Source organism: Micromesistius poutassou (genome assembly GCF_964030765.1).
Source record: "Micromesistius poutassou genome assembly, chromosome: 11".
Taxonomy (NCBI): Eukaryota; Metazoa; Chordata; class Actinopteri; order Gadiformes; family Gadidae; genus Micromesistius; species Micromesistius poutassou.
Genome location: NC_140281.1, coordinates 15149328 through 15220887, shown reverse-complemented (window position 1 = coordinate 15220887; position 71560 = coordinate 15149328). Strand labels below are relative to the sequence as shown.

At 44.7% G+C, this 71560-nt stretch overlaps 5 protein-coding genes across 7 annotated transcripts in view; 2 read left to right on the top strand and 3 right to left on the bottom strand.

The window, feature by feature from the left end:
- Nucleotides 1–11187: 11187 nt before the first annotated feature.
- Nucleotides 11188–14267, top strand: LOC311355336 (uncharacterized protein). 2 transcript variants are annotated; one of them, XM_084475099.1, is made up of 2 exons: nucleotides 11188–11316; nucleotides 13315–14267. In XM_084475099.1, exon 2 carries the CDS (start codon nucleotides 13329–13331, stop codon nucleotides 13782–13784), a length of 456 nt encoding a protein of 151 aa, XP_084331225.1. In that variant the 5' UTR covers nucleotides 11188–11316; nucleotides 13315–13328; the 3' UTR covers nucleotides 13785–14267. The 2 variants fall into 2 exon arrangements, with proteins under 2 accessions (XP_084331225.1, XP_084331224.1); XM_084475098.1 differs by having other exon boundaries at nucleotides 11191–11321.
- Nucleotides 14268–20805: 6538 nt separating this feature from the next.
- Nucleotides 20806–40118, bottom strand: tmx3b (thioredoxin related transmembrane protein 3b; the record flags this gene model as incomplete). Of its 2 annotated transcripts, XM_084475079.1 has the most annotated exons (16): nucleotides 20806–21277; nucleotides 22376–22444; nucleotides 22538–22667; nucleotides 23070–23126; nucleotides 25070–25123; nucleotides 25286–25343; nucleotides 26259–26357; nucleotides 33446–33512; nucleotides 34140–34217; nucleotides 34628–34727; nucleotides 35671–35751; nucleotides 37993–38038; nucleotides 38457–38580; nucleotides 38757–38796; nucleotides 39719–39776; nucleotides 40062–40118. In XM_084475079.1, 16 exons carry the CDS (start codon nucleotides 40093–40095, stop codon nucleotides 20987–20989), a joined length of 1386 nt encoding a protein of 461 aa, XP_084331205.1. In that variant the 3' UTR covers nucleotides 20806–20986. The 2 variants fall into 2 exon arrangements, with proteins under 2 accessions (XP_084331205.1, XP_084331204.1); XM_084475078.1 differs by lacking the exon at nucleotides 40062–40118 and having other exon boundaries at nucleotides 39719–39831.
- Nucleotides 40119–40968: 850 nt separating this feature from the next.
- On the bottom strand, nucleotides 40969–51261 carry pxdc1b (PX domain containing 1b). Its single transcript, XM_084475485.1, has 5 exons — nucleotides 50526–51261; nucleotides 46592–46683; nucleotides 44506–44623; nucleotides 43401–43515; nucleotides 40969–42465 (listed from the first exon to the last, which is right to left on the bottom strand). Exons 1-5 carry the CDS (start codon nucleotides 50779–50781, stop codon nucleotides 42345–42347), a joined length of 702 nt encoding a protein of 233 aa, XP_084331611.1. The 5' UTR covers nucleotides 50782–51261; the 3' UTR covers nucleotides 40969–42344.
- Nucleotides 51262–56494: 5233 nt separating this feature from the next.
- prpf4bb (pre-mRNA processing factor 4Bb) lies at nucleotides 56495–67609 on the top strand. The gene is made up of 16 exons (XM_084475314.1): nucleotides 56495–56570; nucleotides 57426–57504; nucleotides 57977–59196; nucleotides 59450–59599; nucleotides 60236–60391; nucleotides 60836–60917; nucleotides 61102–61303; nucleotides 62138–62211; nucleotides 62320–62410; nucleotides 62614–62761; nucleotides 63215–63352; nucleotides 63646–63799; nucleotides 64651–64765; nucleotides 64927–65078; nucleotides 65462–65548; nucleotides 66249–67609. Exons 1-16 carry the CDS (start codon nucleotides 56512–56514, stop codon nucleotides 66450–66452), a joined length of 3111 nt encoding a protein of 1036 aa, XP_084331440.1. The 5' UTR covers nucleotides 56495–56511; the 3' UTR covers nucleotides 66453–67609.
- A 3928-nt stretch (nucleotides 67610–71537) lies between these two features.
- Nucleotides 71538–71560, bottom strand: part of gli3 (GLI family zinc finger 3) — a gene marked incomplete at both ends in the record, with an annotated part of 54382 nt that continues 54359 nt past the window's right edge. Inside the window, one exon of the mRNA XM_084475200.1 lies at nucleotides 71538–71560. This exon is cut by the window's right edge and continues 2385 nt beyond it. Within this exon, the coding sequence (XP_084331326.1) occupies nucleotides 71538–71560 (23 nt within the window).

The following is a 71560-nucleotide window of genomic DNA, read 5'->3' as shown; positions in this document are numbered from 1 at the left end:
GTTGTTAAGGACAGACCACTCACTAGGAGAGGAATCCTCTCTACAGTTAGCTCCATCTATGATCCTCTTGGTATCGTAAGTCCTGTCGTCTTGTTCGCAAAGAAGATCTTAAGGGATCTGTGCAGGAGAGCACTTGGCTGGGATGATGTCATACCCCAGACCGTGGCTCAGGAGTGGACAAGTTGGCTGGATGAACTTTTCCATTTGGAGAAATGTAACATCATGAGGTGTCTGAAACCATTGGACTTTGGTGAAGTGACTACGGCACAATTACATCATTTCTGTGATGCAAGCGAGGATGGCTATGGAGCAGTGACTTACCTGCTGTCACGAAATGCACACTCACAGGTGCACAGTGCTTTTGTCATGGGAAAGGCAAGGGTGGCACCATTGAAACCTGCTACCATCCCCCGAATGGAGCTCATCGCTGCCACCATGGCCAGTCGCATTGATATCTTGTGGAAGAAAGAGCTGCACATGCATCTTCAAGACTCTGTGTTTTGGACCGACAGTACTTCGGTGCTGAAATATATCAGGAATGAGACATCCAGGTTCAGAGTCTTTGTTGCCAACAGAGTCACAGAAATTCGCAAGGCTTCACAACCCTCTCAGTGGAGGTATGTTGGAACGGCAAGTAATCCAGCCGATGTCGCCTCCAGGGGTGTTAAAGGCGATGCATTTCTCAAGGATGCAACATGGGTGTCAGGGCCTCGTTTTCTCCTTCAACCTGAGAATGAGTGGCCTGTCAACCCTGAGAATGTTCATCGACTCCCAGCAGATGACCCTGAGGTCAAGAAGGAAGCCACAGTGAATACTGTACAGGCCAGTGAGGAGGCTGATGCAGTAACTCGCATGATCCACCACTTCAGCTCTTGGATCCATCTGAGAAAGTCTGTAGCTTGGATCTTGAGATTTAAAACTTGGCTCTTATCTCCCTGCCAGAAGAGGAGACAATTGAATATGGCTCTTGCACAATCTGCGTTGGATATGGAACAACAACGACGTTCATTGGAGAGGGATATGGAAACATTCAAGAGAAAGATGCTTTCAAGTTGTTTATCAGTGGAGGAGTTGGAGAAATCAGAGCTAGAGATCATCAAGTTCAGTCAAAGGAGGCGGTTTCCAGAGGAGTTCTCCATGCTGGAAAAAGGCAAAAGTGTCAAGGGTCATAGTCACATCCACACACTCTGCCCACTAATGAAGGATGGAGTTCTAGTTGGTGGTCGGCTCAGCAGGTCATCTATGCCAGCAGAAGCTAAGCATCCCATAATACTGGCAAAAGATTTACATATCTCAACCCTTCTGCTGAGACATGTCCATCAAGAGGTGGGACATAGTGGGCGAAACCACATGTTGTCCAAGCTGCGTGAGAAATACTGGATCTCAGGAGCTAGTACAGCCATAAGGAGTGTTCTGTCAAAGTGTGTGAGCTGTCGACGATTGAATGCTCAGCCAGTGTCTCAGCTAATGGCAGACTTACCATCTGAAAGGGTGATTCCAGATGAACCTCCATTTACACGGGTAGGAGTAGACTATTTTGGACCTTTCGAGGTGAGGAGCAGAAGAAGTGTTGTTAAGAGGTATGGGGTAATTTTTACCTGCATGGCCTTAAGAGCAATCCACATTGAAGTGGCACCTTCCCTCGACACGGACGCCTTCATAAATGCTCTCAGGCGCTTTATAGCAAGACGTGGTCAAGTACGGGAATTGCGCTCAGATAATGGGACGAATTTTAGGGGAGCAGAACACGAATTGAAAACATCCATTGAGCAGTGGAATCAGGCACAGATTAATGATGTCCTCCTTCAGAAAGGGATAAAATGGACTTTTAATCCCCCAGCTGGCTCCCATCATGGAGGTTCTTGGGAGAGCTTAATTCGATCAGTCCGTAAAGTCCTCAACTCCACTTTGAATGTGCAAAGTTTGGATGAAGAAGGCCTTCACACAGTTCTCTGTGAGGTGGAAGCCATTATCAATGGCCGACCGATTACAAAAGCTTCCATGGATCCTCATGACCTAGAAGCATTGACGCCTAATCACCTGCTGCTTTTGAAGGCATTACCATCTTTGCCACCAGGAGTCTTCCAGGAGGCCGACATGTACGCACGCAGGCGATGGAAGCAGGTCCAGTACATGTCAGACCTGTTCTGGAAAAGATGGGTTAAGGAGTACCTGCCTCAATTGCAGGAGCGGCAGAGATGGTCAGGAGCAAAGCGCAACCTTGTTCCTGGAGATCTGGTGCTTATAGTGGACAGCACAGCACCTCGTAACTCCTGGGTCATAGGAAGAGTCCTACAAACCTTTCCGGATAGAAGGGGCTTTGTGCGTCAGGTGCGCATCAAAACTAAGAGTAGCTGCCTGAACCGGCCTATAACCAAGGTCTGTCTGCTGCAGGAGGCCGATGCTGGATGTGGGGAGGCTGTTAGGGATGACAATACCTAGACCTCTAGCTTAACTTTGACACTTGACTGATAGTGACTGTGGCGAACACAGATCACAGGGCTATGTGCTGGTAACCTCTGGCCCTACTGACTGACCTTTTCACACTGTTTAGTTTAAATTATTTCATGACTCGTATTGTGTATAATTATTGGGTGATAGCTTAATAATTAGGGGCTGGTGTGTAGGAGCCATGAAGGTATTTATTAATGGAAATAGATAATTTTGTGGTTTATATTTGGGTTATTTTGGTTGTTATATTTCGTAACTTTTATTGTTTATTTTGATATCACAGTAATTGGGTAACAATCATAGGGGCGGTAACATCTAGTTAATATAATCACAGGTGCGCTGGTGCGGGCGGAAGTAATTAAGAAAGAGGGTGAGTTACTGGGAGGCCGTATTTTTTGTTGACCGCTTTCTCGCTTAGATCGCTTTTTTTGCTTAGATCGCTGTTTTTTCTTAGATCGCTGTGATCGATATTCTTCATACTTTGAACACGTTATGATAAGTTGTCATACTTCTACAATAAAAACCGGCAAACGGAATCTCTGATCTCAGTGGATATTTTGTTTAGTACAGTGCGTCGGACAATCAGCTTACACCCTACACTCAGCCTCTCAGCGACTGCTTCGTTTTGGATACTAGTCGCTACAATTATATAGGCAAAAAGTTTAGGATGTTATAAATCTTTACTTACTTATAGTCATTTAGCAGAGGCCTTCATCCAAAGCAGCTTGCGATTTAAAGTAAGGTTAGTATATTTGAAAACACATTTATATTTTCTCCCAGGGTGAAACCCTTAGATTTGGATTCCAAACCACTCTTTCTGTCTAACAACCTTCATGGTTGGGATCAATGTGTTAAGGTGGTTCGTAACCATGGCCTGGCATTAACCTCATCCAGTAAAAGCAGAGAGACAAAACCAAAAAAAACATCACCATGGCAACGGCCACAAAGAGACTCTTTCTGTCTTATCTTTCAAGTTCAGAAATCTAAATACAACTTTTGCAGTTGTAGATCTCAACCTAAGTATTCAGAAATGATGGAACTGAACTATTAATTACTGGTTGTTAGATATTGACTGTAATTGTTTGAGAGTTGAGAAACAAATTTCATGTTTTTAAATGTGTCCAAAACAGACACATTTAATGTTTAACATCCACCAATAATATAACTTAGTATTGAGAAACCGAATGGAATAGTTTGGCATCCACTTCTAGATGAAGTGTTAACCGATAGGATACAACCAAGCAGACTATGTTCACTCCCTTCCCCTCCTCCCTCTCCTCTCCACTCCCTCAATTCAATTAACGCCAGACTCGAATGACCTTCCAAACGACAGATAGCGGCTGACAGGCTCAGAGAGCAGCACTCGGTGCGTATTAGTCTGTGGTCTGAGGACTGGTGAGCTGAGGAGCATCTTCTGCTGCAAACAAGCATACCGCCATGCTCACGTGCACCTTCCTGTTTGGAGCTGAGGAGTATCGCTGAACCTTCTGAACAGACTGCTCAACACACATACATAACGTTAGCCTCATGGCATAATTGCCTAAATCATATTAAGTAAGCAGGCCAAATATAGCATGGCTCCACCCGCCTCCGTACTTCCGCTCAATTTTCTGTCTGGGTTTGCGGTATTTTCGCAGGTTTTCTGCAGCCAATTTTTTGGCCGTCCAATCAGCAAACAGAGGGAGTGGCTAGAACATTGACGTTGAGGTTGTGCGCTAGTTTGAGTTGTAGTCAAACGTCAGCGATTGGTTATGGCAGAGCCAGAGTGGCACTGTGCAGATCTAATAGTTTCAAACTCCAACAGACACCTGTCTTCAAGTGAGTTAACGTTTGTCAATGGAGAAAGGCCAGACTCTCTGTGCAAATTAAATGAAGTACGAGATTTTGGTAGGATCAGGCTAGGCCAAATAGATGACTTAGGCAGATAGTGATTAGGGAATGTAAAAAGCACTCTGATTGGCTTAGGATATAGCCAGTGAGGCAGAGTGAATCAGCAGCGTTAGGAGAGTAGAGTTGGGTTAGATATCACAATTTGGCCAAAATATGATTAAGGCAATTATGCTATGAGGCTAACAAAATACGTATTTGCATGCACATGCGCACACACACACACACACACACACACACACACACACACACACACACACACACACACACACACACACACACACACACACACACACACACACACGCGCACGCACGCACGCACGCACGCACACACAGACAGGAGATGCTTTTTCTCTAGCCTCTACAGTTTGGGGCCAGGGCAGGGTCTGCCAGAGATTGTGTTTAGAGATGTAAAGAATAGGAATAATATCAACTCCCCCTCGGTCCCTTATGTGCTGGCGTCTCCACTTCCTGTCGAAAAAAAACTGTGTCCTTCTGGCAAAATATGCAAAGGAGCGCAGAAGCTTCAAAGATCTTGGGTTTCATCAGTTTTACCTTCACAGCGTGTCCAGAGGACCAGAATTGTTTTGCTATTCTTTCCATATTTTCGTATTTTCTTAGTGGAGCCTACATTTGCTTTTTATTTTCCTGCCTGCATTTATTTTATGGTATGTATATCTTCAGTTTTCTCCATCTAATGCAGAGAAATGTTATATAGTAATCTGAGCACAGGAGAAAAAAGTATTGCTACAAAAAGTTGTTATTCTGAACCTTGCGGTCCCCAGATGTCCCCATTACGCCTCACACTCATTATCACTCTGTCTCCACCTCCATGTCCTCATTACACACACTCACTCACACAGGCACACACACATACATTAGAACACACACACACACACACACACACACACACACACACACACACACACACACACACACACACACACACAGGCACACACACACACTCTCTCTACAACAACTACACATACACACACTCACACTCTCCAACAGACACACCCACACACACACACACACACTCTACAACAACCAAACACACACACACACACACACACACACACACACACACTCCTGACCTCTCCTCCTCATCCCCCAGCTGGTAGAACACCCCCACCCCCTGGAAACCAAGGCCGGTTTTCTATTGGCTGCTGGCGTGAGTCAGCCTGTCGTCCTGCAGTCCAATCAGACCCGGGTTCCTGGGCTCAGCTGGACACAAGGTTCTGCTGCGTACAAGCTTGTTGGGGGGGGAGGGGGGATGTGTGGGCATCTCTCTAATCACCTGTTATGAATCACATAGCTGAGCCTCTGCTCCAGGGACTCAAACATACTTATGGTGTGTTCGAGATGCAACGTAAACCAACCACACGAGCTGCAGGAAATCTCCCAGCTTTCTTGCGACATTTCACTGAGGCACGCCCCTTTTTGGTCGGTCCCACTCAGGATTCTGAGGGTCCACCGAGATTAGTGAGGGTAACCGTACAACTCGACAAACAAATATGGCTGCTCCCACGTTGGTCGTTTCAATGTCGATTTTAAACGCTCTTACACATTTGATTACATTGCTACTTTAATCCGGTCACCCATTTATGCTTTAGTTTTGTTTTGTTTTTGTTTGAGCTGGTTTGCTAAGGAGGCTAATGTAGCTAACAATGACCGACTCGTCGTGTAGCGATGCCCACAAAGACAAACAGGAACGCTATAAGTGCCACAAGCCAGGATTTACGTCACAAGAGCAACTCTTGCGGGTGGTGTACGATTAATCTTGAGCGCACCATAACACTCCGACCGTCGTTGATCAGCCGGTGGTGACATCAGGAGCAGCCTCAGCCAGCAGTGTGTTTTTACACACTGCTGTTGTTACCTTTTCATCTCCTGAGGCGCTACAATAGCAGGTGTTGTTTGCACCACAGGGCCCTGCGTTACACAGGTCAGCTCGCCAGCACACTCGCCAGCACCGCCGCCGTATTCTCTAGTTAGTCATGAAACAGACCCAGGATCAGTTAGCAGCTGTTGAACCGTTCATCCCCTGGCTGAACACATCACAGTCCCATCATCACATGAGTTAATTACAACATGGAGCCAGAGGGCTGCATGTTGTAGGGCCCGGACAGGCAGGGCCGCAGGTTTGATGCTGCGGCGGATTAGATGTCCTTGAGCAAGACTAGATGTTGTTGAGTCCTACATGGTTGACCCTGCCGTGGATGCGTGAGGGGGCGAGTGTAAGTGGGTGAGGCATGAAAAAAACACCCCACCAGCAGTGGGGTGTAATTGTTTTTCGGCTATTTATTCAAGGTTGCATCTCTGTTGTGAATTAGTATTCTACTGGAAAAACTTGAAATCCAATGGGATCAATAGTATTATCAAATAGTTTTTGTCCATGGTCTCTCGGTCTCTCTCTCTCTCTCTCTGTCTCGCTCTCTGTGAGTCCTTTTCAGAGCCCTCTAGTTGGACTTAAAACTTGACTGAGTGGGCGGGTGATGAATATGGGTGGGGGAGTGAGATAGCTGAACCGGGACACGCAGACTTCCTCTGTTTTAAATAAGTATAATGTTTAGCATTATAGAACAGTTTGTGTATGCATTCAAAAGTCAACAGACATACGATTAAATACTTGCGCAGTTAACACATTTTAGCCATGTTAGCCGTCATTTTCCACGATTCAGTGGAATCCGCCCATTGATTGTGAAAATACCCAGCATGCAGCTGGAGATAAATGGCAGGGACATGCTGATCGATGGATGGTGACCTGGAATTCCCCAGCAGCCAATCGATACGCCTCGCTTTCATCATGTGACCCGAGCGTGGTTACTTGCTCGGACGCCCCTGAGGAGAGAGTGAGGGATGGGGGAAACAGTGTGAGGGAGGGTGAGCGACAACAACAACATTGAGTCAATGCAAAGTGTAAGCTGACAAATGAACAAATAAATTTGACCTTTTCTGAGCCTCTCTCTCGCTCTCTCTCTCTCTAATCAAATGTCTCTATAAACTCTATCTTATGCCTTTATGACATAACATGACCTCTAGTTGTAGATCAGAAAGACATTTTGGGCTTGAGATTTGATTTGTGTCCACAAAACTTTTCCTGTTTTACAAAGTAATTTAATTTCCTCTACTTTTCTGCATAGAAAATACCAACCGCAACATGATGGTCAATATTCCCTTTTCTATATTGAATAGGACAAGGCTCAGTTATCACAACAAATATGGGACTCCACACATGATGAAAGGATAAGGCAAAATATTTATAAGAGATAATGTAGGAATATAACGAATGATGAAGTTTAAAGGAAGTATAAGTAATAACTAGATGTTTGAAATCAATGAGGAAAAGAGCCAACTAAAGGCGCATTTCCACCGGAGGGTGCGGGTCGGTTCAGCATGCAAATGCACCATATTCCAAGGGAATTCAATGAGTCTTTATTACACCTCCTGATAGCCCTCTAAAAAGAGCTCTTTATCTCATGTTTAAATCAAAGCAGGTCCTAGGGTTAGTGGTCACAACTGAAGCTGTTGTATCTCTATACAATTTTCTCCAATATCATTAAAACCAATACTAATAATGCCAAAACTGCCGTGTTCTTTGGAAAATCAGGATCAGAGTCAGGATCGCTTTTAACTCACTTTATTTGATTAAAGGTCCGGTATAATGTATATGAAGCAAAAGGAGGGGAATTGTACAAGCACGCGTGGAGATACACTTAGTAGGGCATTCTATAAATGCGTTACCTGGAGCGTTCTGACCCCTTGATCTATGTGTTGTGACTTTATGAATGGGTGGGCGTGGCCTCCGTAATGCACTCTGATTAGCTAAGCATGGTGCTGAGCTCCCGCCTTTTGGATACCCGTATGTGTGCTCGGTGCTGGTCCCTTGTGGCTATGTGTCGGTATTACAACTTGGTTTCGTGGCCTTGGTCTCTGGACTTCTCAGACACCTGAGATGATGTCACAAGAATCGATAGGTGTATGAATGGCTCTACACATGAACGGATGCCTCCCTAGTCGCCAAGGACATATCTGGCCTGATCGAGCTAGAATCCGGGTTTCATCCTAACCTCTCGTGGCTATGTGTTGGTATTACGCTTGTTTTCGTGACCTGGGTCGCTGGGCTTCTCAGACACCTGGCCTGCTAATGTCATAAGAATTGATACGTGTATAAATGGCTCTACACATGAACAAGTTCTTCCCTAGTCGCCAAGGACATGTCTGACCTGATGCATGCTAGAATATGCTACAATGCCAAAATACGCTACAAACCCCTATTTGCAACTGTTGACAGACTGACCAAGCCCCCAACACAAATTCCACCTGACCTTCATTCCACTCAGAAATGCAGTGAGTTTGCAGCATTTTATACTGATAAAATTGAAGGCGTCAGACCCGCCATCAATGTCTCCACTTTAAACAAAAATGTTGGACTACCACCCTATTCAGGCAAAAGTAACGTGGCAATGACATGCTTTAATGTCATAGACTCTAAAACTCTTGTGGAAACTGTGACACAACTGAAGCCATCCACCTGTTGCCTTGATACTTTACCTACCAACCTCTTTAAGAATGTTTTTGACTGCCTAGCAATAGACATATTACAAATAGTTAACAACTCTCTCCAATCCTTAAGCCTTAAAGCCTTAAAAACTGGTTATCAAACCCCTTTAAAAAATAGGAGCCTAGATGCCTCTATTATTAACAACTACAGACCAATATCAAATCTACCCTTCACAAGTAAAATCATTGAGAAAGTTGTCCTCCAGCAACTTAGTGACTTCCTGGCATCAACTGGTTGCTATGATACCTTCCAATCCAGATTTCGACCCCTTCACAGCACCAAGACCGCCCTTATTAAAGTTGTAAATGACATCCGTCTTAACACAGACTGGCAAAATCTCAATACTAATGCTACAAGACCTCAGTGCTGCATTTGACACTGTAGACCATACAATACTTTTGGACAGATTAAAAAACTGGGTGGGGCTTTTAGGCACAGTCTTACATTGGTTTAGGTCCTACCTACAAAATAGGAACTACTTTGTTTCCATTGGCAACTTTGTTTCAGAATCAACAAACATGACATGTAGAGTCCCACAAGGTTCGATCTTAGGACCATCTCTATTCAACATCTACATGCTCCCACTAGGGCAAATCATGCAAAATAACAATATTGACCATCACTGCTATGCTGATGACACGCAAATCTATGTATCGCTATCACCAAATTGTTAAGGGACAGGACAAGGGAATCCAAACACTAGACACAGGAAGGCGGAGACGGGGTGAAAGGAAGTGGGATTTATTGGGACAAAGGGGTAACAACAAGCCGGGCTAGGCAAGTGGTAGTCAGGCAGGCGAGGATTCGTAACGGGCAGGCAGTCAGGCAGGCAAGGGTCTGGCGACAGGCGGCAGGTCAGGCAGGCGAGGGTCTGGTAACGGGCAGGCAGTCAGGCAGGCAAGGGTCCGGCTACAGGCGGGTGGTCAGGCAGGCGAGGTTCCGGTAATGGGCGGGCAGTCAGGTAGGCAAGGGTTCGGCGACAGGCGGGTGGTCAGGCAGGCGAGGGTCCGGTAACAGGCAGGCAGTCAGGCAGGCAAGGACTCAGCGACAGGCGGGTAGTCAGGCAGGCAGGGGTTCGGCGACAGGTAGGCAGAGTGAAGGACGGAGAACTAGAGGATAGGGAAAAGGGTTACGAGGAGGGCAGGGAAACTGAGCTAGTTTCAGAGAATGCTGGTAGGACCGATACGAACTTGAGAGTTGTAGACGACGAACTTGCGCCTGCTGATTGGAGATCCCCGGCTGAAGTAGGGAATGGAGATTGCAGATTGCAGACAGGTGTGTCGGGAGAATGAAGAACAGTGGCAACAGGCGACCACTAGATGGGGGTGTTGGACCGGGTAGCAGGACGTGGCGTAACACAAATGACTATCAGCCCATAGATCTGTTATGCCAGTGCATTGAGCAAGTCAAAGACTGGATGTGCCGAAATTTCCTTCAACTAAATGAGGACAAAACCGAGATAATTGAATTTGGTGCTAAAACCAAAAGGCTTAAAGTTACCCAACACCTTCACTCTCTGTCCCTGAAAACCTCAGTCAAAGCCAGAAATCTAGGGGTTATCATGGATTCAGATTCACATTTCGACAGTCTCGATTGTTTGAATGCATACTTATTTCTCAGTAGATTGTCATTATGCTTGTGTTTGTCGTATCTTTATATAAACCCATATGTGTGCTATAGGAATTTGTTTTCTTTCATTATACATGGCTCACCTCATAAGTGGTAATATAAGGTGACAAGTTGATTTTAATTAGTCCTACATATGTTACTGTAAAGTTTACGATGTAACTTCTTTACACTGTAATATACTGAGCACTCAGGGAAGGAGGATGAGTGCATGTTTAGATTAGTTAGTTCAATGGGGAACTGGGGTGGGAGACACGGAGGTGTCAAAATTCTAGGCCTAAATTCTAGGAGTGTTGTGATTGGTCAGTGCATGTAGGGGGCTACAACGTTTGGGAATACAACCTTTCGTTTTTTGTAAAAGTGTTAAAGTGTGGGTTTTTATCAACAATATAATATGTATAATCAGTGGTGAGAGTAAGTATGCGTGAGTGATAAGTGTGCTGTGTGTTCTAAATTCCATGGCTAAATTAAGCATTCCTGCGCTAATCCTTCAATTGACAAATCGCTCATCATTTCAAATTCAATGCCCTGCTTTTTCATGGTTCTACGATTTGCATTCAATACATTTGCATATATATAAAATAAATCACTCGTATCTCCCAGGATACTTTACTTGAAAAGTGAAAGCACGAGGTTGCCATGATTTGAACGTCCCTTGACGCAGTGAGAAGAGGCAGCGTGTGGCTCCGGAGAGACCTTAAGTTTCTGTTTTCATTTCTCCAAAAAGAGCCCAGCAAAAGATCCTCCATCTCTGCACACACCGCGACAACAAGCAAGAGTGAAGTGAAGTAAGGTAGGATAATATATATATATGATGCGTTAGTCTATACATTTTTTGCTAACATATTTCCCTGAACTAATGAGAGAGAAGTGCAGAAATCCTACATGTAATTCGCGGTGGAGTAACGTTAGGCCTACATTTTTTAATACGGCATGTTCTTTTCAAATGAAACGTCTCCGGCTACCGCAGATCGCCAGAACGGGACTAACGTTACCTTTATGCCGGTCGAGCCAGCTAGTTAGTTATGGTTAACCGAATTCATCCACTTAAATAGTGATTGAACAGAACCTGGTCGGCATCTACTGTTCAGTAAAATGGCAGATAAATTGAATGCCTTTGTGTGCGTGCGTGCGTGCCTGCTTTAAGTAACTTATAATGGATGTTTACAGCCTATAATTAATTTAGTTAATTGGTGGTCAAGCAGCGAAGCTGCGCGACAACCTATTGTTTTCCTACGTTTTCCTATTATTATGCTGCCATGGGAGTCTATGGCAGCCCATAGAACGCCATGGTAAAAAAAATTGTGAAATTTGGCACACTGATTCAGGACAGTCCCATAAGCAAATTTGAGGTCGCCAAATTTGAGGTCACAGCAAATTTGAGGTCTCACAGCAAATTTGAGGTCGCCCATGAGCTCTAGCGCCACCAACAGGTCAAGTTTGGACATGCATTCATGTTTATAACTTTTGACCCATTCATCCAATATTCACAAACAAGGTATTATTGGAATCCTTGGGCCAAGCGAGTTCAACGCACCCTATGACGTCGTTTTGTGCCATGATGGATTTTCCGCCATCTTGGTTTATGTCAAAAACCTTCAAAATGTTTCAGCTATCACAAATTTTGTCCAATCAAACTTGGCATAGATGATGTTCAGACCATGCTTCACAAAAACTATCCAACATATTTTTCAAATTCAAAACCGTTTGGCCGCAACAGCCAATCAAATTTGACGGCAAAGCCGCCAACCAGGAAATGAGCCAATTTCTCAGCAGCCCTTTGACATATCATAACCAAACTTGGTACATAGACCCATGACATCATCATGGGGACATTCAATGAATTTGGTGACCTTTGACCTCTAGGGGGCGCTGGTATTAATGAAGATGTGTTTTAACCACCTCTCTCTTCACATGAGTATATTTAAAACTTATATTCAATGTCTGGTGATACTGTCAGACCTCCCCATATAGCTCATAAATTATTTTTCATGGAAACATCAGAATTTGGCCACCATCTTGAAAGTTGTCAATCAATAGTACATATCCACAGGCCACAAATTCTGTCGAATCTTCATGAAACTTGCCATATATGATCGTCAGACCAAGCTGAACACATGTGTCAAACAGCGTATTCAAATTCAAAACCGTTTGGCCGTGACAGCCAATCAACGAGACGGCGAAGCCGCCAAACAGGAAGCAAGCCTGTTTCTCAGCAACTCTTTAACATATCATAGCCAAACTTGGTACATAGACTCATGACATCATCCCGGGGACACCCAAACAACTTGGTGACCTTTGACCTCAGGGGGACGTCAAACAGGAAGTGAGCTCATATCTCTGCAAGGCTTTCATGTATCCAAACCAAACTTGGCTAATTTTCTTATGACCCTATCCTGATGCCCAAGGAATTTGGTGACCTTTGATCTCGAGTGTGATCATATCAATCAATCTTTTATTTTTTGACATGAAACTTGTTGAAAGTGCTGAAGGCTGTGTGTCTGACTTAGATCTATCTTGTTGATGTGGCTACTCTGGTCTATTCTGCAAATTAGTTTATGGAGTCCCATTCTGTTTGACCCCCACATCACTGCTTGCAGTTATATTTAATTATAGTTAATACATAAGTTAATAAGTTAATTCATTTATTTAATTAATCATAGGCTACTGATATAACTATAATTAATTTAGTTAATTATATTAATTATAGGCTGGGGGGAAAAAGCAACCTTTCAAGAATAGAAAGGTAAGCCATTTCAAGGTGAATAACATGTCTTTTTCACCAGAACCTCGGCCCACCATGGACCCGAATAAGTGCCACCTGCGGTGGAAGGTGGCCGGCATGGTAGCCATGATGGTCACGTGTCTGTTCATCACGGGCGGACTCCTGTTCGCCCTGAGGGGCGCCACGCGAGCAATGGCCCTCCAGCGCCCCTGCCCCCCTAGCGACCGCCCCCACGACGACGACAAGAGCATACCCGCCATCCTGTATAGGATGAGGGAGTTGGGCTTGCCACCGCCCAGGGTCGAGAGTTGGATGACGTGGTTCAGCATCTGTGCCCAGGCCATGGTGGCGGTGTCGGTGGCGGTGACGATGGTGGTGGTGCTGTGGCTGAAGAAGACCTGCATCAAAGCCAGGCGTTATCCCCAGGATGAGGAGGAGCCTGGGGCACGCGTCGGTGGAGCCTCCCCGGCCCACAACCCCTTCCTGCCGGTTCACCCGGCCTCCACCGGTGCTGCTGTTGACCGGGTGTAGCTCTGTATACTCGTCGTGGTTGTTGGCGAGCGTGTGTCGCTGCGGTCTTTTAGCCGGGACCGCCTGTGTTCATGTCGGATGACGCATGACTTTGAGTGTGTTGTGAAACCGATTCTGTTTGCGTTAATTTGGTGAAGAATTATTAGCCATGCAGAGGTATGTTGACCTTTACGACTAGGCTACATCTAACGTAAAAGGGTTCTTTACTTTATGGTTGATCTTTGTTCAGGTTGTGGAGGAGTTTTAAAATGTTTGTTTTTTTAAATACTGTTTTATTGTGTGTGAAAATGTCTTGTTGCTAGTCTGTATCCTATACCTTGAGTTCCTTAATTCGGACCGTAACCAAATACGTGAGGGTGAACATGCCCTTCTGTGCCTGACTGTGTCTTAAACAAGACACACCACAAACCCCTTTCATTCAGAGAACTCGCCCTGTACTACACCTGCTGCTTCACTTTAATAAATCTATTTTTTACAAAGTCAGTGACCTGTGTCCATGCGTCATAGAACACATCTGTATATATCTTTCTATCTGCTATTTATACAACGCTATTTAAGTCAGTGTCTACTTTGCATGGCTGCGGAAGCACCGATCCACGTTCATTCACCGTGTGATAAGACGGTTGGTTCACAGGAAACAGAAATGGGTACTGCACGGTAGAGAGCCCTTGTCCCTCCCCCTCCGCTGTCCCCAATCGAGAAGGAGAACGAATGATTTACAGTAAACGGAAAAGGGACCATTCTGAGAATTGTGCCATGAATTACACGCGTTTGTCTTTGTTGTTTTTATTTAAAAGTCAAGGTTGGAGCAGTTTGTTGTGAAACAGTGAAGTAACATTAAGTTTTGTGTTTAACTGCTCATTGCACCGCATCTGTCCTCGTGCACAATACACGTCACCAACATGTATCATGGTGTGTTCCAGATGCCTCGGACACCAGCCTTCCGAGTTGTGATTTCCTGTCTCGTAGCTCGTCTTTGTGATCGTGTCGTGTCATTGGCTAGTCATTGTTATTGTTGGCTACATTAGCCTCTTTAGCAAACCAGAGGGGTATTCCATCAAAGTCGCTAACGAAAGCGGCGATTAGTTGATTAAGCCTGGCTAGAACTAGCGCCAACTTCCACTTGAGGCAGGCCGCAGTATACTCGCCGTTCCCAAGTTGTCGCGCGACATTGTGACGTCACGGGAGCGCCGTGACTATTTATACTCGCGCGATGACACTATTTGCAGTCTTCTCCTGAACAGAGGTGTCGCCACTGAGGAAAGGCTACCGACTTTTTACTATTTCCACGCGCTAGAAGAAGAATAAAACGTAAACAATGGCAGAGCAGGCATGTCACAGTCAATGTCGGCGACGATATTGGATTCTATGGATGTTTATTTAAAAAAAAAAAAAAATTAAGATTATTTTTTTAATCTAGATTAATCTTGGAATTAATCTAGATTAAAATGAATTCTGAATTAGAAAATCGAATTCTGCCGAAGGCATTCATAATATGTGTGTGCTACCTAAATAATGACTAAAAGTAAGTCTTTGAGAACGGGTTACTCAAGCCAGGTGGCGCATTAGACCAGGGGCTCATCTCCTGTTTCCAAAATGCATCACAAACACTAGTATAACTTACTACACGCTTACTATCACAAACTCAAACGCGGGAAAATATAACGGCGCCGGGACGCGCTCTCGCTACAGGTCCACGGCACGCTCTCCGGTGCGCGTCACGGCGGCGGTGGGGGCGGCGTTGACGGCAGACGGCTGGTACGCGTCCGCCTACCGCCGTACCAAGGCGGACAGCTCGGAAGAAAATTTGGATTATTACAACAACAACACCAATTATTTTGACGCTCTGATGTCACGATCAACCCAAAACGTGCCATCGCTCACCCAAGTTGTTTCTATTATCATTGCTACATTGTCTCCAGCATATGGCGCGATTATGGACAGTATATTTTATTAAACATGCAGCTTCTGGTTAGTTCAACTTTGAGAATAGATTAACGGCGATATTTTTTTTTATCGCCCGATAAGAGTCTCGCGTTAACGCAGCACATTAACGCCGATAACGGCCCATCACTAATATATATACACACACCACACAATAAAATTGAAAATATAAAGAAAGAAACAATAAAACAAACTAAAACCTTAACAATAACACGCATTTAAATGTGCATCAACGTTCACACATTCTTCATGGGTGCTGCTGGGTGTGCTCTAACATAGTCTGTAACAGCTTTTGTTTCAGCTGGTCATGCACCTGTGGATCCACACTCTCCATCAAAAAAATGGGGAAAATCAGGTCGGTTTGTTCATGTTAAAGAGTCGTTCGTTCGAACTGATTCATTCGCGAACGAGCCATCACTATTCCTCAGTCCCATCGCGGATTTTGCAAGTCGAAACAACCTATTTCTTGATATTTGCTTGGCGAAATTGCTAGACAATTTTCATCGTACATTTCATACACTTATTCACACAAATCCTTGCTTCAGTTTAACATAATTCCCACATTTCCTTTTTCAAGTTGAATATAGTTTTGGTAGTTGGCCATTACTTTGATTCAGGGAGCCTGAGGTCTGAACTTCAAGTCCTGTATGTCCTGTGTGATTTCTTGATGTTCCTTAAAGACATGGAGTCGGACAGTGCAATGCCTCAGCTTTACAAACTGTTCTCATTAGTGGCAACAATTGGAGCTACATCTGCAGGTGTAGAAAGGAGCTTCTCCTGTTTAAAGCGGCTCAAGTCCTACACCTAACACAATGGACCAAGGCCGTTTAAGCAGCCTAGCTCTGCTGGCCATTGAGAGGACACTGGTCAAGTCACTGGAAAAGACAGCTAGTTGGTATGACAGAGCATTTCTTTGAAAAGGAACAGAGAGCATAATTTACATATATATGATGTAGGCCGAAAATGAGCTTCCCCTCTTTGAAAGACCATCAGCCGCCACTGGTGTGTGTGTGTGTGTGTGTGTGTGTGTGTGTGTGTGTGTGTGTGTGTGTGTGTGTGTGTGTGTGTGTGTGTGTGTGTGTGTGTGTGTGTGTGTGTGTGTGTGTGCGCGTGCGTGGTTTATGCACACATTAGGAGAGATTTTGTCATGAGAATCAAGTTAATTTGTGCAACACACACACCTCTAACCCCTCTTATACTGAAAAGCACTGAATTGGAAGCCTTAAAATGTCACAATGCATCACAAATAGTATCAGCCTATTTTGGCTAATAGAGAGCCCTTTCGTGAACAACAATGAAATTTAAATACAAAAATGATCACCCTTCATTCATTTTCCTCTATTTTTTCCTCTAGCTCCACTGCTCCAATTCCTGTTGTGTTGTCCCTGGATTTCCATCTCCATGGCAACAGTAAAATGTCGTCCTGGTGTGACGAGGGACACTCTCCAGTGTGACCTTCCCTCTCCCAGAGTGCTTTGTTATTCTGGCGGATCCATTAAGATGGTATATGTAGGATTCAAGAGACCAGCCATTAGACCGTAGTGCTCTGCTCACACAAAGGCAAATAATGGCTTTTGTGTTGAAAGTGGATTGTGTGTCTGGATATATACAGTATATTTTCAACTGACAATCTGCTATAAAAGACAGAATTGTGTCAGAAATGTATACTGGTTTTGGTGTTTGATCTCCAATGTGTATGTGTGTTGGGTTGCCATGACGACATGTACAGAAATAAAGATGTATTTATTTGCATAGATGGGTGTGTATTTATATATATAGATAGATATGTATAGGTGTATTTAAAGTTGTAGGTGTTTGGTAATGCAGTGTCCACATTGAGAAGTCTGTACTTCATACCTGTTTTCACCAGGAGGCTATATATATATGTATATATATATATATATATATATAGTCTTGCAGACTTGTCCATTTCACCCATAGTGTATTGCAATTTAACTTTGTCTCTCTCGCCATTGTTGACTTCAGCCATGGCCAATCCTAAATGCTCCACAATGGTTACTTTGTTTTGCTTTGTTACCTTTGTTATTACTGCCCACAATGTCAAAGTTTCCCTAGTTTCCCTAAAATCATGTACACCCATTCTCTCATGGAATGTATGCTTGGTAACTTTACTGCCTGTTTGTTCCCATGATCATGCTCTAAAATGAAATCAAATATTTGGTTGTTCGAACTTCGAAGTGTCCTATTAATAAGTCATTCTTCATCACACACATGCAAACACACAACCTAAAAACACATGCAAGCACACAGTCTAAACACAAACACAAACATCTTTTATATTTGATCTCCTTTCTATCCCCTGTTTATCCCACCCGTTTTGCTCTTCCTTTTGGTAGTCTGAAAGTCAGACTGTTGACAGAAGCTCTATTAATGTGCATATGGCAATAGTAGAGGTAACTATTTAATCTTATCCTTATCTGGCACAATCATGAGGTTTAATCTATCAGTTTTTATTGGTTTTCCAATCACTTCATAGTTCCCTCAAATCCGTTTTTTTCTGGAAGAGTGATTCTTTTTTCTCGTAGGCGTAACTTTTTTGTTTTGAGTGGAACCGGATGCGTGGGTTGTCTGTGTTTTGACGTTAACACACAAAACATCAGCAGCTCCACAGTTTCCCTCCGAATGGACCGGGAGAAAGTGTGAAGAGACGTGAGGATATAAGACGGACGGCCCATTACTGCTGACGCTGGGGTTGTGACGCCCCCACAGTAGCTACAAATCCATGAAAACAATCCCACTTATAAGAATGAAGACTAAAGCAAACACATAGCCCAATTAAGTATAAAGTAGATGGTGTTGAGTGTGTATAATGAGTTAGTTATAGTGTTTTTGTAATCATTATAGACGTGTATCTTTATGACCGACATATCATCGACCATAACGGTAAACACTCCAAAACTCCAACAGGGAACAAGTTCCTTTCTTTGGATTAAGTGCGATAAAAAATAGCAAAAAAATTATGTTTAGTTATTAGTTTTTCCTCAAAGAAAAACTACAAAGGATTTTATTACGGATAGATAAATTTGTTGAACGCCATCAAAACAAGGCAAATTGCAGTTAAGATAAGAATAGGTTAATAGAAAACCAATCTGCACCAAGGTGCAAGGGCTCTGTGGGTCTGAGGTGACCTAGACCCAGAGGTGACCCAGATCCAGAGACAGAGTTTCTCCTGCGGCAATAAAGGGCTAATCATCTCTGCAAATCTTCACATCACAAACCAGATCATGTCCGCCTCATCCTAGTCACACCACAGCAGAGACTCAGAACACAGGCACCCGCCTTCTGGCTGAGAGCCACAAATATGTCTCAGTAACATTACATGAGAAAGAAATGTTCTAGTGCTGTGTTGGATCCTCCAGTGTCTGCAGCCCACCTGTAGGCATCCCAGAGCAAGACGCCCTCACCCATACATGCTCCACCAGGACCTGCACCTGAATTAAAATTCCATCGAGATGGAAGGCCTGAATGGTAATGGATGAAAGTATTCAGAGAGAACAGAGATGGCCTTGATGGGAGCGTACATAATAATCCGGTCCACACGATGACAAAAAGAGGACAATCTTTATTTCAATTTGTCAAACCAGTAGTAAAGTGTGTGTTGACACCCTCAATTTCAGAGCAATATGGAGGACATCTGGCAGAGATATTACAGAGAGTGTAAGGGCAGAGCCTAACCGACAGCTTCACAGCAGAGGAACAGATGGGGAAGAGAGGTCATTCGCTGGTCAGTTTATGAAAACAAGGAGAAATGTTTCAACTGGTTAAAAAAGTTAGGATCTTTTTCTTCTGATTTCGCATAACCGGATACCCGACCGTTTCCTCAAGTGGAACCTTAACCAACATGGGTTTTTCGGACGAGCAACACAAAGTGAATGTAGGTTTGATTGAAAAAAATAAAATAATTAAAGCACACAATTAAACAAAACTTCGAAAACCAACGGATCACGCTTGGGTTTCGAACTGTTTGTTCAAAACAGTACGGGGAGAAAATGCACTACTTTCTAAAAAACTTTTTTGCATGATAAATAAAATGCGTGGCTTGTGCCATGGATCGACGTAAATCCACATGAAATGATCATAACCCTGTGCACAACATTACCACGCGCACACTCGCTTTGTCTAACCTTTGACCTTTACCAAGACCAGGTTTGACGGGGAACGTTCGACAATCTTTCATTTTAAATCTAAAAGAGACACACACACACACACACTAGAATCGCAGTGCATTTTCCTCTTGGTTAATTCACAGATTTAATAAAGACAGTGATAGTGATGGTAACTGCATTCCCCCAGAAGTCGTCCCCAGTCAGCCAAGGAATTAAGAATTGTGTCCACAAAATGTACTCTGCGCATATCTGCGTAATGTCCTCTCTTCAAGATCTGAACTGACAGGTAAAGCACAACTGCATCCTTAGAGGATCCATAATCTATTCTCAGAACATACAATAGAGAGGGAAAAAATGTGCTATTAATGGCAGATTTGCCTATGCTGGGCACTGCTTAGATTCTTGTCTATAAATAGCTTACTGTACAAGATAGACCTGGAGAGACTTCAAGGTGGTTAACGCAAAAAGGTCAAGGAATACGCTGCTTGTATCCGAGTTAAAAGTCAAGACAACCGTATGAATCAAACTGTGGCAAACTTATTAAAGAGTAGTACAGTATTTACAGAGCAGAGGTAAACTCCAGGTCTGGAAAGGGATTGTTGATGTTGATTCAATAATTTAGCACAAATTGGAGTTCTATAATTACTGAGTAAAACGCATCCGTTTATTGCAATGATGGATAAAGAAAAAAGAAAAAAAAGGAAACATGGCAAGACTTTACATTCTCTGAACCTGGAATTCTCCACCACTATGGTTGGCCCCAGGGCCGTCGAGCAACCGCAGGGATTTGAGACATGGCCTCACACACACCATGTTCAATAAGCTAGCTTTTGAGGACCTCACATATCCTCTCTTCTATTGGTGACCTGCTATTAGCCATCTTTAAATCTAAGCTAAGAGTTGGTAACAGGTGTCAATTGTTGTTTTTCCGGCGGGGGGGGGGGGGGGGGGAGATATATGAAAACAAACAAACAGAAACAGCAGGCTGATTTTGTCTCTGGCGTTCATGTCTCCGCGTTCCACCGACCAGAACCGCCCGTCCTTCCCCATCTGGCGGGCAACGCCCCCACCCCCTTTTCAGACAGACCACGCCCCCATTCCGGGCAAGCCCCGCCCCATCTCCGTCCCACATTAATCCGTCTTCTTTTGCTCTGGGGCCTTCTCCTCCTCCTCTTCCACCTCCCCCCCCTCCTCCTCTTCTTCGTCATTCTCGGGGCCCTCGAGCTGGGCCGTCCGGCGCTGCTCGTCCTCCTCCTCCTCCTCCTCCTCTTCGTCAGTGAACCCCTCCCTCTTCATGAGCTCCATGTCGCCGGTGTCCGGGTCCGAGTCGGCGGTACAGATGCCGTAGCACATGAGGCTGATGACGCCCAGCGGGAGGCCGAACAGGAAGCAGCCCAGCACCGGGGAGCTGCGGAACACCGACTGGGGAGGGAAGAGAGGCATGATGGGAGATGGAGTCCAAGGAGACCAGAGAGAGAGAGAAGGGGAAAGAGGCAGAGAGCACGGGGTCATAAACGTAGCGATGGATGGACACGTAAACCGAGAATTCATGAAAGTGAGACCGAGATGAAAAGAGGTTTAAGGAAGTGAAAAAGGGTTTGAAAAAGATTTATGAAAGTGAAAGAGGGAGAAAATAGAGAGGGATGGAGAGGAGAAAATGGGTTTCATTACTAGTGTGTGAATGGGGCGCGGTTACTCCCATTGTTCACCAGACTATTCAGTTCACAAGCCGCCAAAGAGAAGCCTGACATAAAACACGCCTAACTCTCATGCTCTCCCACCTCTGGTGGATCAGCGGTTTCCATGAATCACATCTTTCATAATTTCTCTGCTATCTGTAGTGGCTGTTATTCAGCAGGATGATCTGGGCTGAGCCCCGGTGCCGAAGCCTGTCTGGTCCTGTTAGTATTCACCTCACAGCGACTACAAACACCAAGCTCCCCTCTAGACCCCCAGACCGTCTGGTGGAGCCCCAGACCGTCTGGTGGAGCCCCAGACCGTCTGGTGGAGCCCAGCCTTCTGGTGTAACCCCAGGCTGTCTGGTAGACCCCCATTACTGTCTGGTGGACCCCAAGGCCTTCTAGTGGACCCCCAGGCCTTCTAGTGGACCCCCAGGCTGTCTGGTGGACCCCCAGGCCTTCTGGTGGAGCCCCATACTGTCTGGTGGACCCCCAGGCCTTCTGGTGGAGCCCCATACTGTCTGGTGGACCCCCAGGCTGTCTGGTGGACCCCCAGGCCTTCTGGTGGACCCCCAGGCCTTCTGGTGGAGCCCCATACTGTCTGGTGGACCCCCAGGCCTTCTGGTGGAGCCCCATACTGTCTGGTGGACCCCCAGGCCTTCTGGTGGAGCCCCATACTGTCTGGTGGACCCCCAGGCTGTCTGGTGGACCCCCAGGCCTTCTGGTGGACCCCCAGGCCTTCTGGTGGACCCCCAGGCCTTCTGGTGGAGCCCCATACTGTCTGGTGGACCCCCAGGCCTTCTGGTGGAGCCCCATACTGTCTGGTGTCTAGGATACGTACCATGATGGTGGACCTGGCGTCGAAGGCAACACGCTTCACTCTCTGGACGATCCCGTCCCCTCCGTACGCCTGCACAACCGCACAGACAGACAGGTCAGTCAGACAGACAGGCAGACATGTGGGTCAGACCGATAGAGAGAGGGGGCGGGGTTAGAGCCAGACCTGGACGGAGCCGTTGAGGACGCCGCTGATGAAGCTGACCAGATCCTCCAGGGTGTCCGTGGGCCCGTCCGGCAGGAAGTACTGCTCATTGGATGTGTTGAGGATGATGACCGAGGGGACCTTCACCTCACTGTGGGGGTGGAGGGGGGGGGGGGGGGGGAACACAACAGAGACTTGGTTCACCTCTGACCCCCAGCTCTGACGACACACACGCACGCCCAGGCATGCACACTCACACAAGTTTGCACACACACACACAAGAGAGGAGAAGTGTTTACTCAGAGTGGAGAAGAAGAGAAAACAGGAGTAGGAGTTGGAGAGGAGAACCGACACAAAGAAGGGAGGAGTTAAAGGGAAGGAGGATGGAGAATCGAGGAGTAATGAGGAGGTGGATAGGGATGAAAGGAGTTCAAAGGTATAGGAAAGGAGGAGACAGGAAGTGAATTATACGGAGGGGACAGAGGAGGTGACAGCGAGGAAGAGGAGTTAGGAGCAAGGAGGAGGAGGAGGGGGAGGAGGGAGGATGACTGACCCCATGATAAGGCTGTTGATGTAGTCGCTTCCGTCCATGTGTCCAAACTGGAAGTCCCTGTTGGAACACAAGACCCCCAGAGACCATCAGAGCGTCTGTATTCACATTTACTTGGCGGGTGAGCATGTATAGGAGCTGTCACAGTGGGAGTATCCAGTCCTCTTTACCATATACATCAACACCATTGCATCTGTTGTTGGAAATGCCAAGATCCACCTGTATGCAGACGACACAGTCTTATATTGTGATGCCCCTACCCTGTCTCAAGCGTACCAATTGTTACAGAAGTCTTTTAACTCACTACAGAGTACTTTTACGGGACAGATTGATTTTAAATGCCAAAAAAAACCAAGGTCATGCAGTTCAATAAATCACGATCAGCCTCCACTTGCCTAACAATATCCACCCTAGATGGCCAATGTATAAAGTCCCAGTATACAAATATCTAGGCTTTTGGATTGATGATAAGATCACTTTTAAAGTTCACATTGAGAAGCTGGCCCAGAAACTGAAAATTAAGGTTGGATTTTATTTTAGAAATGTTTTACTCTTGAAGCTAGAAAGACACTGGTAAATGCCACCTTTATTCCTGTATTGGATTATGGCGACATCTTATATACATGAATTCTGCCTCAACAACCTTACATGTCCTCAATACAGTTTACCATAGTGCACTACGCTTTATCTTAAATGCCAAATCACTCATCATTGCTCTCTCTATGAGTCGACTGGTTTTAGCTCTCTCTCATTACACAGATGGACCCATTGGCATATTTTTATTTATAAAGGTATTATTGGCAAATTGCCTTCATATCTTTCTGATCTTTTGTCCCAAATGCACTCATCTTATAGTTCGCGTTCAAATAATTGTATACTCTTAGACACTCCAAGAACTCTGACTGAGCTAGGTAAGACAGCTTTTAGTTATGCGGCTCCCTGGTGCTGGAATCTCCTTCAAAAAGATCTTAAGTTATCTGTTGCAATTCCTCTTAACCATTAAAAAAATACTCAAACACTTTAGATCTGACAGCTGTAAATGCTTTCACTAAACAAGTATGTATGTTTTGTTGAACCTGTCTTCTGTGCTCTGTTTTTGTGTTTTGTCAAATTTTGTGCAATGTCTACGTGCTCTGATTCTATGTTTCATCGTATTTTTGTGTAATGTCTACGTTTCTATGCTTCATCATGTTTTTTGTGCAATATCTTTATGTCTGTATGAAAAAGAGGCTAAAGGTCTCAATGGGACTCACCTGGATAAATAAAGGTTAAATTAAATAAATAAATAAATCCAGCACATGGCTTCTTATGGAGTCAGGGGCATATTCATGTGCTGTTTCAGACACCACAGATATAACAAAAGATCTTCTGGACCATTCTCAACATCGGGTTTAAAAATCGACTAGTGTGAAGCACACATGAGCTGTAAAACATAAGCTGTCTAACCTACCAATTATCAACCACAAACGTTCTCTAAAGCACACTAGACACACACACACATACACACACTATTTTACACACACACATTCACTCTCTTTCACACACACACTCTTTCACACACACACACACACACAAATTAGAGAAAGCAGCCTAATTTTACCAAACACCTGGTCTTTTAGCAGCAGACTTTTTAATTTCACAATCACCAGTCACACTTGGCCCACGGCTTGTTTGTTTTACGGGATGTTTCGCAACACATACAAGTCCTTGCCTGCGGTGAATTTTATGCCGTTGGATGTTTGGCTCAGAGTTTAACAGGCAATCATACACCGACACCATGGCAACCAGCCCGGGGTTTTTGATTGGCAGCTGAAAGTACCGGCTATATTTGGCAGACATTTTGTGTGAGGCCACAGAGACAGACATGGCACGGACGTGTAAACAACGTGCAAACGGTGTATTACCATACAAACAACATACTGAAAAAATACCTTTTTTAAACTAACTGTAGAATAACATAAGAGCGGTTTGACCTCTGACCTGCCAGAGTCTCCGTAGCGTACCTGTTAAAGTGTTGCCTGTAGTCTTTCGCCACCATCTGGATGAGAGACTTCAATCTGAAAAGATGGAAAACAAACGACCACAAACTGACGTCAAAGATTTCTGTCAAAACAAAATTTATTATTAAAAAACACGAGGGGCCGACTTGAAAGAACGATTCTAAAAAGGCACTCCAACAGTTCTCTTTATTTTCGTTGTTTCCATGGCTGCCAACCTACCTGATGCACTCATCCGATGGATCCTTGTCGTCGATAACAGCGATGGCCACCAATTTACCTGCAGGGGAGAGGAGAAGACGGGGATTAAAATGTCACTCAAAAGGCGAGAGTGAGAGACACTCACAGAGAGACGGTAAAAGAAAGCTGGGAGATTGATTCTACTTGTTGTCTTATCAGTTCAATGTCCTCTTTCCAACCACTTTCCTGTCTCCATTCACTTTTTTGTCCAGAAAGACACAAAAACCCATAGGGGTATATGTAAAAAACTAAGCAATGAAGTAGTATTGGTAGAATTCAGTGAAATAAGACCAACAACATATCTAAAGGACCCAGAACATAAAAACGCTGTCTCAACTGCCCTCTGAGATCCCCCCCCCCTCCCTCCCTCCCTCCTGTTTTTTCTGGCCACAGAGCGAGTCTGCCCCCTATTGGTCACCCAGAGGTAATAAACCCATGCGCTACATCGGTTTGCTGTGATGCTCAGATATTAAATTCAGCTCACAAACTCAGTGTAGAGTTTGAATTACAACATAAACTCAAAACTATACCAATTCAAATTGGTATTGTTATTTTCCAGTATACAGCAGAACTCTAAGCTGTATGAATATTGACATGCTAACACATGGGGCGGTACATCCATACCAATGGATTTGTGATACATGTCCCCCACATAATAAACAAAAGACCTCTGCACTATGGTAACATTAATGAAGTAACCACGTTATTACCCATATTTTATCTTGTCATCTTGTCTACATGCTCCTGAAAAAGTATGTATTATACCATTGTAAAAAATAAAATAAATTAAAAAAACGTATCAAAACATCTAAATAAAAAAGAGCCACATGACAAATACCAATTCCACTCCTTTCTGAACGGGCTCCCGAAATGGCGGCCTAAATGTCACATGACCAGCAGGGCTGTCAGGTGAGGGATGATGAGTTTAAAGGGAAGGATGTCATACTCTTCTTACCTGTCTCCCCCAGCTCATACAGAGTAAAGCCGTCAATCTGCAGGTAACCTTGGAAACGCTCTTTGTTTATCCAAGATGACAGGCTGCCGTCCTCGTACTCTGTGGTAGAGAGACATGCACGTAAGCAGGGGAGAAACTCTCTCTCCCCGTTTCAGACACCCTCTCAGACACATCATCATTGTTTGCGGAGTCTACAGCTGATTGGACAGGAAACTGGCTGGGCGCTGTCGCCACTGTTATCAACCTTCACTCAAAGCCCACACACACATACAAATGTGTGTGTGGGCTTCGGTGTTGGCTTGGCTTTGAGGAAACGACATTCTCTCTCTCTCACAAACAGGTCAGCGTAGAGGAAACGATATAGACGGCGAGATATCAGGAAAATAGTGCTTAACGAAGCATAAAGTCAGGCTGGAATGGACTGTATTCCATGGCTTTCTCTGCCCCGGGAAACCACAGCGCCTCTGATCTCTAGCTACAATCCCGCATCCTTTGGAGACAATTGTGGAATAACTGAAATTCATACTTTGTTTATGTGCTCAACCACACCAGGACCAGTGCATTATTCATCTGCCGCATTTAAGACACACCGTCCATGTCAGTGGCATTCCGGGAAATATTGTTTCCAGAGAGACAACAACACCATATGCTAATGAAGTGCCCAGCCGGTGGATCCGAGGCCAGGGCAGCAGCAGAGACACGGGATGCTCTAAACTCTTCCCTCTGCCCCCAACAGGGTTTCCGTTGTCCGGTAATTACTGGACATTGGCCAGAATTTTTTTTTAATGATAGACAAAATTTTATCTCTCCGGTCAAATTGTATTTTGCTAATAATCTGTCTAAATAATAGTCTGCTGACACTGCTCCTCTTATCGATGCCATAAGTCTGCTACGAGATGCCCTCGCTGTGATGACAGCGCTCCGTGGCTACGGAGGATTGCATTTCTCCACAGCCTGCAAAGTCCTCAAATGCGATCTGAACGACATTTATGCAGAGTGGGCCAAGTTCGCAAAAATAGCCTGTGTGATCCCGGTCTCTGGTGTTTTGTGTGCTTTGACCGGCAGTGGGTCTGCTTATAGGTTGGAATGAAGCGGCCACCGATTCTTGACAGGCTGGGTACTATGGGTGATGGGTTGGTCACAAACGAGCCGTTTCAAAGAGCCAGCTCTTTTAAGTGAACGATGGGAGTCTGCTCCCGACCACGAGCCGTTTTTTTTAATATACACATCTTTACACACACAGACACACACACACACACACACACACACAGTTTGTCTTGGCAGAATGATATAAAGATCTCCGCTCTACGGGTGCTCCGTGCATGCGTGTGTGTGCAGTGACTGGCTGTCACGTGCATGCATGCAACCAATCAAGTGTGGATAGACAAGGATCATACCATTAAGCAAGCAGTGAGGGGCGGGGATGCGCGTTGCGCTCATATGAAATGAAAACAATCGACTACAGCAATTTATTGATATTAGAAAATGTAATTTTTACTTTTGAATACTAATACTAATAGGATGTATTGAATAATTTAAGTGATATATAGGCCTACACATACTTTGGCTCATTGGCTGAATTATAAAAGGTATATGTGGTAATATGAAGAGCCGTTTGGGAGCCGAAAGAGCCAGAGCTCTTGTTGGTGAGCCGATCCAAATGATCCGGCTCCCTGAAAAGAGCCGAAATTCCCATCACTACTGGGTAAGGCTAATAGGATATTTGACCGGCATATCATCAAAATGTCCGGAAAACTAAACCTCTGTGGGTCACTTTGACGGGCACTGTTTTTTTCTCGAGGGAACGCTGTCCCCGAAGCCTTTCCACACTTTGATCCTAATTGATTCCAGCCGTGCCCCGTCAGCTCGTTATGACGCCTTACTCCACTAACTAGGGCCTCAGTGCCCTCGTTAGAGAGAGTACAGGCAAGCGGGTGGCCCCGACACACAGGAAACTGAGCCACTTGAGGGAGACACCCCTAAGACCTGGAACAATACTGTGTTTATTACGATGCTAGATGAAGGCGCGAGCACACAGACACACACACACACACACACACAAACAGAATACATTTACGCGGGTCAGAGCATCATCACAGTGTTGTCTAGATGAAAGACAGGGGAGGCCAGCATTGGTCTATCTGACCGGCGGCTCTGACCCGGCCACCAGACATTTTGAGTGGAGAGTGGAGTTGAAACTACAATGAACAGGTTCACAGCCCGTCAGTGAACTTGGCCTACATTCATCTGGCCCGGCTTTTAAAAGGCTCGCTGGGTTCATACGCTTCATAACCGCTGGGTTCAGCTTGTTTCACACCGAAATACAGTCCAGTGTGTAAATGTATGGAGCATGAAAATGTCTGCCATGGTCCTGCGTCTTTCGTGCTATTGTATTTGGCCGAATCATTGGTCTGCTGTGCCAACGTGTTAGGGGTAAAGTGTTTAACATGTCGATGTGTTTGCCGTGGCTGTGTGTGCGTGTGTGTGCCATAAAAGGGTTTTGAATGGCCTCAGAGTCTAGATAGCGCAGTGGCATTTGTTTAATTGTTTATATATGGTTCTCTTTCTATGTCCTCCTTTCTATTATTCCCAACACAACATTGTTATAGCGGAGATAAATGCAATGATATGACAACTGGGTCGCACAAATGTAGCTAGACATGTAATACTGCCCCAACCATATTGGGAAAAATTGAATTGCTATAATATTAATGATATAATATGTTTCCAAACAGGAAACGGACAGCGTTGGCTGGGAGTCCCTCAGCGATACAGGCGGTTTGTACCGAATGCATAAACCAAATCGCTCATCATCAGCTAATGAATTTCAGTAATTGTCAGCAACTCCCGAAAGAGCTGAGCTCTGCCACTGTGGGCTTTCACTCCTCATAGTGGATCAGATTACCTCCAGAACCATCCAAAGCCATCGACCAACCACAGAGGAGGAGAAAATAGCGCCGCCGTGAAACGTGATGCGCAGCAGCACTGGAAGCGTTTTGGGTCGCGACGGCAGTTTGTTCTACGTTATGGTAGAATGTGGGAATCTGAGCACTTGGCGTTCATTAAATATGCATGAGGTCTGTGATCTGCGAATAACAACAAGGAAAGTGCTGCAGTGGTTTGGAAAGTGCTGTGACCGAAAAAACGGTCCAGACATGGCTGTTTGACTCCCGTTCTGGGTTAAATCCCCAGAACGGCTGTTTGACTCCCGTTCTGGGTTAAATCCCAACACACCCGCAGTCTGACTGCATGCCATTGCTGAGCGAGATGTCGGCCCCATCGACGTGGTGCTTGATGACATGACCGTTCAAGGTCGCTTTGGATAACATTTTACATATCGACCGTTTTACTTCATGCAAATCCAGCATAGACAACCAGTATACAGCCGGCTCTCGCTTCAAAACGGCCTGCTTGTTCTGGTCAGACATCATCAAGCCAACGGGTTGAATGCTCTAGGACTAAGACAGACAGAGAGACCAGCCCGTGGGGAAGTCTGGACTACAGGGGAAGGCTGGAGTTCAGGTGAAGTCTGGACTACGGTGGAAGTCTGGATCCCAGGTGAAGTCTAGGACACTAGGTGAGGTCTGTGGAGTACAGCTGAAGTCTAGATCACAGGTTAAGTCTAGGGACATTTGCAGATGTAGCAGATAAGGTGATTCAATCTGTCTTCATCTTCTTCTTCTATCCTAGTGGCTACCCTACAACTCCTGCGTCTTGAAGGTAAAACAATCCGCCACATCTCCATCAACAACGAGCGCAAACAGGACGCCCCCTTGTGTGGACCCTGGCGGTCGCCATGGCGACGGCGGTCGTTGCCGCCCGCGACTCCCTGGTCATCCGCGTGCTGGCGGACTCGCAGCAGAGCGGCCTGTTTGTGTTCCGGGTCCGCTGCTCCGACCAGCGCCTGCTGGCCTTCTGGCTCCGGAAGCCCGCCTTCTGCAACGGCCCATTGGAGCAGACCGCCGTCTGGGCCGGCGCCCCGGACCCCGACGCCTCGGGGGCCCCGAGAGGCGGGGGGGCGGGGGGGGTGGACTTTGTGCTGCGGGTGGTGAGCCGGGAGCCAGGCGTGCCCAACGGCGAGTACTGGGCGCCGTTCGTGCTGGCGCTCTGCCTGGACGCCCGGTCGTTTCACTACCGCCTGCCGGGGGACGCTGTGTCCGGCCGCAACATCCAGCGCATCCTTTCGGCGCGCGGCAAGCTGGTTTTGATTCGCTGAGGGGGGGGGGGGGGGGGGCCGACAGATCCGTCGCTGTTGTTGAACATTTCTCAACTTTTTGACGCAGGCAACGAAGCCGACAGAACGGACGGACCCACAATACACTTCGAGAGCGCCCCATGCAAAGTCAATGAGATCTGTCAATGGACGGATGCAGTGTGAACGCGGCGTTAAGGGCCGGCCTAGGGGCTGGGGAGCTCCTACCAGCTGAAAGGTTCTGGGTTCAAACCCCAGTATCCCCGACCTGACCTGTCGGTATCCTTGAGCCAACGACCTGCTCTTCAATGACACTAATCTAGATTCCCTGTAAGTCCCTTTGAATAGCAGCGTCTGCAGCACTGCAGTCCTCATACTGTAGTATTCATACTGCAGTCCTCATACTGTAGTATTCATACTGCAGTCCTCATACTGTAGTATTCATACTGCAGTACTCATACTGTAATGTTCACACTGCAGTCCTCATACTGTAGTATTTCATACTGCAGTACTTATACTGTAACGTTCATACAGCAGTCCTCATACTGTAGTATTTCACACTGCAGTACTCATACTGTAACGTTAACACTGCAGTCCTCATACTGTAGTATTCATACTGCAGTTCTCATACTGTAGTCTTCAAACTGCAGTTCTCATACGGCAGTGTTCATACTGCCACCAGCCTCTTGATTCAGTGAAAACCCAGTCATTCGGCCAGCTTTTACTGCCCAGAAAAGCCCTAAAACAAACACCAGCCACTGTGCGTCTCCGCCCAGAAGCGACCACAACCACAACCTCACCAGCCGCCGCACTGACAAAACCCAGGGCCCTGCCTCTAGGCTGCCGGGCCCCCAGGGGCCATCGTGGGGGGTCAGGGGGCCCAGAGGGGAGGCCTGGATTGAAGACCCAGGCGAGAGATAACAAGCCACCGGCCTCAGAGGAGCTGAGCAGTACAGCGGAGAAAAGGAGGAGAGCCCGAGGAGGAGGGCCTGAAGTGCTGGCCTCACAGTCAAATAATAGGATTTTCTTTGTAAAGGACATCTTTGTAACTCTTACACATTTGACATATAGAAAAGTAATGCAGCCATGTTTACTAAATATGCTTTTAAACTGATTGTTTGTACTGGTGGCATGTGTATGTGTGGTTTGTATGTCACTTGAGTCTGCCTTAAAAGAGGAACAGCGACCAACCAATGGTCAAAAACCAGAGACGATAGTATCTAATGGTGCATTTCCACCGGAGGGTGTGGGTCGGTTCAGTCTGTTAAGGTGCGGCACGGGTCGCGTTTCCACCGCCAAGTGGGCCTGATCCAGACTGAGCCGTATTGAGCCATACTCGTCTCGCAGTACCCCTCCGTTGGGGTACTGAGACGCCTGAAAGGGTGCCGGCAAGTTTGAGCTACACATGCCGTCCGTTGATTGGTCGACAGAATCGTCCCTTTCATATGGCAGGGGGATAATAACAAACAAACACAGTAGGCCTACACGGGAGGTATTTCTGGACAACGGCGAATGCTTAGTTTATTGAAGAAAATGTTGCGCAAAAGTTTGCCGTCCTACATTGTTGCTCTTTGTTCATTGTGCGCATACTTCTTTTTCCTTGGATTTATTAGCAGGCTACTCTGTGCCGGGCTGCTATGAGATCACAATGCTTACGTAGCTGCCATGGCTATCGCCGTCCGGCTTAAAACGGCGGTGGAAACGCAAGCCGTAACTCAGCTGGGCTATACCGCACCCTCACTACTGGGCTGAGGCGTGCTGGGTCCGAAGTAGGGCTGTGCAATTAATCAAATTTTGATCACGATTTTGATTATAGGGTCAAACGATCTCCAAATTAATAAAATCGAGTTGGAACGATTATTTTGAAAAATTAATTTTTTTATGTATGATGGGCCAGGCCAGTCCTTCCAGCCTTAATCCATTACTGGATCAATTTACAGAATGCAATTTGTTGAGTGTCGTTTACAAAAAACTTAAAAATGTGTCAGTGCACTAAAACACAAGAAAGTTAATTTAAGTTTATTTATTTATTTGATTTTCTAGTATATTTATTTTATTCATTGAAGTTTTATAGAAATTACAGAACAGCTGGATACATATTTATTTGTACATTATTTCCAATTTGAACATTTTCTATTTTTTTATTTGAACATTTTGTGTAGTTTAAGAATTTGGAAAACTCTGTTACAGTGAGTTTGAGTGAGTGAGTGAGTGAGTTTTTGCCAAAATGCCAAATAAATGCATTTTATTTTCAAACTCAAAAAGAATCGTTTGAAGAATCGTGATTTCAATCTTGACCAAAAAAATTGTGATTCTCATTTTTTCCAAAATCGAGCAGTCCGAAGCGTACCCGCCAGTGGAAATGTGCCATTAGAGTGGATCCAATTGTTGGTGCACAGGAAGCACTCCAGATGATGCAACCCTTTAGCACAAGATGTCACAGAAGGTTGGCAGGAATTATTCATTATGAATAATCATTATAAACTATTTCAACAGATTGGGCGAGATTAGTTGCTGTATCACTACACACGTTTAAAAGAAAGCTCCCTGAAGTCAATAGGGAATCTTACTAGCAGCTTCCCAGTGGACTGTACCAACTGGTAGGTGGAGACATCGAACATACAACACTTGTGATGTCACTAACGGGTCGATTTTGACACGGCTCATTATGGCGTATCAAGATCCCACTGACCAATAAAAGCACATCAATATGTTTGTACACAATGACGTCAGACCCTGTTAAGCTACTTGAAATCCACACCAGCCAACCGTTTGTTAACACTCCACCACGGAGGTTACCTATCCCATCATGCATGATGCATCATGCATTGATGTCACAAAATGCGTCATGTTAAAATGGCTTTTGATAAATGATCACACCTGGTGGTAAAATAGGGGCCCATTAGACAGACACCCACATTCTCTGTATATAGGGTACACATCTGAATGGACGTGGATACATTGAATCATAAAATAGGGCCCTTTGGGTACTCACCATCATACGTGAAGTAGGAGCCGTCCTTAAACACCGCCACGGAGGGAATCTCCGGCAGGGCCATCGACTGGTTTACAAAAAGTTAAAACCACAAACAAAATCCATCATTTCAACCCCAACTGTCCGTGAGCTCGCCGTACCCTTCCCGTCCCACGCCTCAGGGGAGCCAATGGCAGCGGGCCAGCTGCAATGAAGCAAACTTCAAAAATACAGCCGAGGCGTCAGGCCTTAATAACCGCCTGACATTTAAAGCGTCGCATTAGAGCTACAAGGGCTTCACAGAGATTTATTGAACTCGGAGACACTGTAAATCTCAGGGTCCAATAAGGGACCGTAAAATTACGCTTTTCCCCCGGACTGTTCGAGTGGAGATCCACCCAAAGGGCAAGAACAGTGGTTTTCCACGCCTGATTGGTCGGCATCGTTAAAGTGACCAATGATGGATGACATTGTGAGTGCATTTTGCTCTTATAATATCTTTCAAAGTTCAAAACAGTATATATGGCGGAACTAAAATGGGGTAGGAATGTGATTGGCCACAGTGAGTGCCTAGGGCGTTTCAGGGCCTTGCTCCTCGAGTCTTCCTGCTCTGCATAGACAGGCTGATTTTTTGGGCTGAACCCTCCAGTGATTCACCGATTTAACGCCAGCAGGACAACGTTTGATCAAGTAATCCAGTTTTTTGGCCTCTTACCTCTGGCAAGGCCTCTTCCGAAGCGGAGAAGAAGTAGGTGTACACGATGAGCTCTGTGGCCACGTCAATGTATTTCTCCTACAGCAACAAACAGTAACCAGAAACATGGCCATCAGCACACAACTGCCAGACAACACTGCCAAGGAGAACCATAAGAATGAACTCTCTGTACAAACTATTGGAAAGACTTCTCAGAATCTATTCTCGGAAAGAATTCCCCGAAATAATTCTCAGTCAGAGTTCTCAGAATTATACTGAATTGTCAAAGAACTATTGGGAATGCTTGGAAAGCTTTTTGGTTGGGCTGTTTTGGATTTCTGGGTCATGATTTCTGAGTCATGGTTTGTCTTTTAGCTTTTTCCACTGGTTTGAGGTTTGTTGTCACAGTCACTACAAAGGTAGTGACTGCAATTGGAACCCTGCTGGGTTTGGTCAGTCGGTCAGTCTGTCATTATGGCTTTTTAAGCCGAGGTGTGGGTGTTACCTACTTTTAGGGGGGATTCTCCGCCCACGTACACAAAGAGCACATCGTGTCGTTTCAACATGTGTTCAAACATCTGCTTGCTGGGAAGCGGCCGCACAGCTGGCCTACACACACACACACACACACACACACACACACACACACACACACACACACACACACACACACACACACACACACACACACACACACACACACACACACACACACACACACACACACACACACACACACAGATTCCATCTGCATTTCACAAATTCAATATTTGAACATGAGTCGTGGCTTTTGTTGCTTGATGCATGATGACCTGCAAACTCAGATAAGGGCCTGTGGCTCTACCTAGTGGCCAACACTTACAACTGCAGTGCCTGAGTAAAATCAGATATAGGATTTTGATCAGGGTCCGGTCTATGGCGTGTAGTTTACAGACGGATAATCTAGGTGGATTAATTGATACAATGGCTCCAACGAGAGGCCTGGATGCACACATTCAGCAGGTCCAGGCAAGGGAATAGTTGGCTCACATGGGTTGTGTAGGGCTTGTACATCATGACGTCACATCGCATGACATCCTCCATTCCAGAAGTAAAGGAGCATTGGGATGTCATTGGTCGCAATGGTGTTTTGGTAAGTTTTTTGTTGATTGTTTTTTGTTGATTGTTTTTTGTTCATTGTTAAATTAATTGCCTTTATGGGGAGACATTGTTGTGTTTTAAAACCGCCACAATGTTCTGAGACATAGGCCTAGGTAAAGTTATATTTGTTTAATTAAGATTTTGCAATACTACAACTCTGGATGCATCACAAAATGGTGTGAAGTATCGCCATGATGCATTGTGATGTACAAGCCCCGCACAAACACAGAGCCCACGTGAGCTCACGTGAAGACAGGCCAACGACACACGGTCGATATCCACAATCATATAACATTTAAAGACACTGATGTCTGTTCGTGTCTAAATACCAGCTCATGTTCCAGCTAATATTACATGGGGCATTGGCGCTCATGCTGACGCGACGCACACCAGAGACCAATACGTGACTCACCCTGATACCCTGTTGGTGAACTCAACGATGTCATCTTTTGTCCGGGGTCCCTTGTAGTTATAGGCAAGCTCCCCCTTTAGTCTGAGAGACAGAGAGAGCGAGAGAGATAGAGACACAGACGGATGACGGCAGATGGTTGCACCATGTCATATTTGCATTAACGTAGCAATTCATAGTAATCTATATATACTGTATATACACAAGTTATTCATACTAATGTAGCTATAGATAGAAAGATGTATCTATATATTACTAATTCATACTAACATATATATCGATATCTATGAACATCTATTAGGGCTGAACGATTAATCAAATTCAAACTGACATTGCGATGCAATAGAACGCGATATGCAATTAAATACATTAAATTAAAATCGCGATACGCGATTAAAAAAAAAAATCTATTTTGTGTTTTTTTTTTACTGTTACTTACTGGAGAGCAGTAAGATTCATTTTTATTTTTTTACAATTCAATAGTTAAATTAAGATGTTATAATGTCAATTCATGCATCAATTAATCTCAACACATCGGCCTGGCCTAAAAGAAAGGGCAGTTTATATGTTGACTGCTTCCAACGTTGTTGTGTGTTGGTCATACTACAGAATGATTTATTGCTTGTTTAGTGAATAATACAGAACATAAAAATAATACAGAACATAAAAAAAATAATGGCATACTAAATTCCAATATTGGTTGAAATAATCACAATTAGATTATTTCAAATAATCTAAAAATCGTTCAGCCCTAACATCTATATAGATATCCATATATCCATCTAGATGGATAGATAATAGTAAGCCATACTAATATATAGATAGAGATATATCTACATATATATCTTATCTCCTTCAGAAAGCTGTGAAAACATTTCCTCCAACTGGCCTTAAGTATAACAATACATTCCCAGCGGAGAGGCGTTCAAGAACAGAGTGCCTGGGAGACCCAGGTTGTCATGAACTCAACATCAAACACTGAGTGGTCCCCAGGAGCAGATTGTCACTTATTATCACCTGCCAGCGTTGGCATGCTTCCGATCAGCCTAATTCACAGCCACCATTAATATTGTTATTAATATTAATAATATAGACCTAATAACAATAATTGTATTTTTTACTTAGTTATTTTCTAAATACTCAGACACATTACATAAGACCTGAAATATAAGAGTAAAAAACAATATTGGGACTACCATAGTCTCACAAATTAGACTTGAGATTAATAATTCAGTCTCAAGTCTCATGGAAGAATAGCTCAAATCTGGGTGAACAGGGCGTTCTTTCGCTTCATATTTGTTTCGACCAATCATGTTGCTGGAGACTGGGGTCTGTAAGCAGCTACTTTACAAACTCGGCCAACACTAGTAAAAAAGGTTCTGTAAAGGTAGAAATCACTTTCTGAAAACTTCATCCCCTTGTGCAAACAAGCTTTCTCCCGTAGAATAGCTCCGTAACAAAACATGAAACAGGCCACACTCTGCCCCTTGAGGGATTTCTTTCCGACTCTGTGCCTGTGTCTCCCCCCAGAAGTTCTGCTATATCGTGGTAGGACTGCCGGATCCCAGAATAGGCCAACCCAAGCTTTGATACACACCTGGTATTAACCGGATTTGATAACACCCCCCCACCCCCCTTAACCAAGCGTTGATACTTCTCTACAACCGCCTGAATGCATTTTACTAATTTGGCAGACACTTTTATCAAAAGCAACTTTCATTGGATGTTTTCAGATAGACATGGGAGTCTGGCCATCTTGTTCAGGGATGCCTTCTGGTAGACTGTAGTAGCTATCAGCAGTAGTGGTTTAGTCTAAGGCAAACTGCTCTGAGTATTGCATCACAAGGTCCCCAGTAAACCGGCTAGTGCTTGCTCTACCGTCACTACATAGCACACCGCCGTCTCAAAAACAACTACACCAGGGACACGTAGTAGCTCTCTGCCAAAATAGCCAGCATGTAGCGAGGGCTCATGGGAATTGTAGTTTATTTGTGGAAATGCTATCGGTCTGGTGTAATACTCTCTTGACAGAAGCAGAGATTGCAGCAAACAAAAATGTTATGGATAATAAAAATATATACAATACATTCTGAACCAATTTAAGATCCAATAGCATATGCATAAATCCAACTCATTTTCATTCATATTGTATACGTTTGAGAATTAGAGAAGTGTCTTAGCAACTCTATAATATAATCTTATATGATATGTCAGTAGTTTTAGAGGTAGGCTTTATCAGGATATTGAGTGCTGCTGTGATCGTGTGTTTGGTGTGACAGTGTGTTGATAGTGTGTAAGTTGTGTAAGTGCTTATGTGATACTCACAGCTTGATGGTGGGGTATCCACGAACACCGAACTCAGAAGACATGCCTGCAGAAAATTTAAATAGGCATCAACATTCAAACTACTTTATCAAACAGTCTATAAAAGGACATAATGCGCATTTTACTGAATGGGTCTTTAATGACCCCACATGGTTAATCAATAGTAGACTTTTTCACAAACAGACCAGATGTGTTAGGCAGTAAAACCTGTGGTATAAAGCAGTACTGTGTTTTTGGCAGCGCTGGCTAAATGATATTTCTACGTTGAAACCCTTGGCGCAGGCACAAAGTAGGTTACATGCACCGCTCCTAAAAATGAAGTCAGCTCATCAGACTGCCGCTTCTTGGTTCCTGCTACGTTTAACGGCTGTTTCTGACTAGAGGAGGAGGTTTGCGTATACTATGTGTGATGCATCCTCTTGACGTTAGTGTCAGGTATCATTTAGGCTCCAGGGGGGTCTCACCAGAGAAGGCTGTGGCGTCCATCTTGCCCACGCGGACCGGTGACCCGGAGGCCTTGAGCTCAGCTCCCACATCGGCCCAGACAGGCTCCAGCTTCTTACAGTAGCCGCACCATGGTGCGTAGAACTGCACACACGTTATTTAAAGAGCTCTTTAAGGGAGGTTCATTTGCTTTTGATTATAATAACATAAATTACATACTGTAAAGATGTCAAAGAGAGTGTGTGTGTGTGTGTGTGTGTGTGTGTGTGTGTGTGTGTGTGTGTGTGTGTGTGTGTGTGTGTGTGTGTGTGTGGACTCACATCGACCAGCCAGATATCATTCATGCGGGTGTCTTTAAATCTGTTGAAAATGGATGGAAGGTTCAGGAAAGAGGTTTTCCAGAGCCATATAGCCCAATACAATGGTTGATTTGAAAGCTGATTAAAGTACATCCAGCACACAGCATGGGCTATGTGTTGGAAGAAGCCCGGAAGCATCGGCTTTTACTGAATGAATGAGAGCTGATTGTTGGTCTAAGAACAGATTGGAGGGTGAGATAAGATACGATAATAGAAACTGTATTAATCCCAGGCGGGACATTACAGCAGCAGAAAGTACAGGGCAGAAGTAGACATTTGTAAATATCTTGTATTTACAACGAAAAATATATCTACATCTGCACAAAAAGAGTATTAGCAATGTAAATGTCAATGCAAATATAAATCTGTCAACTGTACAGACAGTTCAGCATTGTTGAAACTAGCCCACATTACTGAGTGGCAGTTAGTGCCTAAGGTTTGTACCAAGGGGCCCCACCCACACAATTGTTTAAAAAAAATAAAGCTCCCACGTTTAAATTTCGATTAGAAAACAAATCTTCATTGCAATTTGTCCACCAAATCACCCATCAGGTTTACTCTTCATACTCGGCGAAATTATGAAGTAGGAAGGAAGCGACCCATGAAACATCAAACTGCCAGTCAGCAGTGTTATTAACCCAGGGGCGGTCACCACAAGTCTGCTATTCAATCATAAGTCGAGTGAAACAATGAACCTAAAAGTAACCTATAACGTCCACATAAACATTATAGTATATTGCACAATGCCAGTTTAAAATGGAGCAGCTCTTCGAGCCAAGAATAAAACGCTGATAAAGTGCTCAGAGGAACTGCTCTGTGGGCTAAATCTGATATCGCTAGTTGGAGGAGCGACACCATCTCTAAAAGACGCCGTGGACATTAAACTCCAGGCGGTAGGCTGTAGAAATTAGAGCATCACTTACGTCTGATCCAGGTCTTCGACCACCGCCAGCACCGCTGAACTCAGCAGGGCGACGACGGCTGCAGAGAGCGACGACATGAAGCACAGGTTATGGGTTAGTGCAATCAAAGCCATCGTTATGCCAATGTGCAATTGATGGCAATTCTGCAAGCCTTTTTGTTGAAAGACCCTGCTGGTGGTAGGGGAAGCATCACAAGCTGACACGATGTCGTCTGGCGGTCTATGTTTGATTATTAAACATATTGACAGACTGAAAAAAAGCTCATTTCAAGGACGCTCTGGTCGTTACGTTAACGGAAGATACAGTGGTTAATCCGATGATTAAATGTAAAAAGTGTAGATACCTCCACAAAGGAGAGAAGCTGTGACTTGAGCCATCGCTGCAAGGAGGTAACAGAGAGCAGGAAATACAGTCGCTGGATTCAATGGTGCTGGGCATGCGCAGTGTGACGCAGCATCCTGGCCGCTTGGGACGCACAGATGGGTTTGAAAGAGATGTTCATGATAGCCGCTTGAGAGCAAATATTTGTATTCGTCGTGTTTGAATTTATAATTGGTCATTATGCTAAACATATGACATGCTAAACATATGACACTTATTTTAATATCAGATATAAAGACCAGGCTTTCATTAAGACCGTTAGGGGATTCCTGCTTTAATAGGCGTATGTAGGCTATTTAAATTTAATTTAGATTGCATTTAAATCGCTCACATTTCATCGAGCTAACGTTTACTGGTTGGGGGATTGTTTTAATATTTCTAAGAAGATATATCTCTCACCACAAGATGTCGCTCTAACCTAACACCCATGACCGTGGCCGACACTCACTCAATCATTTCACCGCCAAAATCATCCCCCCAGTATTCTACATTTCTCTAACACACACACACACACACACACACACACACACACACACACACACACACACACACACACACACACACACACACACACTATTGTGTAATATTGCTGAGTAAAAGAGTCATGCTTATTACGATCATGTTTTTACTTTTACATTATAACCCTCTATTTCGCAACATTTTTTTTTTTTTACCAGATTTTGACCAGAGTTAATTCTCCACTCTGTCTGCTATCCCCTCCAGTTAATGGAGGATTTGGACCAAGAAAACGAGGAGGATAGTTCGAAACATATATTCACGAAGCAAAGTGACAAACACTGTTCTGGTGGTTTGAATAATTAGCCTATGAGATTAGGTTGACAATCATTAATTCAAAACTAAAAGTGCCTAAACTAAAGCATGACCCAGTTTTTTTGTCCCTTGCAGACACAGTACAAGGTTTTTCTGTTCGGTATATTTCAGTCTGAACATGAAGCCCTGCTGCGTCTGTGCTGAGCTACGAGAAAAGAGAAGAGTCTGAAAGAGTACTGAAGAACAACCTCCTTTTGTGGTTCACAATAATGCAGAATAATAGGATGGATGTTTTCCCAAGATAAACACAAGACTTCTCTCAACAGAATAACAGGACAAAAATGTATGCAAAACTTTTTCTTTTTACTTTTCTTTCTTTTGTAAAAGTATTGCTACAAAATTGAGATGATTCCATTCTTAATTACTTCCCAAGTACTGGTAAGACCCTGTCTCTGGTTAGATCTAGTCTAAGTTAAATAAAATATTAAGATATTGGTTTAGTAAAAAACAACTTAAATATGCATCATGGGCATGTTAAAGGGTCAAAACGTTATCACAGCTTATAGTGGTAATTTAAGAGTCTGTATTAACATTCATATAAAAGCAGAACTCTGTTCCTACATAGCAATATATATTTTTAAAGATATAGTTGGATAGACATGTTATTCCCCAAATGCTAATTAAAATAAAACAAATATTTTTTTAATCGTGTGGTCCATAATGGTGATGCAGTGTTTTATAGAAATATATGAAATACAATTCTAATGGCCATGGCCTGTATTTAACATAACATATCTGCTCATGTTTGTTTCTTTGCTGCTGAAGACCCAAGCCATGTATTCCTGGTGGCTATACAAATCAGAACAAAAACATTGAAAATGCTAGCAGTTAAAGTTAAAGGCTGAGCTGACAGAGGTTCTCGGAAGTTGTTACCACCATGTTACCACAGCGTTGCAAACCAACGATATAAATAAAGATTCACAATACTGAATAACAACACTTTGGATGCACCAGGTTAAGATGCTGTAGGAGGTTTCCAGGGGGCAACAGTTTGTCAGGGAAACATTATGTTGCAGTAAAAGTGTTTGGGGTACAGTTTTTCAGGGTTTGGGGTTAAAGTCTATTGTGGTGGAAAGTTTATAAAGAAAACGGTTTGTCATTCTCAACACGATCTCCATCCAACTGTCCTCGCCGCTGAGAGAGCTTAACCCGAGGCACGTGGCGACATTACAGACCAGCAAACAAACCATAACGCACGTCTGTTATGTTTTCAGTCTCGTGGGTCTAAACACAGACACAACCAAGACATTCTCGACGGACTAAAGTCAGGACCAGGCGGCCGCCACAGCCTTCGTGTTCCGCTGAGACGGGGGGGGCCTTCGGGCGTCTGGTTTGGCATGGTGAGGTGCTAGCAGTGGAGCTAACATGAGCTAAGCTGACAGCCAAAGGTAGTGTGGTCTCCTGCAGCGGTGCCTCACTCCAGGATGTCTGTCTCAAACGGGACCAGATGGTAGTAGGACAGGTTGGTGACGTAGGCCTCTGTGTCCTCGTCGCACGGCAGGGGGTCCGGGGGTAGGTACCCTCCGTCGTCGTACCTGGGAGCGGGACACACCAGGCGTGTTTATATTTATTATTTTTATACAAAATGTCACAATGATTTTATTTTGGAGGTAGATGTCGTTATGAAGTAGGAAGGGGCGGAAGGGCATCTTGCTCGAGGATGCCGACAAATAGCAGATTCTGAGGGATAGAAATGGGAAATTCTGTCCCTCGAGAAAGGAAAACATGTTATGTTTTTTGTACAAAAACTTTTGTTCCCTTCTTAGCTCCGTACACACCCAGACGGGGAAGGAAGAGGTGTGAAGAGACTCTTCCTGTGGGGTGTGCGCGTTTGTGCGTGTGTGTGTGTGAAAGGAAGTTCACATTGGCATTCAAGGAATTCCACACACACACACACACACACACGTCCGATCAGGAAGTACAAAGAGCACTCTTCCAGATGATGATGAAATATCCATGAAGCCGAACACCACAGGAGGCTGTGCAGAGCATCTGGCATCGTTGTGTAAGGTCTGGATCATACTGGAAGAGTAAGCCTGGCTTCTGATAGTGCTAGCACTAAACTATATTAAACAGCTTACTTTGTTGGTTGTTTTAGCATCCTATCTTCTAAAGATGACCCCTAAGCACTGGACTATTACTAATAGTCAAGTCACATCTTATTCATAGAGCATGTTTCAAAGATCAGTCAAATTCAGTGAACAATAAAATCACAATTCACATGAAAAATAAGAGCACAATGTATAACACAATAAAAACACTTGGATGCACTTAGGATGAAGAGGAGGGCAGATATACTACTGCTGTCATACAACAAACAAACCTTTAATTTTGATCCCTGTGGTAACTGTCTAGCCCTACAGTAAAACATTTGCTCTAGCAGCGCCTATATCTGAGAGTTCCTAACCTCCCGGTTGGTCTCTCTGGAATGAAGCGTCCAGAGACCATGTAAACGTATAGGGGAACTCACGCGTGTTCCTCTGAGTCGGTGGAGGACGGCCTCTCTTTGTCCTCTGGCGACAGGCGCTCGTCAAACACGATGGTCTCGGTGTTGGCGAGACAGAACCCATTGGACCGCATGATCTCTGGAGAGGACAGGCAGAGGTGGAGGTTAATCTCTAAAGAAGTTACATTAGGTTAAGTTATAAATGTCCCCATCAAAGCTTGATATCCCAGCAATTCGGTTTTTGCACCGAATCAACACAGTATGCACAAAACAAATCAAACAATTTTAATTCAGTTTGTCAGTTATTTTACAGCTTATTACTGCAATGTTCTCATAACATTCTCTAAGTTTGCGTGGGGGGTGGAGTACATTGAGTACATATCTTTCAGGGTGACGGAGTGGTCCAACCCATCCTCTCTGACTTGTGCGATTGTGTCATGAGTCTATGTGTGGTTGTCGTGTCACAAGTCTTTGGAAGAAATTAGCCAACTCTGAGGGTGAAAAGTCCAGTTCTGTTGGCCTGTTGTCATGGTGATTGGCCTGACCCCTGGGTGGGGGTATTACGGCTGTGTGTTTGTAACCCCCCCCCAGGACGCAGCAGATACAGGTCACGCCCCTTCAAAACCAAGCATGCCATATCAAGTTTTGTCCCCACCTACTACCAACTGTTCAACTCACTATAGTGCTTTAAGCATTTTTAACTGTTTTAATCTGGTCTTAAAGCTCCAACAAGTTCTGTTTTCCCAGTAGCCAGCTCTAGAGGCTTGAGTTGTGGTTATGTCTTTCAACGGTTGTCTGAAAATGTCAACAATTCTGAATGATGTGAAGGAGGTTTTCCCAAGTTGTGGGGGGCAAAAGTGGACAAGAATAAAACAATTTCCCAACATAGTGCCAATTTAAGCTTGCACATCAGTCCCTATGTTCTGGGAATGCCTTTAACATCAAAGGCTTGTCTTGTCCTTGTTTGTTGTCTCACATGTGTGATTGCACCTTAACCTTAATGCACTGTAACCTTAATGCACTGTAACCTTAACGCACTGTAACCTTAACGCACTGTAACCTTAATGCACTGGAACCTTAATGCACTGTAACCTTAATGCACTGGAACCTGAATGCTATGCTGATGTACCTGATATGTTGATAGGGCTCTGGAAGCAGGGCTGGATTCTGTGGACCTTATCGTTCCTCAGCACTTGGTCCAGGGGCGAGCGCTCGAAGAAGGTCAGCATGACCTCTGACCTTGAGAACTAGATAGCGAGAGGTATATCTATATATAAATATTATATATAGCATGTAGTATATAGTCACGTAGAGCAGTGGTTCACAACTTTTGGGGGCGCCTAAGACACACAAACCCAAATTCCAAGGACTGCCCACTTCAGTCCGTAGGGAACTGTGTGGGCAGTCCTTAAACCATCATAACAAGGATACGTTGTACGCCCTTTCTGCAGTATTTATTGGACTGCCAAACAAAGTATCACATGAATACAGGCTGAATTTTTTTTATTGTCTTTACAAATTTAATTTAATTATAAACAACAAAGTACAAATGAACAACTTTCAACATACGCCAGCCCTTAAAGTAGAGTAGAGTTGCTTATCAACACTAACAGTGTCGTGTCATCACTATATTTTGGCGGGGAAGACACATTCCGTCCTGAGCTCATAAACTTGTTGACGAAGCGTTAAGAAGTGTGGACACGGCGCGGCTATGCAACTGTGGCTGCGGTGGATCATGGCTTCCTCTTATTGTCTGCAGACTCACAACGAAATACCATCTTCCTACTGTGGTCAATTTACAAGGAAGAATACTGGTTTTGCCATGTAGAAATGACTGACTCCCTATAAAGAGGCTGCCTTTATCCACAAGTGACTAACAGGGAGTGCAGATACATTAATGTCATTAAGAAGGAGGTACAGTAAGGCTGTGGACATTTTGAATAGGATCCAGTACCTTGGGGTTGGGAGTCACCAATATTAGGGATGTCACGAGAACCGATACTTCGGTACCAAGTCGATACCAAAATTCAAAAAACATGACGGTACTCGTTTTTCTTAGTACCGTAGGTACCGAGGACGCAATTCCTCCGGACGTCACGTGGGCAGCATATACACCTACACGGGAACATGGAAGACGGCAACTGCAGCTGCAGCGAGTGCACCGGCTCCGCCTCGACTCGTCGATAAAAAGAATAGCAAGAGTCGTGTCTGGAAGTACTTTGCGTTTGGAACGCTGCGCCGCGCGACTGTTTCAGACGGGACCCGTTTCAATGTTGCACTTCTAAACACGCATGGTACGACTGCGTTCGGCATCACTTACTTGATGTTGTTTTGATTGAAGATCGGCAGGTTGTAGTGGGTGCGGCGGTGAATGTGTGCGTGCGTGTGCACGTGTGTTGCGAGCGTATGCAATTTCAAAGTAAACAAACCAACTCAAAGCCGATGCATGCATCCAAAACTATTTGTTCAAAACCAAATCAACAAATCAAAAACAGAGTTGCTTATTCGCTTCAAATACTTTTTCTTTTCAAAACTTGGTAATTAATACGGCGTGGTACCGAGCGGTTGAAAACAATGTTGGCGTCTCCTGTGGCTGCCTTGCGCACCTGCGTTATATTTAAGCAATAGATCACGACAGGCTGTGGTATACGCTCATTATACCACAGTTAAGGGGCGTTGTCCGTCCCGACGCGCAGCGGAGGGGCGGCGACCCCCCTTCACCCCTTCCCTTCAAATTGGGTATCGAGAATCGTGGAATTTCACTGGTATTGGTATCGACTACTAAATTTCTGGTATCGTGACATCCCTAGTCACCATTACTGCATAATCATAAATCGATCTATTCAACTGTACTCCAATACTCTACTACTACTAGATCTACTTTACTCTACTGTATCATACTCTTCTCTACTGTATTATACTGTACTCAACTGCGATCTACTCTGCTCTACTCTACTTTTCATCTATTCATCTATTCATCTGTGTTCTACTCTACTGTGTTCTACTTTACCTTCCAGGGCAGGTTGATGTTATTCTCTCTACTGTACTCTATTATACTGTTTTCTACTGTACTCTGCTATATTACACTGTACTCTACTGTGTTCTACTGTACCTTCCAGGGCAGGTGAAGTTGTTCTCTCTACTGTACTCTATTCTACAGTTTTCTACTGTACTCTTCTATATTACACAGTACTCTGTACTGTGTTCTACTGTACCTTCCAGGGCAGGTTGATGGCGTTCTTGAGAAGCCTCTCCACTTCGTTCAGCTTCAGCTCAATGTCACTGGCTTCTCTGATCTTCACCATCCCTGAAACACATAACAACAAATACATTTATATTTCCCATTTAGATATTGGTTTATTTAATTGTATTCCAGTGAAAATTATTCCTCAGTATTCCTCTGAAAAAGTGCCACTGTGGAGACTGTTGTAACTTACCAGCCTTCAATTGTAACCGTTTTTATATTGCAGGAAAAACAAAGACAGCTTTAAGTATCCACCTTTAATTATAATATTCACTCGAAATGGTTAGTTACACAGACAACGGTGGTAGGATATTCTGATACATAAAATCTGGTGGTATTAAAAACATTTGCTAACAATGGCTCCATATTTCTCTATGGTAGGTGGAAGACCAAAACAAAGCACCTAAACCAGCTTTTGAACAAGTGTATCAATATGCGATGTACAATAACTTAATCCCCTACATGATTTAAAGAAGTTTGGGGATAACAGTAATAACAGACCACGGTAATAACAGCTTGAAAGAGCTCACATTCAGAGCTATATTTAGGGCAGGTTTTCTCCATCCATTAAGAGATACAGGGGGTTTAGTTCAGGAGACGGCACGTGTCAGTACATTGTATTAACCATAAAGCAACTGTCATGTCTTGTAACACAACAAAATCTTTGTTACCACAAGCTGACAACGAAATGTGGTAAAGAGGCCAACCTTACACAAGCGTAAATTGCATAGGGTTTGACAGACTGCAAAATGGACATTTTCATTGTGGCATACTTTCTTTAAGGTTTTTGAGAGAGAGAAAGAGAACTCTGTATGTTAGAAAGTATATTGATTGGTGCAATAATGAAATATTTATATGGAAATCACATTTAAAAAGTGAATAACAGATTAAATAGAACTGGTCTAAGGGTTACAGCTTTTAGATCTTAGGCTTTTTTCAGCGGTGATCATTTATCTCTGACAACAAACGCACACATGGCCAGATCAGCCACAGAGAAGCTGTTGTTTGGTTACATCGTGGCACACAGTTTTCCACATCCCGCGATGATGAGTATGATGGGGGGCTATGATGTTATACCCCCACCCCCTAGGTATGATATCATCAGATTGGAAAGAATGACTTGGGCTATTTTATCACCAACATCTTCCACGCTATTGCTCACACATTCTGGGGCGGGGGGGCTGTCTGTCCGGGAGTCTGGGAGCAGTAATAGCATTTTCATTAGCATTAGTCATAGTAATAGTAATAGTAACAGTAATATAATTATAATTAGCCTATCCCATCTCATCTGGGTGAACATTCTAACACGTGACGTTGCTAGAATATATACATACATACAAATGTATGTACATGTATATAATGTATGAAGAAAAGCTCTACATAAATCATAACAACTTCCAACATCCGTTGTTGTTTTCCTAGGTTCTCCCCGATGTGTATTTTCTCCACTTCCTTCTGGTGCGGACCTGCTGTCCACTTCCTGCCGTGGGACAGGAAGCCGGTGTGCCAGCATACTTCCTGTGAGGATGTTTCTTTGTGACACCATTATCTAGTCAATGACTTCTTTCATAAATCATAAAATATCACCAGTAGTACCAGAAGAGCAGATGGCTTCCCTCTCTTGCTTCTCTCTTAATACTCCTCAAAACACATGCATTTTTTTTAAATAACATGTGCCCAAGGCCACATATCTCATTACAACTAAGGGGGGGACCATAGACATGGATTTTTTTCTGGAGGGGAAATCAATAACATAACAAACTTGTATCAAATGTGCTGCTTTAACAAACGGTTCAGACCACTGAGCAGGATACATAGGGGGGCATAAACAAAACCTTGAAAAAGTGTATGTGTGAATTATTTCAAAGGTGTAGTCAACTTCTATTAAATATATACATTCAATTAAATAATAATATTCTGAAAGAATTTATATTGGGGCCCCTGAGATCTACGCACGCGCATGATCGCTTTTTCGATCTCTTTCCAGTGTTGCAAAACAGTGCATCATCTACTATTTTCAAATAAGTTTCAGACACTTGAAAACTAAGGCATCTTACTCAGGTATGCAGGTAGACATAGGTGATCAAACCCAGAGCCTTTCACCTCGAAGAGAAACAACAACTATCTTTAGATATCCTACTTCCAACCAGTCGAAAAAAAACAAGCATTGGAATCCTGCGTAAAATCCAACAATTACCCTCAAAGTCATCATTTTCAGTTTCATGTCTGAGACCAAAGTTAATTCTGGACACTAGCTGGAGTAAAGAGGAACTAAAAGGACATGAGTCATCTATTTTCAGTGTGTTTATCAGCCCACCGACTCAGTCATCCTCTACTGTGTCAGTGACCTTAAGCAGAAGATCTGAGAGTGATCATATTCTTTCTCCATCGCACCCGGCCAGGGGCATGTTGTTCACTGGGGGGCTCGACAAAAATGTAACTGTCCAACCAGAGTGCCACCCTACCTAAATCTGCCATATATTTCAAATTTGCATTTTGTTGTACTGGGCAATTTGTGAAGATAGATTCTCTTAACTGCTCTGCAAAGGCTGGGCATTGTGGTTTGGGGCCTCCTATGTCATATTATTCTGTGACTCTCCTGGGCCACCCCTACTAAACTAGTCTAGACATGCCCCTGCACCCTAAGACTAGTATAGTTCTAGTTCTAGTCTATAGTTCTAAGTGTGTGCATGCACCAAATCATTTGTCTTTATTTCTGCAGGGTGCTGTGTAAAGGGACGCAACTTGATGGACTTGTCTGGCACTTATTCCCATGATGCATTGTTTTCATTTGAATCCCTATCCTGCACAGCACTAAAGCAAAATGGAAAGAGTGACTATTGTATTACAGAAGAAGGCTTTTTTTAAATGTTGCTTGTGGGCAAGACAAGGGTTGTTTTCTTTGATGTAACACTTTACTTGTTTCTGACGCTTCTTCTGCATACATTACAAGTGGGTGTAAGTTTGTTCAGGGAGGGGTATAAATAGAGTGTCCGATCCTCTGCCAGGCCCTGTGTGACAGCTTCTCACAGCATGACATCAGCCTCCTCGGCTGTCGCCATGGTAACACACAGCAACACGGACAACAGCAGCAGGGGCCAGTCTTCCACATGCCCGACATTCTCAACCTAACTTCTTTTTCAACATCCTGGTGTGAAATAAATACACAACTGGAGAACAGGGGCGGGTCTGCTGGACCATCCATTACCTGATGATACACATCCTTAATGAGTCCCCGTTCAACCAGAGAGTGTTGGCTCTGTAGTAATGGTCACATCAACACACGCACGCACGCGCTCACGCACACACACACACACACACACACACACACACACACACACACACACACACACACACACACACACACACACACACACACACACACAGTTCAGGGAAACATATCAGCGACCTGCAGACCTAAATCCCGAGAGCGCTACAGGTATCGCCTGATTCAAGCAATAGGCCTACAACAAATCGCAACTTTGTGGACGTTATACGGACGTGATTTAACTATGAGTGAACGTGTTTATAGCATTTTATTCAATATTAGCTTTGAGTCGAGTTGCTGCATAGGCCTATTCGATATGACAGATGATCAGTGTCCATTACTCACTATACAGCTGTGTCCACGGGTCCGCTACGTGTGACAATGTGACAAGACGTCTCCCCACTGTGACCGCCCAGCGGACTTGTTGGCTTTTTAACCCCATGATGGAGGTTAGGGCATTAGGCATTAAAGCGTGTCCTGAAATTATAGTTTGCAGTAGGCCTACAGAAACATTGCTTAATGGGTTATATTACATTTATTCTGAACTGATGACATTAGACTACTTTGATTTTGTAATGTTATCAGTTATCACGGATTTTATTTAGGTTACTCATGCAAAAGTTTTCTAACTACCAACCTTCTAAGAGCGGAGACTTGGCCAGGTCGCTCCTGTCCTCCGGAAAGGACTCCGCCAGTCTCTTAAACAGCCTACCGAAGTCTGAGTAGCTCCGATGCAGATATAAAATGTTCCTGTCCGACCACTCCGTCCTGATCTCAAAGAACTCCTCTTCCTCGCCCCGCTGGCTGATGATGAGCCGTCGGATCCCGTTCACCCAGCAGTCCTTCACGAACATGTTGACCAGCGACGTCCCCTCGAACACAGAAGATGCCATTCCCCTCGACGTCAGTCTGACATCCTACCACCGAGAGTAGGACTTTTGCTTGAGCAAACGAATCCCCGATCAGAGAACTGTGGCGGAATGTCTCGGAAATATTCAAACAGACACCAAAACAAGAGGAGACAACTTTAAGACGCAGCGCGCCTCGTCTTCCCAGTGTGGTCTGCGGGAGGCTGGTCGTTGGTCTGCTGCTCAGCCCATCAAAGGCGTCGTCTCAAACGTGGCATGTTGACGTTTTAAAAACATCGTCCTAATTCGGTCCAAAGTCAAAGACGATGACGCCGGAGGTCAAAAGTTGTTCAAATAGTGGTTATCGATTATACAGTGCCGAAGCTCTGCGATGCGATCCAGTGGATTGTTTTACCCCCGTTAATCAACACGAAAATAATCTGATTTACTTTTGAAGTAGGGCCTACGATTTCCATACTTGAATCCCACCATAAACTATTCGTCCATTGAGAAGAAGCTTTTCTCCCAGTAGGCCTACAATATATAGCCTAGGCTAAGGCGCTCCCAGTCCTCTCTCTCTCTCTCTCTCTCTCTCTCTCTCTCCGGTTGCTCAAGAAAGTTTCCTCCCCTTCCTCAACACTGTGGGTATTAATATGCAAAGAATGCAACCGGGGCCAGCGAACCCGAACTTTTCTTCTTGCTCCCCTTCCCCTTCCCCTCACTCCCATCCGTCTCTCCCCGCTCCCTCTATTCTTTTGAAATAACAAAAGAAGGAATGTGTTGCATCTTTAAATGCTGATAACTGCAAGGCTATATCAAACGTATGCATCTGATTACTCAACGCTTCCTTCGTTTTTAATTTCAGATAAGTCCCTTTTTTTGTTAAACTACATGCATAGATGATGCCAGGCATTACATTGTCATCTGTATATATATATAGACGCTCTGTGCATCCTAGAGAAACCGACTGCTGTGTGTGCTCCTCTCTGCCATGAAGCAATTATCGCCTGCAGTAGAAGGTTACGGTGAAGTTTACGAGCTTCCCCAGTCTGCTAATAGCTCTACCGGAGAGCAGGGTGTAGCGGTGATGGGGTGGAGTGGTGAGGTGGAACGGCCCGCTGCTGATGAGGATAAACCCCTCACACCACGATGGATGGATGGATGGGTGATGGGTGGATGGACGGATGGGTGGATGGATGGGTGGATGAGTGATGGATGGATGGATGAGCGATGGATGGATGGATGAGTGATGGATGGATGGATGGATGAGCGATGGATGGATGGATGGGTGATGGATGGATGGATGAGCGATGGGTGGATGGGTGATGGATGGATTGATGATAGATGGATGGATTAACGTAAAGATGAATAGACAGATCCATCTATCATCCATCCTGAGAGGGAAAGATAGGGGTGGACGGGTGGATGGATGGATGTATGTATGATGACAGATGGACGGATAGTTGTGTGGATGAGCTGGTCTATGATTATTCATGGAGGTGATTGGTGTGTTTAATTATCATTATGATGTTTTAAAATAACTTCAACCAGAAGGCATGGAAGCAGAGACACAATGGAATAGCTGTGGGTTATAAGGGTCAAAAGCATCACTGTGAAACATATTGGGACTCAAAAGAAGGCAGCTATAAACTAAGTGATCTCGGGTTTAGATTCTCACATCAAGCTCAAAGGGGGACAGATGGTGTGGAAATCATCCTTGCAACCTGTCTCTCTCCTTTTCTTCTCGCCTCAGAACTGCCCCCCTGTGACACCAGGCCTGTATAAATCACACTGCATAGCGGAGTGGGGGGTTATGGTTTACTATGTTGATATGTTTCTCAGGGGGGTCTCTCTCTCTGCGTTCCACAACATTTACATTCCCATCCAGGCGTTCGGCGTGCCTTGCTAGGCAACATGTCCTATCCGATGAGAGAATGGAACTTACTTTGACTTTACTTGTTGTGCAACAATGTTGCAACGAGCAAAATCTGTGCTTTTATGATACAATTTACATTTCGAGAGACAAATAGTAAACAAAGCTACATCAAAAACAAACAATATCCCTGCACTTAATAAATGCAAAAGGGAAGACGGCTGGAAAGACGTGTGGCCTGATCGATAAACAAACAGATGCATAGGGACAGATACAGGTAGTCTAACAGAGAGACGGCGAGAAGGACAGCCACGCAGACAAACAGACCTAAATGCAAACAAACAGACACAGTAGTCATACAGTCACAGAGAGTCAAAGCCCAGAGGACCGTGTGTATGAGTTCCCCTCCGTCTTTAATAACAGGATCAGTCTGTTAGCAGCGAGCTCTGCATCTGCGGTGAGACCGCAGCTGCACACTCAGCACATTCTGCCTCCTTACCATCTAGTCTGTGTGTTCTCTTAGCTGAGTGATACCATTTCCAATGGAAAAATACAGCAAAATTCTTCCAACCCTCCGTGCTTCAAGCTGACTTTAATGCAACTATTTTTTTGGCCTCTGCTTCTTCACACATTGCTTTAACCCTTTCACCATCTGCCCGTCATAACAATTTCTCAGTGGAAGAATGCACATTGCAACTGAATAAGTGGCAAGTCGTATTACTCAGGGCTACAAATCATTATGCAGTATGTTCAGATATACCAAAACTTTTCCATAATTTTATCATAATTTTATCTCTCAGAAATGTATCATCGGATAACTATAGGATAACTGATATGCCAGAAATCGGCTGCCACCCGTTTGAATATCAGGTTACCCAAAGTGGGGTCCTGTTGAATGCAAAACTTAGCAGTGAGTAAGTGTGAATTTGATAACGTCTTATTTTATTCATATTCAAGATTCCCTAAAACAATAGATTCCATATCAGCAACTCTTGTTCCTCACTCGCCGCTCCACTTGTGTGTTCACATACGATAGAGACGCTTTGCGGATTTCTGGTTTGAAATTGCTCCCTGGAGTTCACCTCGACTCAGACTCCAACACTGTCATTTACATAAATACCACCTCGTTTTGCCAGCAGTATCATTGCTCTGGGCTCTTTCACATTAAAAGCCCTCCCTTACGAAAATAAAAAGCTCAATATGCCTGAAGGTATTATTACATGCAGTCATTATTTTATGGTCAAACCTTGCCCTCTTAAAGGTTGTGCATGTAGGGGAACTAAAAAATCACAGTGTAGTTTTTTAAAACTTTTTACACGTTTACAACATGTTGTAATCGGTCTTAACCTGAAATGGGTCATTTTTTTACCTCTTAGATTCACTGGACATCCTGCCAGATAAACATCTTAATAATTAATAATGTAGTCACTTAGCAGACACTTTTACCCATTGCCACTTTGCATTTCTTGACATGCCATTTTGTGTAATTTAAGAGCAGGTTGGGGTTACATTATCTTGCTCTAAGCCTATCTGAGGACATTAGCTGGTTTCCGTGTAGGCCTACCTGCCTCCGCCAATCAGAACTCAGAATCAAACTCTTTCCCATCTCTCTTAATTACATGGAGCAGGTTGAAATGTTCACCCACACACTACCAGACACTGACTCCAGCTGATGTCGGTCTCTGCTTGTTACAGAGCTTCCATACTCACAAATCCGACTTTATATGAATGTGTGTAACACTTTCTTTCGCTACATGTTTGTTTTGACCCATCATGTCGCTGGAGGCGGGGAATTGTAAGTGCATAGTTGGCGAACCAAACTCGGCCAGCAGTACTAAACTGTAAAAAGTGTCTGTAAAGGTACAACACCGTGTAGAATGGCCACTGTAGAAATACACAAACTAAAATCCCATTCTGAAGCTTCGTACCGTTGTGCTTTTTACGGTAGAATATATCTGAAACGAAACAGGAAACAAGGCGTCACTCCGCCCCTTGCGGTTTCTGGTTTCCAGTCCAGAATCTGTGCCGTCTCCACCCAGAAGTTCTGCTACAACAGGGCAGGACTGCTGGATCCCAGAAAACAGCGCTGCTATCAACATGTTTATAACAAACCCAGCCCTTCCCCTCTCAACATGCATACACACAAACAACTGTTTTCATCTAAAATCCCCCATCGAGATGTCCACACCTGTCAGCTCAACGGGAGTGGTGGCGAATTCTCCTCAACGCCTGGCCTCCCTCGAAGACGACATCAATCCTCCAGCCCTGAGACAGGAGCATATGGTGCCTACAGGCTCAGAGACGCTGCTGCGCTCCACGACCCACACCCTCAACAGCTTCTGCTCACCCAGATCACTGAACATCAGACCTCATAAAACACGCACACACGCACACACTCATTCACGCACAACGCGCATACACACACATACGTAGGAACATAGAACATCTGCCCAGATGAAGACACACTGGTGTTTCTCAAAATTATACAAAGTGCATTCTGGGAACGGGGGGTTGTTACTAGGACGACATCAGGAGCCATGACTCCAGGGGCCGGCCTAAAAGACACACAAAAGTGATAAAAAAGGCTACAATGGGAGCTAGGGGTGGTGAACGGTAGAGAGTGTTTTTTTACGGACCTAATAATGGACTGAGGTCTCAACAAACGTCTGTCAGTCGGCCATGTTTACGGCCTTCTCTCCCGGGGCCACAGACTGTCCGACTCCTGGGTCGCTCTCCAGAGTGATGTGTGTGGCCATACGGTCTGGTTCAGGGAAAGGGTAGAGAAGACCATCCCTTAGTTTCTCCATCAATAGGAGGCCACCGTCATTTACGGTTTGATTATTTTGAACTAAATAACATTAGATGAGATATAGGCTGACATGGAGCTGTACAGCTGAGGATAGGTTAGGGCCTTTGACTCCCAGCTTAAAGGTACTGGGTTTGAGCCCCAATGTCCGCAGCCTACCTGTAGGCAACCCCTACCTGCTCCTTTATGCACTGTCTAACCCCTACCTGCTCCTTTATACCCTGTCTAACCCTTACCTGTTTCTTCATGACCTGTATCTGTACTATCCAACTGTCCAACCACTACCTGCTCCTTGGTGTCCAGTCTCTGTAATGTCTAACCCCTACCTGCTATTTAAGGACCTGTCTCTGTATTCACTGAATGTCCCTTTGGATTAATGCCACATGAGGTAAATAGACCAGACTCTGTGTACAGTGGGCCTACTAACTTACACACACCGAAAAGAGAGGAGTAATTTACTCTGCGTATCAGGCCAAGGGTTTCCTCTAATGGAATATCTAATGACTCAATTTCAGACACTTGAATCTCTGCCAAACATGCCTGTGCACGTATAAATCAGGGAGGCCCTGCTGAGCTGGGGTGGAAGTTACAGCCCCTGCTACACCTCTCCCTCTCGCTTTCTCACACCTTCCTTTTGTCTCTCTTGCTATTGCTCTCACACTCATCATCTCAGATATATGTCTGGATAGTCAGGATATTATTATTATTATTATTATTATTATTATTATTATTAAAGATGCAGGATTCAGAATAATATTATGGACACACCACTTCAGATTGTGGAATCAGACCTATTCTGATCATTCTTAAACGAAAACTGCTCAAATGGGATTAAACCTTTTCTTATTGTGGCAATAAGAATGAATACACTTCCCGTAGGAATTCGTATGAATATTACAGACAATGGAATTATAGGAGTGAATAGGAGTGAACAGGAGGATCCGAGCCGCCCCCTTGTGTCTACTAGTGGAACCTCCGCAAGTTACACTACTGCGCACCGCCGCCAGCGCTGTAGAGAGCGGTCTCGTTGCGTGTTGTCATGGTGACCTCTTCCTGTAAACACCGGAAAAAGACGGGCGGCCTTGGATTGAGCAAAATGGCCGACGTTGAGATGGACATCGCGTCCAGAAGTATGAATAACGGCAACGAACACGTGTAAGGCGTTTTTAAATCCAACATACACTTTTATTATGACGACCGATGCGTGTTGCATTCGCATTGAGGTCGAGGACGATTCTGTTGAGTAGCATCGCGACTGCTTAGCATTTAGCACGATATATAGTGTTGTTGCTAGGGCTAGCTAGCGCTGGGCTAAGGTTGGCTAAGCTAACGTTTTTAGCGACACAAAGTAGTTAGCCCATAGTAGTGGTACATCCTAAAGCGTAGCATCATTTTCTTTATGAATGCGTGTGACTAGCCGTGTAGCATTAGCCCGGGCACGCCGTTATAAATGACGTCAGGGCACCACACTGGGAACCTAATTAGCCTAAAGGTTAGAAGTTTGCTAGCTTTATGTTAGCATATATTGGCTAACGTTGTCTAGTAAACCGTCACGGCGGATAAGCTGAGGAAAGCAGGGGGCACAAATGTCAGTATAAAGTGGGATCATAATTACCCTCATGTCAATACTGAAAGCTTGTAGTTTCTACTGCGTAAGTGTGTTTCTTACATTTGTGACCCAAGCGTCCTTTTATGTCATGTCAGTTCGCTGGTGTGTTGTCGCGATAGCGCACACTTCCACTCTGTAATCTGTAAACACCGGCCTAGTTTCAAACTAGTCACCCATACGACAAGTTAAATAAGTCTGTCTATGTTGCGTTGCATACATGAAACAGGACGCTTTCTGTCACCAGACAACATAATATGTTGTGCCAAAGAATACAGTGAAACGACAATGTCATGTCGCAAGCATCAATTAAAGTGAAATGTATTGATGCGTATTGAACAGTCAGGTTGACGGCTGATGTGTTTACAGAGATCGTGAGTGGATTGTTGTGTTTTCATATACAGAAAGCAGGACCTGGAAAGCCACGAGCGAAGTGGAAATGAAGACAGCGGAGATTTGTCTGAGGAAGAGGAGGAGGAAGAGGTACGGACTGCTTGGTCTGACCTTTCATCATCACAATGGGACGGATTGTCTTTCGTTCGTACTTCATCCATATAATATTCCACTGGGATTTATTCATAGCTGTAAACAAACTATAGATTTTATTTGAATCCATCAATTTGACAAAGATTTGGGTAAATCCTTTAAACTTATATTTGTTGGTCCTTGTTCTGTGTCTCAAGGTAGATATCGAGTATGATGTGGTTATTTTTATAGTCCAGGATAGTGCTAATCTTTGAGGTGTGATACCTCCCACACAAATGTGCACTCACTATGTGAAACAATTTAAGGCCCTTGAAAAGCATTACATAAATGCAACAAATGTATTATTATTTATGCTTTTAAAAGTACAGCTATAGCAATAAATTAAACTTTGTGACCGACAACGTGACCTACTATACCTAGACATGTGACAGTTGTGTGCTCTGGTACTCATCCTGTGTTGTGATGCTAGGAGGCGGAGACTAACGGAGAGAAGGCTGAGGAAGGGGAGACCAAAGAGCCGAGTGGCGTTGGCAGTGGCGTAGGCAGTGGTGGCGGCGGTAGTGGTGGCAAACACAAGAGGAAGAAACACAAGCACCGCAGCAAGCACAAAAAGCATAAGCACGCCTCAGACGAGGACAAGGAACGGAAGCGCAAACACCGACACAAGCACCGCAAACACAAGCGCAAGGACGGCTCCTCTCCTGCGGCAGTCGCTGCCACTGCCGCCGCCCTGTTCGGTGCCTCGGGACACAAAAAGACTGAGTCTTCCCCGTCATCGGGGAACCCCAGCCTGGACGACCGCGCCCTGCTGGAGGACTTGGAGAAGCAGCGCGCCATGATCAAGGCGGAGCTGGACAGCCAGCTGATGGAGGGCAAGGTTCAGTCGGGCATGGGGCTCATCCTGCAGGGCTACAACTCGGGCTCAGAGGAGGGGGCTGGCGCGGCTGGTGGCGGTGGCGGCGGAGGCGGAGGCGACGTCGAGGGCCGGGTCAGGAACGGTCAGCGTGCCGGTAAACCCCCAGGGTCGCCGAGGGCTGGGAGGAGCGGGAAGTCTCGGCGGGAATCGACGGAGGCCGGGAAGTCTGCCTCCAAGCGCCACAGCCGCAGCCGCTCGAGGGACAAGGAGAAGCCGGCCAAGGAGCCCAAGGCGGAGAAGCCCGCCAAGAGCAGCAAGGAGGCCAGCGGGAAGGAGAAGGGCCGCGGGGGGCGCAGCCGATCCAAGGAGCGCAGGCGTCCAGAGAGCTCGGAGCGCTCCAAGGAGAGGACCAGGAAGTCACCATCCCCGGGGGGCCGCAGGGCGGAGCAGAGGGCCGGCCGTACCGACAAGCGGCCCACGCCCCCCCAGACCGACATCAGACCCCCGCAGGAACGCCCGTCCCGTCCGGGGGATCGCGAGCGGCCCGGTCGCTCGGACCCGGACCGGGACAAGAGGCCCACCAAGTCCCCCTCCAAGGACGCCTCCTCGGGAAAGGAGAACCGCTCTCCCCACCGCCGGGCACTCGCCGCCTCCCCGCGCCGCCGCAGCTCCTCCCCCCGCCTCAAGCCCCCCCAGCAGGCCGCCGCCAGCGCCCCGGAGCGGGCCACGGTCCGCAGCGGCTCCAGGCCGCGCTCCCCGCCCAGGAGTGGCCGCACACGCTCCCCGGACCCCCGGAGGAGAGACGCAGCCGAGCGCCAGGACTCACCGCTGAGGTAGGAGCTCTCGGCGACCATTCATTCAGCCTTTTATTCATCAAGTCATCCGTTCATTCATTCATTCAACCGTTCATTTATTCATCATCATTCAGTCATATCATTCATCCATTAACCATTCATTTACTCAAATGGTTTATCATCTCTATTTAAGGCTGGTGATGGGTTGTGTGACAAAGGTTGTTATCTTGCCATTAAGCGTTGAGGATCGTGTGTGTGTGTGTCTAACAGCTCTCTCTGTCCACTCCTCCAGGAAGCGTCTGCGTCCTGACGGGCCTCCAGGCAGGGCCCGGTCCCGGGAGCTCAGCCCCCGGTTGGCCGCGCGACGCCGACCCAGCCGCTCCCCGCTACCACGGCGACGCCCTTCTCCCCGCAGGCGGAGCCGGTCTCCTCTGAGACACAGGTGAGAACAAAACAGCCTCACACCCCCAGGCCCCCTTGGGCTCATGAACACTCCTCTCATTAGGTTTGACCCGCTGGGATTCCAAGGTGTGTGCTGCTTTTTTTCAATATGGCTTTTGCTGTTTCCTATATGAGCCCCAATTAAAATTGCCAAATATATGACCTTAATTCACGACTCGGCATATCGTATCTCACGATGAACTTTTTGCCTGACGTGGTAGTTTTTCAACCCAAATGAGTGCGTGTGTGCAGGTTATTTGCATATGCAGAAAATTAGCGTGTTAATCATGGTTTCATGTTTCCGCCACTGCGGAGCTGGAGCCGATAAAGACCCGAGACTACTGCAGAGTCACTTGCCCCGGGAAGTAATGCAGATGGTAACCTATCCCACTCAAGATTAGGGCTAGTTGTTTTTTTCCAGTTTATTTGATTAATTTGCATTCTTGATTTTAAGGTTTGTGAAACTGCATTTTTTGATATTCAGGCCAAATCGCCCAGCCCCCATGTGATTGAGTGTTTTGTCTGGTGGGAAAAGGGCTGAATAGGCCCTATTCAAGATGGCCACTAGTTGAATATGTTCCCAGCTCCTATCAGAGAGCATATGGTGATTGACTGTGTCCCTCGCCCGGTCCCGTAGGTCGGATGAGCGGGACCGCTACGGCCGGCCGAGGCAGTACCGACGCTCCTTCTCCAGGGAGCGGGGGAGGAGGAGGAGGAGCCGCGACGAGGACAAGTTCAAGGGCAGCCTGTCCGAAGGCATGAAGGTGGACCAGGAGTCCTCCGGAGAGGAAGTGTGAGTACCCAGAATGCATCGAGGCAGTGTGGTGTTAAAGTGATAAACTGTTGATCAGGGGTGCGTTCCAAAAGTTGTTTCCTGGGTTGTTCACTAAACACCCCAGTGTAGGCGTTCCCAAAGTGGGCGGGTGAAGCATCTGTCGGGTGTTTAAAGGTTCGGTAACCCTTGGCCTAGTGGAGACAGAACAGTAGCAGTCGGCAGAGGTTGGAGGTCCGTGAGCGAAAGGAATGGAGCCAGCTGAGCGCTTCTCTAGCTTTCTAGTTCTTGGGAAAGTGGGCACAACGGCAATCAAGGAAAACATCTGGATACTTGAATGAAATTGCTGTAGAACCACTATTGGAATGCACCCTTGGTGTTGAATGAACATTGAATTGTATTATTCGTCATCCATTTTAGTGTGATGACGGCTGGGTACTAAAGTGTGTGTGTGTATGTGTGCAGCCTAGAGGACTTTGACGGTGAGGAGGTGGATGAAGAGGCTCTCATTGAACAGAGACGCCAGCAGCGGCTGGCCATCGTCCAGGTCTGTTATTATCCACCAACACCTGGAATAGCTACTACCAAGCATAGCTTCGTAGTGTCCTCTCTCAATGTCTGCTATTTCCCACAACACAGAGCAGAATACGCGGCAGCATGGCATATATAAAACCATTAGCCTATGAATATATATATATATATTGTATGTGTGACTGTCGTCTGGGCTCCAGAAATACAAGCTGGGGACGGATGAGGGAACCATGGCGTCGGAGCCCAGCAGCCCGCAGAGCAGCGCGCGGAGCCGCTCGCCCTCCCCCGACGACATCCTGGAGCGAGTGGCGGCCGACGTCAAGGAGTACGAGCGCGAGAACCTCAACACGTTCGAGGCGAGCATCAAGGCCAAGCACAACCTCATCGCCCAGGAGAAAGACGGTAATGAGCACTGCCGGGGGTCGCCATGGTGATTAATTGCGTGCATGTGGTGTGCTTAATCGAGGTGTGTCTCCGCCCCTGGTGGAGATGCCTGGTCGTTGAGTTTCCTGTCGTGTCGTGGTGCATCTGTCTGTACACAGATATGGGGTAGGGGTTGGGGGGGTAGTCTAGTGTGATGGGCTGTTGATATGCTGGGTTCAATCCCCGGTCATTTCTGCCTGCAATTGGGCAAGGCATTGTATTTGGTAGTCAATGTGAGTAGATTTGCGAGATTTTCAATGTATTTTTGTACTTGGAGCATGTCTAGTTTTGATCAGATATCAGAATAACCTGTATATGCTATTGATTGAGCCACACGTTACTGAACGTTTAGATCTGGGTATCTGGGATCTGACTTGTTCCAATGGTTGCTTATCGATAATCAATCGCTTGATAATTGATCAGTAACCCCTGTCGGGTATGAAAAGGGGAACATGGTGTTAAAGGGGGATAAATGCATAGCAATTTTTCCCACTCACACACGCATCTCTCACAGGCTACTGTACCGCTGCTCTTCTCTGATTGGCGGAGAGGGGGAGCGGCCATGTGACTCTTGTTCCTCTCTGTTGTCGGTGTGTTCATTCAGTTGCTGGCTTGTAGTCCAGGTCTGGGGCTCTCTCTGCCCCCCCACCACTGCCAGCATGTAGTGGTCTCTCACGCGTATGTGAACCCCCACACCATGTTCTCTTCTGCATCTGTGCTTTACAACCTCGGGTACGTACTGCACAGACTGACCTCCCCTGTTGCCCCCCCCCCCCCCCCCCCCCCCCGCTGCTGTGTGTGTGTCTCCAACAGGGGCCAACCCAAAGAAGCCCTCGGCCCCCGATATGTTCACCGAGTCGGACGACATGTTTGCTGCCGACTTTGACGTGAGTTCCACACACGCGCGCGTGCCATTCATGGAGCCATTCGCCATTCATCGGATGCACTGGTTGTGCAGTGTGTGTATTTACAGTTGTCGCTGTGTGTGTGTGCAGAACGCCAGAATGCGTGCAGCGGGCGTGGGGAAGGACTTCAAGGAGAACCCCAACCTCCGAGACAACTGGACAGACGCGGAGGGCTACTACCGTACGTCAGCGAGCACTCGGTTCACACGGTCCACGGCTCACTAGTACTCTGCTTCCTTGCATGTTGGAGACCCTAACCTTATGAATGCTAACCTAATTCTTACTCTACACTGTGTGTGTGTGTGTGTGTGTGTGTGTGTGTGTGTGTGTGTGTGTGTGTGTGTGTGTGTGTGTGTGTGTGTGCGTGTGCGCGCGCGTGTTTAGGTGTGAACATCGGGGAGACGCTGGACAAGCGTTACGACGTGTACGGCTACACGGGCCAGGGTGTGTTCAGTAACGTGATCCGGGCCAGAGACACTGCTCGTGCCGGCCAGGAGGTGGCAGTCAAGATCATCCGCAACAATGAGCTCATGTAAATTCAGCTTATACTTGATTTAGTATATATCATTTTGTACTTTATAATTGAGTATTTCATAATTTAGAACTACATAATTTAAGAACTTTATAATATTGTGATACACAATGTAGAACATAACTATTTAGAGTTTCAGACACGTTTTGAAATCCCCTTCCATTTAACTCTTTAATAACAAATGTGCAGCAGTTTAGTGTGTGTGTGAGTCGCATTTTGATATGATGATGTTGAAAATCGTAGACACAATCTCGGAAATGAAATTAATTGGGATGCTAGTGTTGCATCACAATAAAATACATATTCAACCACAGATTCATGTTTCCAGGTCAGCAAGGTGTGGTATTTAGTAGACAGTGAATACGGAGGTTACAGAGATGGAGCAGCAGGTAGGAGTTAATGAGACCGGATATTACGGTGAGGTTCTCACCGGCTGGTTCTCCTGGTCCACAGGCAGAAGACGGGTCTCAAGGAGCTGGAGTTCCTGAAGAAGCTGAACGACGCCGATCCCGACGACAAGTTCCACTGCCTGCGTCTCTTCAGGCACTTCTACCACAAGCAGCATCTCTGCCTGGTCTTCGAGCCCCTCAGGTACATACCGTTTCCTCCTGCTGTGTTAACAAAGCTCCACAACAGCAACAACTAGAAAACCGCCTAGTGCAACTTGCTCTTTGCTTCTTTATCAGTTTTTTACTTTTTATAAAAGATTTAGATAAAATGTCACATGATGATAAATGGGTTCAAACAGTACATTTAGCAACAACGGTGTGACTAGTTTCTGCTTTTTATCTGCTCAAAAAGTAAGGCTCTGATTGGCCAATCAGTGCCTTATATAGCATGACCGGTCTCTGGTTTAGTTTTGAGTTAGATTGTCTCTATTGCAGTATGAACCTGCGGGAGGTCCTGAAGAAGTACGGTAAGGACGTGGGTCTCCACATCAAGGCGGTCCGCTCCTACAGCCAGCAGCTCTTCCTGGCCCTCAAGCTCCTCAAGAGATGTAACATCCTCCATGCAGACATCAAGCCTGACAACATTCTGGTAGGGACCAGTCTGTTATATAACATTAGCACTACATTATATTATATCACGTTAGCACTACATTATATTAGATCACACTAGGTAACCTCACATTAGCACTAGGGATCGATGAGATGGATTTTTTTAGGGGCCGATATAGATTTTTGATATTTGGAGCCGATACAGTTGTCATCATCAATGACCCAATGATGATAACAATTGTTACAAGTCTCAATTAAAAAAAGGAACATTTATTGAACTGTCTGTAAATCATGCCTGGGAAAAAAATAAAATTAAAATTAAATAAAATAAAAATTAAAAAATCTGCGAAAGAAATTGGTAAATGGGAAATGGTCCTCATTTATATAGAGCTTTTATCCAAAGCGCTTTTTACAGTGTTGACTGACTTGACGGAGTCAACCACGCAGGGCGACAGCCAGCTCGTCAGGAGCAATTAGGGTGAGGCGTCTTGCTCAGGGACACCACGACACTCAGCTAGGAGGAGCCGAGGATCGAACCAGCTACCTTGCAGTTACCAGCCAACCCGCTCTACCTCCTGAGCTAATGCCGCCCCAATTGGCCAATGCAGATACACGTAAAAACGCAAATATCTGCAGATATATCGGTCGGTCACTAATTAGCACTACATTATATTACATCACACTAGGTAACATCACATTAGCACTACATTATATTATGTCACATACAACAGCAAATTAGAAATACATCATATTGAATCATATATTGCATCACATTACAACTACAGTTGATGACATCACATATGATTAGAAATATATCATATTACATCTCATTAGAGTTGCGTTATATAACGTCACATTATACATTGTCACGTGTGTCTTTCCCTCCCCCAGGTGAATGAGTCCAAGACCATCCTGAAGCTGTGTGACTTTGGGTCTGCGTCCCACGTGGCCGACAATGACATCACTCCCTACCTGGTCAGCAGGTTCTACCGAGCCCCCGAGATCAGTAAGTTTGTCATCCTCTGGTTACCATCGTTACTGCCCTGCCCGCTTTGTGATATATTATATGTACCTATGTGTGTATTTCTCTAATCTATTCATAGGTAAGCCTTATGGCTATCATAAAATGTGTACCTGTACTATAATGTGTGTATTTCTGTACTCCAGTCATAGGTAAGCCGTATGACTACGGTATTGACATGTGGTCGGTGGGCTGCACACTGTATGAACTCTACACCGGGAAGATCCTCCTGCCCGGCTCCTCCAACAACCACATGATCAAGCTAGCCATGGACCTGAAGGGCAAGATGCCCAACAAGGTACCACACACTAATCTTATGCTACCCGCTAATGACGTTTCTTCTCCATTGACTCAACAGGCCAGTCAGAGCAGGTGTATGTGATGTTAACTTATTTAATAATAATCGTAATACAAATGCATGTAGCAGAATTATTTATAGTGTTAAAACGTGTCTTCCCTCTATGTAATTTTTGTGCTGTGAATGGCTGTAAAGAAAGCTGTACAGCACATGGGTGCTCCCTGGTTGTGATCTCTGCTTTCTAAAAGAGTGGTACGACCTCGCCTCCACCCGACCGCCCCTCCCTCAGCCGTTCTCCGAGGGGCCGATCCTCCCGTTGCATCATGGTCTTTGTGTTCCGCCGTCAGTCTGGCTGATGCAACGCTGTTGTTTCTCTTCTTCAGATGATCCGCAAGGGCCTCTTCAAAGACCAGCACTTCGACCAGAACCTCAACTTCCTCTACATCGAAGTGGACAAAGTCACAGAGCGGGTAAGGCTGCCAGCCACTGGCCCACATAGCTTCCTGTCTGGACAGGAAGTTGTCAAATCTGGCTTGCGTGTAGTGGCATTGTTGGAAACACGGCCTAAAAAAACGAACAAATATTACTTTTTAATGTTATTTTGAATCAATATTCCCTGCGGAGGAAACTGCAGCCTCACTTACCATGCCTCTAAACAAAAAAAGTAGAATATAGAAATGACAAAAGGTCTGGTTTGATCAAACTCTGAGGCAGAGCGGTATCTTAGTCTCTGTATACTATTGAGTCCTTAGACAGTAGAGAAGTATAACCCTAACCCTAACCCTTGGTGTCTGTATACTAGGGCTGTGCTATTAATGCGATTTTGATTTTTGGATCAAACAATCTCAAAACTAAAATAATCAAGTAGCAAGATTTTTTTTATAGAATGTGTTTTATAGAATTCGCAGAACAGCTAGATACATATTTGTGCATTATTTTGCTGTAGTGCTGAATAAATGCTTCATGTTTTGAAACTCAAAAAATAATCGTGAATATGGTTTTTGCCATAATCGAGCAGCCCGAGTAGAGCAGTATCATAGTGTCTGTATACTATTGAGTCATTAGGCAGTAGAGCAGTATCTTAGTGTCTTGGTCAAAGATGCCTACCAGTAGACCGCCGACACTGGCGATCATACCAGCAACCCTCCACCCTCTCCACCCCCCCATCAGGAAAAGGTGACGGTGATGTCCACCATCAACCCCACCAAGGACATCCTGGTGGACATGGTGGGGTTCCAACGGCTGCCTGAGGACCAGAGGAAGAAGGTGATGCAGCTCAAGGACATGCTGGACGCCACCCTGATGCTGGACCCGGCCAAGCGCATCAGCATCAACCAGGCCCTGCAGCACCCCTTCATCCAGGAGAAGATCTGAGGCCCTCCGCTCGGGGGGGGGGGGGGGGGGGGGGGGGGTGCGCTGACTGACGCACGGGACCTCATGGAGGGTTTCATCTCATGGGGGGTGTTGTTTATTTTTAAGTTGTGTCTGTGCAGACACACAAGCTCGTTTAGTTGTAATCTCATGGGGGAAAACATTGGCACAGGAAGTGTTTGTTTCTGTGGTTTAGTCTTGGTCCACCTCCTGCTCCCCCCACGACGCCCCAATGCCCGATGGGTTCAATGTTCAACTGGCATTGAAGATGACGCTCAAAGAAATCAGAGAAATTCCTGTAAATATGTCCATTAGATTGTTAAAAAATCAAGGCAGCCGCCACTCCTAGTTTAATTTTATTTTCATAACAATTGTTTTTGTCATCCCTAGTTCGCAGAGGGTGGAAACAGCAGTGTTTTTTTTATTTTTTATTTGGACCCCTGTTTCGCCGTGATGCATGTTTCTGAATGTGCTCAACGTGTTGTGTGGTGCAGGCCTGTGTAAAATACTGTGTGTGTGTGTGTGTATGGATCTCTGCCTTTCTATCCAACGTGACCATAGAAGTCTCCGCCCACTTTCTCCCACTACGCTGATAACCGACGACACACCTCTTGTGATGCATTGAAGGAACAAGGATGTACGCATCACCAGAAGGACTCCATTTCCCAGCTTAACACGTGTTCCTAATAATGGCTCAGAGATAAGAAAAAAAGGAATCAAAACTTGACTCATCAAACCACCGGGACAGCGCCCTCATCTGGTGAAATTTCGCCTTGCGGGTGTTTTTTTCTAGATGACTGGAAACTGGTGACAATGGTTGGTTGTCATACAAGGATGTCGAACCAAAGGCGGTCTGGTTTTTATGAAATATGGCAATTGTAACGCACTGCTGGATGCTGTTCATGTGTTCTGATCTCACCGTTTGGTTTCTCTTCATTGCAGTCGTCCTATCGAAGCCACACTGGCAGGCCCTACGTCACACACTGTTGTATATATTCCATCGTTGCCATCCTTTTCATGTTTTGATTTATTCTCCATTAAGTGGTTTAAACAATCTTGTGATTTGAATAAAGAATAGTTGTGAAACAGCTGTTAAAGAAACACCTCGGTGTAACACAACTTTTAGTAATAAAATATTTCATATTCTATACCAAAAGTCCTCATCCTGTTTTGCGACGTTTCACTCATTCGATATTGCTGCCAGTGTCGCAAATTTTGTTGAGCGACGTCAGTGAACTGGTGAAAAAGTAACCGTATATAAATAATGTACGTTTTGTCATTATCATTCCCTACAACTTTTAGTTGATGTTCCCTAACGGTGTATATTGCTTAACATCGGTAAATTCGACGCAACAGGTGAAAGAGGGGTGTGTGTGTGTGTGTGTGTGTGTGTTACTATTTCCCATTGATGGTAGCCCCAGAGCATCAAAGATGCAGACGAGTCCATCTCGCGTCCAGCAGCGTTTCTAATGCCCCCCTCGGCGGAGGGTGGGGGAAGAGTCAGACGAGAGAGTTCAGAGTCAGACGATGGTCATCAGTTCAGCACACACACTCTTGCAGAGAGCTTTCCGAATCTCTTGTAATGGACACTCGGAGAAACTAATCCTCGTCTTCTGTCAGTAAAAGCCCGAATGATGCAAGGCCCGTGTCTGTTTGCATGGACAGCAGCGAGGGTCTGGTGATGGGTGCAGATGGCCTGTCAGGGTAAATAAGCGCAGATAGGCCGGGCGTGAGGAGAAGGCGGGAGTGAAATACCTGGCAGAGAGGACACCGTCGGGAACCCAATGATCATATTCCTTCATTATAACGACCACTCGCTTTCATCTCACGACTAGCAGGACTCTCACGGCTCGGTATGAAAGTTAAAATCAGTTGCGTGTTTGTAAAAGCATGTTGCTGTATTCAGTCAGTTTGAGAGGTTGATTAGTTGAGTACGCCGTTTATAAGCGCCGTAATTTCTGATAATGACCGGTAGAGGGCAAGAAAGACTAACAATGTTCTGGGAGCAGTGGGTCGCTCGGCTGATGTTAGTGGCGGCTGTTCACGGAATTCCGCCACTAACTATTTTACATCGCGGAGGACGATTTTAGTTTCGATATTTGACATTTATTAAGACTAGAATTTAGGACGATTTTGGTCGGTCATAATTTTTGTAATATTTCATATAGTTCAATATTTTATTTTTGTATTTGGAGTTAATAAAATTTGGTACAGCTTGATTTTAAAATGTTGATTTAACTTTATTAATGTCTTGAAGGTTTTTATGAAATATAAATCAATTTAATTTTTTATTTTGGTGAGACCGTATGTGACAATATGGCAAACCAAACATTCTCTGAATCTTATCCTTTCTAATTGTATGTATTATTCTTATTCTTATTATTTTGTAATCTCATGAAATGAAACCATAACCAAGTGTACATAAAAAAAAACAGGGCAATGCCTGTCATTTCCGAACGTCAAATCCAAACATCAAATTATTAAATATGTTTGCAATCAAATAGTAGGCCTAATGTGTGAATTATGTCCTGTCTGAACAGCCTTGAATGTTGAACCGAAAGGTAAAACAGTTTCTCAAAAATGACTTTCAGTAGATCGAAAATCGACATTCAATAGATCAATGATTCCCAACCGTCTTGGGACTCAGGCAAAGCAATAAGCTATATGGATTGATTAAGTAAAAATTACAAACATTATTACTAGGATAGGTTTTAGAAATGATAGGCCCTACATATCGTATTTCACACAGCAAACTGCCAAAAAGTATCACAAAGGCTCTAACAATCTGACAAGAAATTGCATTATTATTCAGAATATTAAATTTGAAAGAACTTGCACTACATGGGATAATGATTCAATGATAAAGCTAATTTGTTGGTCCAAATTATATGGTACAATAGGATATTCAAACATATTCAATCCCACAAAAACAGCACTAGTGTGTCATGTGTACCAATACTGGAAATGCCTACCTATGTAATGTATAATAATGTCTGTGGAAGAGTAGATCAACATTTTCTGCTTGACTGCCTAATAATTTCAAATATCCTTGCTATAGATTAAATGTGCTGCCATGGAAGCCATATGAAACAGTAGACTGGCAGCTAGATCTCTAAAGAGAATGATATTATGGTATTATTTGTTAAAGTGGGCCCCAATACATTTTTACCCAGGGCACCCAAAACACTAAAACTGCCCCTGTGGGACAGATATTAAGTTAACTAACAACTTATTGTCTAATTCAGTCGACATAAAAGAAACAGGGCACACAAGTTATAATTTCCTTTTATTTTTATTTTTTTATTAAAACCATACAAACATTTGTAGTCAGTTATAAAAGGTTGGAGTGAGTTTTGTGGCAGGGGCGCAGAGTCTCATCTTATTGGCCCCCTGACCCTTCGCATCATAACCCCTGCTAAACCTACACAAAGAGTAATGTATTTACACATTTATATATATTTATAAAATAAGACAATACACATGAAAAAAAAATGATAATAAAAAAGTAAAAGAATGCTTTTCGCAAACCATGACTCTCTGATAGTCAGTAATTGCCGAATGTCGTTTATTCAGGTCTCACAAGACACTTCAAATGGTTGTTATTTTTTTTGTTCTATAATTCATTGGCAACAGAAGATTGGCAGTGTTAGTTCTCTTTTTAAACAGGCAGTTATAAGGCACACACCTCAATTTTCTTTCCTCCTGTAAAAGGAATACATTTCTGCTTTCAAAAACTAAAACAAAATGATATGACAACAAAAAAACGAATTGAGAAAAAGTACCGAAAACATATTAAACAAATTGTACCTCATTCCTTTGATGCCTAATGCTAGCGAATCCGCTTAATACGTTAAACGTTTAACACGTTGTGCGCGGGCTGCTAGCCAATGCTAACACTGTTTTTTGCTAACGTCACTGCAATAGCGGTGCACACGCCTTTCTTAAAGAGCTTTGGAGAAAATAATATTTCCTATACAGTACGTCATCATATTCACCAGCAAAAGAGGCAAATACTTGTTATATGGACCACCAAAAATGTAAGTAAAACGTAAAATGAAAATACAAAGAAACATAAAAGCTAGCTGTATTAGCGTAAGTAAAGCACCAAATGGGACACTGTGTAGTCAATGTGTAAAAAAAAAAAAAAAAATTTTACATTACCTCCAAAATGCAATCAAACGTCAACATTCAGTTATGTCTAACAGAATATAAAAAGGAGTTTTATACAGCCATAAGTACCTTAGCGGACTAACTAAAAACAAGCCGTTTCAATATTGACGAGAAGAATATACTTGCTGTTACGGTGAATTCTAAGACTTGGACATTTTCATTTTTTATGTGATTTATCTTTTTAGAACCGTGAATGTACTGAGATACCGTTAAACACACACCACTCATTAAGACCCGATAGAACTATAGAAACATTAAGATTCAAAGATCCGTCAAAGCAACAATACAAACGAAAGGACGATAGATGTAAATATATACCACTTATAAAAAACGGTGATGTAAAAAGTTAGCGTCAGCTCTCCAAAAACCTAAATTCTCTCAAGGAGATTCAACGCAAATTAAAGGCTTGGTACCCGTCAGCTCAAAATTAAGAGATAAGTTGGCACATGGGCTAGTCTATGTACTTTATAAAGACGGCATTTATGTTAAACCTTGAATACATGCATTTATATCAACAGTGTGTACAGGGGGAAATGAAGCACAGATCAAAGTGAGGCTCACCGTCATGTCGTTATACAAAGGGATGGGCTTCCAAAAATAGCCTTCATTCCAATAAAGGAATATAACTTTATTTACACGTACATTTGACACATCCCTTTTATTCTTTAAAATGGGGATGTTTCTTTTTTAATTTTACAAAATACATCTGGCCACCACAACCACTTCCAGAACAATACATTTGAAATAACCGACACTTTTAAGTGTTTACAATTTCATCCTCATCTTTTTTAATTTTTTCAAAAGTTCTTCATGTACACCAGAGGTTTTCCCTCCCTTTTCCAATTGACCAATGGGGAGGAGTGAGAGGTCAGGGAGATACGGTCGCTAGGGGAGAACGAGGGTCAGGGAGAGAGGCAGCTACTGCATGATGGCCAGGTACA

Excerpts from the sequence above, each read along its gene's own strand:
- pxdc1b (XM_084475485.1), bottom strand. The coding sequence starts at position 50,781 with ATGGCATCTTCTGTGTTCGAGGGGACGTCGCTGGTCAACATGTTCGTG. Across the intron at positions 43,516-44,505 it reads GAGCCCTATCAACATATCAG|AGATCATGCGGTCCAATGGG; the intron begins GTACATCAGCAT and ends TGTCCTCTCCAG. Across the intron at positions 42,466-43,400 it reads ACCGACTCAGAGGAACACGC|GTACGACGACGGAGGGTACC; the intron begins GTGAGTTCCCCT and ends TCCCGCTCCCAG.
- prpf4bb (XM_084475314.1), top strand. The coding sequence starts at position 56,512 with ATGGCCGACGTTGAGATGGACATCGCGTCCAGAAGTATGAATAACGGC. Across the intron at positions 61,304-62,137 it reads CATCGCCCAGGAGAAAGACG|GGGCCAACCCAAAGAAGCCC; the intron begins GTAATGAGCACT and ends TGTCTCCAACAG. Across the intron at positions 62,411-62,613 it reads AGACGCGGAGGGCTACTACC|GTGTGAACATCGGGGAGACG; the intron begins GTACGTCAGCGA and ends GCGCGTGTTTAG.
- LOC311355336 (XM_084475099.1), top strand. The coding sequence starts at position 13,329 with ATGGACCCGAATAAGTGCCACCTGCGGTGGAAGGTGGCCGGCATGGTA.